The 72,089-nt window shown below is 48.7% G+C and overlaps 4 non-coding genes across 4 annotated transcripts; 3 read left to right on the forward strand and 1 right to left on the reverse strand.

Annotated features, from left to right (window-relative positions):
• The first annotated feature begins 16,630 nt into the window (after nucleotides 1-16,630).
• TRNAL-CAG (transfer RNA leucine (anticodon CAG)) lies at nucleotides 16,631-16,713 on the forward strand. Its single transcript has one exon. It is a non-coding gene; the product is annotated as a tRNA-Leu (tRNA).
• Nucleotides 16,714-17,033: 320 nt separating this feature from the next.
• Nucleotides 17,034-17,106, reverse strand: TRNAF-GAA (transfer RNA phenylalanine (anticodon GAA)). Its single transcript has one exon. It is a non-coding gene; the product is annotated as a tRNA-Phe (tRNA).
• A 10,527-nt stretch (nucleotides 17,107-27,633) lies between these two features.
• On the forward strand, nucleotides 27,634-27,716 carry TRNAL-CAG (transfer RNA leucine (anticodon CAG)). Its single transcript has one exon. It is a non-coding gene; the product is annotated as a tRNA-Leu (tRNA).
• A 16,082-nt stretch (nucleotides 27,717-43,798) lies between these two features.
• On the forward strand, nucleotides 43,799-43,881 carry TRNAL-CAG (transfer RNA leucine (anticodon CAG)). The gene has a single exon. It is a non-coding gene; the product is annotated as a tRNA-Leu (tRNA).
• Nucleotides 43,882-72,089: the final 28,208 nt, after the last annotated feature.

Raw genomic sequence — 72,089 nt, forward strand, 5'->3', positions numbered from 1 at the left:
GTCACTACTGGATGTCACACACAGTGACATCGCTAGCAAGATCGCTGTTGCGTCACAAAAAACGTGACTCAGCAGCGATGTTGCTAGCGATGTCGCTTATTGAGATGTGGCCTTTAATCCTAAGAGTTATACAAAAGTCAAAATGGCCGTGTGGTCTAAAGTGTTGTGTTTAGGTTGCAGTTTCCTCCATTGGCGTTGGTTCAGTGGATTATGAACATGCTTTACTGCTAAGAAAACATGGAACCTTTTTTTTTAAACATGATTTACTTAGCAAATAAAGGTGGCCATATTTACTTATGCCCAGATATAGTAGGACCCAAATGAGACTTACACCTTGATGTGGTATCTAGGCACAAGTAAATTTGGCCACCTTTATTTGCTAAGTAACTGATAATTTTTAAAAAATATTTTCATGTGTTCTTGGCAGTAATGCATATTCATATTTCATATGTCCAATTCCATCTACATTCTAGTTTTTTCCTCCTTCCCCTTAATTGATTGCAACTGCTATTTTGGATATTGTATGTCATGTTCAGTTTGCACCAGTTCAGATTATGAGATTAACCTAAAGATAGGCCATCAATCTAAAAGCAGGTGTGGCGCCCCAGGACCTGGTCGCCACAACAGCATTGCCCTCCCAAAGGGTTAATGCTGAGCCTGGAGGTAATGGGGAGGTCCATTGGCCAGCAAGTTTAACATCCAACGCAGTTCTCCCTCCGGCCAGCAGGGGGAGCTCTGAACCTGGGATTCCAGGGAGCATTCCTTAAGTCTGACCTGAGGGAGGAAGTAGTGTTCAGTCTGTAGAGAGAAGTGATAGGAAGCAGACGCAGAGTGTGCTGTCTTGTGGAACTGGGGCCTAGAGCTGGAACAGCTTGGCCCAGGGAAGCAGGAGTAGCAGAGAGGCAGAGAAGAGACTCGGACATCGGAGTCTGTGGCCACCAGGGCTTAAAATACTCCCTGGTAGCCGAATCCGAAGGGCAGGAGAGCTGCAAGCACCTGGCCCATAAACATCCCGAAGGTACAGCTGCAGCATCAGGGCCCGGTGTGGACTCCAGCAGAGAAGCACCAGAGAGGGCCTGCGCAGCCTGTTACAGAGGGAAAGGGACGTACCATCGGTCCCAGCAGCAAAGAGGGCCATTGCTGGATTCAGAGACGCAGGGTCCTATCATAACAAAGAAAAGAACAGGAGTAGGCCTCATACTCAGCGGGCCAGAAAGATCACCCCAAGTACTTCCAGGCCGACCGGATCCCCATCACCACCTGTAACGGTCTCCCAGGACTGGACTGTTCCCAAAGTAAAAGAGGAAAAGATAAAGAGACTGTTGTTTGTGCCTGGTTCTTTCATTGCCTGTCGGCCCTGCACCGTATTAGCCACACCACCCCATAGACTTTCACGAGCACTAACAGTGTCCCCGGTGCTCCGCTCCACCTGTGGGGAGCAGTACCACCATTGCTGCTATATCATCACCCCGGAGGCCTCACACAGCAGCGGCGGCTTAGTAGCCGCAGACCACAGGTGGCGTCACGAACACAAACTTTATTCATCAAGCCACATATTCTACTGACACCCACCAGGGCCACGGAGCCGGGCCCAGCCACCACTGACTACCACCGGACTAGTCCGGCCCGGCACCGGGTGTCCCATAGCCCTGGGGTGGGCGAGTCACAGTGGACAGCCCCTTTAAGGATAACATTTATACTAAGGGTACCTTGACACTTTAGCGATGCAGCAGCGATCCGACCAGCGATCTGACCTGGTCAGGATCGCTGCTGCATCGCTACATGGTCGCTGGTGAGCTGTCAAACAGGCAGATCTCACCAGCGACCAGTGACCAGCCCCCAGCCAGCAGCGACGTGCAAGCGACGCTGTGCTTGCACGGAGCCAGCGTCTGGAAGCTGCGACACTGGTAACTAAGGTAAACATCGGGTATGGTTACCCGATGTTTACCTTAGTTACCAGCTCACACCGCTTAACTTAGCGTGTGCAGGGAGCAGGAGCCGGCACTGGCAGCATGAGAGCTGCGGAGGCTAGTAACGAAGGTAAATATCGGGTAACCACCTTGGTTACCCGATGTTTACCTTGGTTACAGCTTACCGCAGGCTGTCAGATGCCGGCTCCTGCTCCCTGCACATTCAGGATTGTTGCTCTCTCGCTGTCACACACAGCGTTGTGTGCTTATCAGCGGGAGAGCAACAATAAAAAAACGAACCAGGGCTGTGTGTAACGAGCAGCGATCTCACAGCAGGGGCCAGATCGCTGCTCAGTGTCACACACAGCGAGATCGCTAATGAGGTCACAAAAAACGTGACTCAGCAGCGATCTCAGTAGCGATCTCGCTGTGTGTGAAGTACCCCTAACTCAGAGGAACTTTCTTAACAAATTTTCCAATGATTGTAATTTACATACTATAAATTGAAATATCTGTGATTCTACTATTAACTGGTCTACAAGGAGACAATTTAAAATTGGTTCAGTTACTGCAGTGTTAAAAATCAATATTAAACTAAATCGTGATATATTTTGTTTCATCAGAAGTAATGATAATTTTTCTGACAACTGGCTTGGAAAGAGTTAATCATAAGTCTTTAGCAGAAGTCAGGATGGCCGAGTGGTCTAAGTCGCTGTGTTCGGGTCACAGTCGCCTCTGGAGACTTCTGACATATCACTTGTAGACCATAACATGCGGGGATCTTTGTTTTTGCTCATTAAAATACCTATTTTTGCATGCGCTTTTTGTGATGCTGTCACTATTAACAAAACGTTGATTCTAGTAGTTACAAGTTTGCATCTAACTTTTTATATTCTTTGGAATATCATGATTTTTTTGTAAAACTTTGATGCCTTTTACATCCTATTTATATTATCAGTCCATATGCTTCACTTATTTTCTACTTTAAATTTAATGGGTGAAGTGAAAATAATTAGCCAAAACCCAGGATCGAACCAGGGACCTTTAAATCTTCAGTCTGGTGAGCTAGTGGAATTTTCAACAGTGTAAGGCCCGTTTCACACGTCATGAAAAACAGTGACGTTTTTCACTGGCGTGTAAAACACGCACATGTCCCTGCGTGTGCCGTGATTCACGGCACACGTGGGTTGTCCAAGTGCAATCCGGGCTCCGTTCTCCGTGGCCCGTGATTTCACTTAGAAAACATCTCACCTGTGCGCGCTCCCGCTGTCCATGGTGCTGATCGCTCCCGCGGTGCAGCATCCGGCCGGCGGTGACCCCCGCAGCAGCTGCTTCCGGGTTGGCTGTGTCGCGCATAATGAATATGCGCGACAATAATGAGCCGGCTCAGAAGCAGCCGGCAGAACGGGCTGCAGAGGACATCGCTGGACGCCGGGTGAGTTAAAATGAGTTTTATTTTAAAAGCACGTTTATTTCTGGCACGTGTTTCACGGACCACACCACTGCGTGGTCCGTGGAACATCAGTGATGCAAAAAAAAATTGACATGTCTCCGTGCGGCAAACACGCACACGCGGGTACGCCGCATGGAGACACGTGCAGTGAAAAATCACTGACGTGTGAGCAGACCCATTCATTATAATGGGTCTGCGTATGTCAGTGATTCTGGTACGTTTAAAAAAAAGCACAAATGTACCAGAATCACTGACGTGTGAAAGGGGCCTAAACTCAACTTCAGAAAAGTTTTATTAAATAAAAAACTTACATTTTTATATCACCATCAGATCTAAAGATTAATGATTTTCCTTATGGAAAATTAGAAATTTATAACAGCATATTTAAAGTGGTACAATAGTGTACAAGTTAATGCTCAATGCTCAAATCCAGCAGGTCGGATCCTGGGACGGGCTTGATTTGAGTAATAAGTATAATGGAAGTCAATGGGTAACTTGAGCACTTTTTCAGAAGATCCCTAGGAGGGATCCCTATGATAGAGCTACGTAGCAACATTTTTGATAATAAATTGGTGAACGAGGGAATGTGAGGGAGTCATTATTCAAAGAAATTATTTTTTTTCCTGTGTTTTTATCTTTTCACTTCCTGGGTTAGTAATGGAGGTGTCTGATAGACGCCTCTCCATTAAAAACTCCAGGACTTGATGCCCAATGACTAGAGATGAGCGAACCAGCCACGGTTCGGCTCGAGTTTGGTTCGTCGAACGGAGGTCTCGTTCGAGTTCAGTTCGGCGAACGTTCGACAAACCGAACTAGAACCGCATAGGAAACAATGGCAGGCAATTACAAACACATAAAAACACCTAGAAAACACCCTCAAAAGGTGTCCAAAAGGTGACAAACAACTCACAACAGAACACATGGGAAAGTGACAAGGACATATACTCATGCGAAAATAAAGGAGCTGGACAAGGAAAAAGAGGAAGAGACACAGATATGAGTATATGCAAGAGAACGTCGATGCCATTACTGTGCAACTTGAGCCCTGCTCATTTTAGGCTTCCAATCTGGATAAATTGCCTGAGCTCACCACGTACGCCTTGGGGATCTTGTTGTGTCCTGCAGCCAGCGTTTTCTCGGAACGTGTCCTCAGTGCTGCTGGGGGTGTGCTGACAGCTAAGCACACGCATCTGTCCACTGACAATGTGGACAGACTAACGTTCACCAAGATGAACAAGTCATGGCTCTCAGAGGACTTTTCCTCCCCTGGCTCAGCCAGGGGAGGCGAAAGGCACGCGTATTTTTGAGAGTGCTTCATGCAAAGCATCTTTTTCATCTTGAAAATGGGGGTCAACTGATGCCAGTCAAGTGGGGTGTGTGTGGCCCAATTAGTGGAAACGAGGGAGACTGTGGTTGGAGTCCCCTCGCTGTGTTTCTAAAAGAACCAAGATGAACAAGTCATGGCTCTCAGAGGACTTTTCTTCCCCTGGCTCAGCCAGGGGAGGCGAAAGGCACGCGTATTTTTGAGAGTGCTTCATGCAAAGCATCTTTTTCATCTTGAAAATGGGGGTCAACTGATGCCAGTCAAGTGGGGTGTGTGTGGCCCAATTAGTGGAAACGAGGGAGACCGTGGTTGGAGTCCCCTTGCTGTGTTTTACATGCTTTTAGAAGGCCATGACATGGCTTAGAGGTTGACTTTCAGCATCTGCAAACTGTTGGCTACCAAAATGCTTCCTTTCCAACCTTTTTAACCGAGGATTTTCGAGACCTTATGCCCATCGCAGTGCCCCAAGAGCCGATGCCCAGGCGCCACTCCTTCTCCAACAAAGGCGTGCACGCGCTACACCAGCATGTCGCACCAAACATCACCGCTTCTTTGAGAAACTGTGTGACAGGGTGCATTTCACCACAGATACTTGGCCCAGTAAGCATGGACAGGGGCGTTACATGTCGCTGACTGGGCAATGGGTTACTATGGGGAGAGATGGAGAAGGGTCTGCTGTACAAGTCTTTCTGTCCCCACGAGTTGTGTCAATCCTTCCTCTGTATGTAGAAGTTAATACACTGCTTCTGCCTCCTCAACCTCGTGCGGGTCCTTCACCTCGGCCCAAACCCTGTGTGGTCAGGGCACCCTTCCTTGTAACTGCGCACAAGGAATACCACACACCTCCTTACTATGCTGGCAGCAGAGCTCAATGCCATCATGCAGTCAAATGTTTACTTTGAAATGTATGGGAAATGTGAGTCACACCGCTGAGAAGTTGTGGACGGTTAGCTCTGGAGACCAAGTTTCATCAATGGTTGTCTCCACTCAACCAGCAGCCAGGGAAGGCCGGGTGTGACAATGATGCAAACATGGGTGCGGCCCTTCGCCGTGACAATGTGACACACGTGCCTTGTGTGGCTCACGTGTTGAACCTGGTTGTCCAGCAATTTTTAAAGCAATATCCTGGCCTACATGGCCTTCTGCAGAGGGCACGGTGTAACGCCTTCCTTAATCCACACACTCATATGGGCTGTAAAGGATAGGCTAGAGGGAAGCCACTCACCAAGCAGGACCTCCAGAACCCTGAAACCCTTTAACCCCTATACAGGGATTAGGAATTACACAGGGCCCAAGGTGATCAATACCTGTGGAAGGCTGCATTTCCAGAGAATAGTAGTCAGGCAGGGACAAAACATTAATTGAGGAACAGGAACAGATTGGGACGGCCAGGACTTAATCAGAAAACAAGCAGAGGTGAAATGCGGATCGGCCAACAAGGTACATAAACAGCAAGCAGGAAAAGTAGTCAGGTAACAAACACACAAAATCATAAAACTGAACTGGGGGTAAAAGTAACCAGAGGTTCATAGCTATGTCTGGCAGTGGTCTGCAGACAGGATGGGCATAAAAAAGGGTGTGGTGTCTTCCCATTGGTTGTAGCTGAATGATGGTACTTCATCTGTGAGATACCCACCACCTAAATTCAGCCAGAGATTCTGCATCTGTCAAGGTAATGCGACCCAGTGGGTGAGCATAACCTGCGTCCACCTGCGCCGCTGGCATCAACTTCTCTCCCATCATCAGCACTATGCATGAAAGGAACACGTTGTCACCTGGCGACCGGAGTACAAATTGACGGAGCATACTCCGTTGATGACTTAACCGCAGTGTGCGGCAATGATGCAAATCTGGCTGCAGGCCATCGTCAGGGCAATGTGACACACGTGCCTTGTATGGCTCACGTGTTGAATCTGATTCTCCAGCAATTTTTAAAACACCATCCCGGCCTACATGGCCTTGTGCAGCGGGCACGCTCGCTATGTGCTCACTTCCATCGTTCACACACAGCAGCTCAACAACTTTCATCACTACAGAAGTCTTTAGGTCTGGTGGTTAAACGCCTGAAATGCGATGTGCCGACACGCAGGAATTTGAATCTGCACATGTTGTAGCGTTTGTGGCAGCACCGCTGAACCCTGCTGCAATACGTTATGACATATAGCCTGACCTAACTTGATCCAGAGGTGGTGCAGATCACGCTGCTGGAGTGGTGTCAGATCAAGGACCTATGCACCCTTCTACACAGTTTACAAATGTCGACGAAGCTGTTTAGCACTGGCGATGCCATTCTCAGCGTGACAATTCTGGTCATCTACATGATGGAGCACACTGTAAGCATTATTCGGAGTCAGGTGTTGGGACAAGAGCAAGGGGAGGAGGTACAGGAGGAGTCATATGCGGAAGGGATAACAAGATCTACGGGGTCCAGATGGTCAGCGGCACCTAGGCGGCAGTCATGGTGGGGGAGAGGGATTAACAAGGGCGCATAGTATCAGCAAAAAGTGTTGAGGAAGGTGCAGGAGCCCATGAAGAAATGGAGGACGAACTGGCAATGGGCATGGAAGACTCAGCAGATGAGTGAGAGCTTGCTCACATTTCGGTTGTGCGAGGTTGGGGGAGAGGGCAGAGGAAGGAGGCATGATTCTCACCTCTCTGCCACCAACACACCAAGGACTTGGTCCTCCTGGATGCACAAGACACATGAGCACCTTCTTGCTGCACTACCTACAACATGACCCTCGGATTGTACGAATTCGAAGTAATGCTAACTACTGGGTTTCCACACTGTTAGATCCCCGGTACAAGACAAAATTTGGCGAAATAATTCCTGCCATAGAAAGGGACGCACGTATACAGGAGTATCTGCAGAAGGTGGTACGCAATCTTACATCTGCTTTTCCACTAAACACCAGTGCTGCACAGAGTGAATCTCAACGCTTTGTCATGGATAGGAGGAAATGATAACTGAAGTGAGCACTAATATATATATTCTGAGTGCAAGCCAAAAAGTTACATTGATCAATGTGATTGCTAAATGTCTCCTTTTTCCTAATATTCATGGCTGGTATGCAATTCATTATTCACATGTTCAAGTTAGCAAGTAGCATTTTTCATTGTATTTTCCAATATTTTTCCATATGCTTGAGGCATTATACCATTATCTAAGTTTGATGTGCAGCCTTATCCTTGTATAGTATGTATTTTTTTGGCTTGCACTCAGAATATATATATTAGTGCTCACTTCAGTTATCCTATTCAGTTATATGTAGTTTTTGTTCTGAATGTGAACACAGCTCCGCCCCTTTCGGCCATGTTTTTTCCATCTCCTATATAAGACAGTCCTTGGTTACCCCTCTCCACCCACAGCAGTTTTTAATTGCAATGAGATGACACACAGTTAGGGTCACAGAGCTAGGGACCCCAATATAGAGATATACCTTGACGAGGTTTGGGGCTCAGTTACATCGATCAATGCGATTGCTAAATATCTCCTTTTTCCTAATATTCATGGCAGGTATGCAATTCATTATTCACATGTTCAAGTTAGCAAGTAGCATTTTTCATTGTATTTTCCAATATTTTTCCATATGCTTGAGGCATTATACCATTATCTAAGTTTGATCTGCAGCCTTATCCTTGTATAGGATAGGAGGAAATGATATTTTACTTGTCCACATCTGAGGGACCGAGGGCTGGCTGCTGTGCTGAGATGCCATTGAGTACGGTGTCCCCGCAGAGTTGCACTTTTGGTCATATACAAAATGAGTTGAAAAAGGACAGATGCTGGTGGAAAGGGGAACAGGTGTGTTGGAAAGGGGAAAAAAGTTTTTTTGTCCATGGGTTTGGTGGTTAAGCAAAAGTAACATTTGCTGAAGAAACACCATCTGTTACGGTGGGACTGGCAGATTTGGATAAGGTGGTATATACTATGTTACCGCTATATAACGAAAATTAATAAGAAAAGAAAGAGAAAGGTATATATCCCCATCAGCAGTCAGTGTCCACCGTGCTCCCAGATGGAAAAGGAGAGGTTGGCAACTGGAAGGTTAGGTGGAGGATACAGAGCTGTGTGGCTATGAAACTAATAGTAGCCTGAACCGAGTTAGACGCCACTCGGATCTGGAGACTGGGAGCCCTGTTAGCGTCACAGGGTCCACACGCCCATCCAGCCCAGGAACTCCCAGTTAACATCACAGGGGCCATTGAGTACGCTGACCGTGTGCATTGGGGCCACACCTGTGGACAGCAGGCGCATCAGCAGCAGCAGGCCTGTTAATGCCACTGGGCTGCACAAGCAGGAATGGTAGGACAGGAGCTGGTCTTAACCGTTCTGCGTTACCAACTGTGGTGGCAGCCTGCATCGACGCCGTATCCCTGCCTACCTCTGGCCTAAAGCCGCAATGGGTTCAACACATGACTTAGACCCGGCACGGAGTGCAAGTACCTGTGCAAAGAGGCTTTTCGCAATAAGTGTGGGAGCATGCGCTGTATCCCGAAATGAAGACTTAGCCTCAGGAATGGCACAGTCAGGCTGAGCATACTCACTAGGCGAAACACTGTAGACTACGGCTGGGGTAAATCGGCACACGCATGCGCACTAGCTGCCTCTCCACACTTAGACGTGGAGGAGAAATTGCTCTTCGGGTGTGGCCTTGGAGATGCTGTCTATGAACAGAAGGAAAAGCTAAAGGTGTGTGTTACAGCAAGGAGCCACCGCGGAAACACTTTGTTCAATTATGAGGGGAGTCATTTTGGAGTTTGGTGAGGAGTACCGTAACGCCAGTGAGCAGCATCCTGTGCCACAGACCAACATTCTTACAGTGCTGTCTATACTGCTTACCGTGAGAGGAGTGTAAAGTCTGTATTTCTGGCAACTGGACATAAAAGTACCCGGGTACGGTAGGCTGTGTCCAGACAATAATGCGGGCACGCAACACTTTGTTTTATTAGCAAAACACATATCTGTTCTGGGTAAGCCGACTATATAGACAATAAGACTTGCTGCCTCTGCACTGTCAAATTGTCACGTACAGTTTAAATCATAGAGGGACAGCGACACATGTTTGCATTGACTGTTGCTTTTCAAGATTTCCATGACTGTGTTGCAAAGCTGTGTGGTTTGCATTCACACTGCTATCATCTGCCTTATCTGTGAGGCTTCAGCTAACAAGGGTAATGTGTTTTGTCTATGTTTAGGTAGATAACTTGGAAGCTCTTGTGATGCGACACTGGTAAGTCGTGTTCGCACACACACACACACACACACACGCACAAACACACAATTACTGCTACACAGAGGGATTAGCAGGTAGTAGGCAACAGAATAGATTGTTCAATTATTTAAATTGTATGCATGGTTCTTATTGTTTGTTTTGGTAAAGTTAAACAATCATTTATCAACCCAACTGCCTAGAGTCCTTTTCCTGTTGCCTGGTTTTGCTGCATACTGGGGAGCCCACCCTGTACACGACTTAAAATGAAGCATAAGTTGCAATGTGAATTTCACTGTGCTACAATGCGGCCTAGCGTGCCTGTGCAACCACCGCCTGCCCCATCAAGTGCATCTGCGTGCTCTTCATCCTCTGTGACTGTGGGGACAGCAGTCTCAAATGGTTTTTCACACTGAACTTCCACCCCTTCACACGCAACAGGGAGTGTGATTGGCAGGTCATCACTTGTTTTGGAAGTGGAAACAGATGGAATTGTTGAGCTGTCAGACATCGAGAAAACCAACATTGGATGCAGGCTACATTATATCCACACCTGCACCTTCGTCACAGATTGGCTGGACTACCTACAGTTAATAATTGCATTCCAGAAATGGAAAGGAGTGTAGAATGCACATGTGTTATACCTTGCTTGGCAGCAAAGGAACACTAACTTAGTATTACAGACAATTTTAGGAAGGCAGAAAAAGAGTCAGCTCTTTGGGCAAATTAAATAGCGTGGCAAAAGTGGACAGGTGGGTACAGTGGCCGTGTTCTGTGGGTACCAGGACAGTAAAGGAAGCCTCACTTTCTATCCCTCCGAATGATCAAATGCAGCAAGGAATTCCCTGAGTTTGCTATAAAATTAGCGTAGCAAAATGTGCATGAGGGTGTAATGCAGTGGTGCTTCAAATATCTTTGCACCAGTGGGACACTAATGGAAGTCCAGCAGCCACTTTTAGGATGCCACTAAGTTTACTCAGTGTTTGCTAGTATAATAGCTTAGTAACAATGAGTTTGAGTGTGCAATGCAGAGGTGCTAGAAATAGCTTGGCACCAGTGGAGCACTAATGGAAGTCCAACAGCCACTTTTAGGATGCCACTAAAGGTCCAGTCACACTAAGCAACTTACCAGCGATCCCAACAACGATAGGGATCGCTGGTAAGTTGCTAGGAGGTTGCTGGTGAGATGTCACACTGCGACGCTCCAGCGATCCCACCAGCAACCTGACCTGGCAGGGATCGCTGGAGCGTGGCTACACGAGTTGCTGGTGAGCTCACCAGCAACCAGTGACCAGCCCCCAGTCTCCTAGTTACAGCACACATCAGGTTAATTAACCCGATGTGTGCTGCAGCTAAATGTGCACAGAGCAGGGAGCAGCGCACACTGCTTAGTGCTGGCTCCTTGCTCTCCTAGTTACAGCACACATCGGGTTAATTGCCTGATGTGTGCTGCAGCTATCTGTGCACAGAGCAGGAGCCGGCAGCACAGGCAGTGAGAGCGGAGGAGGCTGGTATCAAAGGTAAATATCGGGTAACCAAGGACAGGGCTTCTTGGTTACCCGATGTTTACATTAGTTACCAGCCTCAGCAGAAGCTGGCTCCCTGCTCACTGCACATTAGTTGTTGCTGTCTCGCTGTCACACACAGCGATCTGTGCTTCACAGCAGGACAGCAACAACTAAAAAATGGCCCAGGACATTCAGCAACAACCAACGACCTCACAGCAGGGGCCAGGTTGTTGCTGGATGTCACACACAGCAACATCGCTAGCAACGTCACAAAAGTTGTTCGTTACCAGCGATGTTGCTAGCGATGTTGCTTAGTGTGACGGGGCCTTAAGTTTCCTCAGTGTTTGCAAGAATATTGGCTTAGTAACAATGAGTTTGAGTGTGCAATGCAGGCAGACGTGCTGCAAATATCTTTGCACTAGTGGGACAATACAGAAGTCCAACAGCCACTTTTAGGATGCCACTAAGTTTCCTCAGTGTTTGCTAGTATAATGGCTTAGTAACAATGAGTTTGAGTGTGCAATGCAGGCAGACGTGCTGCAAATATCTTTGCACTAGTGGGACAATACAGAAGTCCAACAGCCACGTTTAGGATGCCACTAAGTTTCCTCAGTGTTTGCTAGTATAATGGTGGACCAGGATGACGGGTAGGCCCAGGAGGTGGATCCACTGGACTGAGCACCCCACCGAGGGCAAGGTGCCCGGTAGCCGAAGCACTACGGTTAGCAGGACAGTCCGTTCAGAGGAGTGGGTGTAGAAGTCCCTGGGACCACGGAGTCTCTGAAGGTAGTCCGGGTGACGGAGCGCAGGTTCGGAGGCCGAGATGATGTCAGGCAGGGTCCGGAACCAGCGGAACGGGGAGGTCGGTCACCACACGGATCCAGGGATCGGAGACAGTAGGAACTGAGAAGATGGCGGACAGTCCGTTCGGGGTTCTGGTACCGTCAGGACCAGTTGGCGAGACAGGAGCGGCTCTACAAGAGAGATAGGTAAGTACGAGACAATGGCACAGGGAGACCTGACTCCTAGCTTAGCAAACACGAAGAACAGGCCCCGCCCACTTGGAAAGGAACCCCCTATATACCCTGCACCTGAATCTTCAATATCTTGTTGGAGGACGCTGGCCCTTTAAGAGAGGGTCAATGACCGCGCGCGCGCCCTAATGCGCATGCGCGAGGCCCGGGTGCCAGAAGTCAGAGCAGGGAGTGGTGCACAGGAGGCAGGAGCGCTCAGCATCACAGATGGGCGCCGGGACCGGGGACCGGGTTGCCTGGAGGACGCAGGTGAGGGAGCATGGAGGCCGTGGAGCGGGGTACGCCTGGCAAAGGAGCCGGGGAGCGTGGCAGGGGAGCCAGGGAGCGTGGCAGGGGAGTCGGGGAGCGTGACAAATGGCTTGGTAACAAATGAGCTTGAGTGTGCAATGCAGGCAGACGTGCTGCAAATATCTTTGCACTAGTGGGAAAATACAGAAGTCCAACAGCCACGTTTAGGATGCCACTAAGTTTCCTCAGTGTTTGCTAGTATAATGGCTTAGTAACAATGAGTTTGAGTGTGCAAAGGGCAGGAGGGTACAGTGGCAGGGTTGTGGGTCTGGGTAGAGGAAAGGAAGCCTCCCTTTCTATCCCTCCTAATGGGGAAATGCAGCGAGGAAATCCCTGACATTAGCCACACAGACGCTGTCATCTTGTGTAGCTGTTAAAATCTGTTTTCACGGCCCTGACTGTCACCTATAGCTCCGACCCTGCCGGTATTAGCCCTTACAAGGGCTGAAAGAAACTTCTATCCCTATTCTGTATAGCGCTGTGTATAGAGCATACACAGCAGTATCGGAGACAGGAGCTACGCCAGCGGTGACTGACACCCAGACGCAGAAGAGATAATGGCGTCCGGACGGGCAGATACTCGTTTTTATAATGCAGGGACATGTGACATGGACATCCTATCACACATGCCGTTGCTTCTCTGGCTAAAAGTCCACTTAGCTGTGTGTGTGTCTGGGATTGGCTGACATGCTGGCCCGCCCCACTACACGCGCGCGCTTAGGGAAGGAAGACAAGGGAAAAAAAAAAATGGCGATCACCATTATCCAAACAGCAGTGATCTGAATGCGCTGTTCCCGCACACTATACACTGAAATTTCATAATAGTGTGAGTCACAGAGTGACTTACACTATTACAGCGGAAAGCCAGCTAGTAATTAGCTTGTCTTTTTGCTGCTAGAACCGTTCTCGAACGTATCTAGAACTATCAAGCTTTAGCAAAAAGCTCGAGTTCTAGTTCGATCTAGAACAGCCCCCAAAATCACTTGAGCCGCGAACTGGAGAACCTCGAACCGCGCTCAACTCTACCGATGACATTACACAGCTGACATCAATCCCAAAACTTTTTATCCTGATTACCACCGCACTAGGGCAATTGGAAGAGCCAGGTAAAGTGCAAGTTATGGGGTGGCTCTGGCCTGGTATTTTTAGGTTGGGAAGTAGCCAATATCCATATACCTTTCACACTTGCAAATATCAGCCCACCGCTGTTTGCTTTAACTTGGCTAGTTATCAAAAATAGGGGGGACCCCACTTCATTTTATTTATTTCAGTAATTTATTTATTAGGTTAAACACTTTTTAGTGCCTTATGATATATATTTGTCAGTTTATATGTTTATATGTTTTTTTTGCCTCGCTACAACCACCCTTGTCTCTGGGCCTTTGGTTTTCAGCAGGCTTGCAAATAACTTTAACGTAACTTAGTCAACAACTCCATGTATTTTGTCTACTATCATTGTTAAAGGGAACCTGTAAGCAGATTTGCCCCTTATAAGCTGTGGCCACAAACAGTAAGCTCTTATATAAAGCATTCTAGAATACTGTATATAAGTGCCCAAGCCGCTCTGTATAATGTAAAATACATCTTTTATTATAGTCACCTGCGGGGTGGTCTGGTCCGATGGGCGTCGCTGGTCTCGGTCTGGCACCTCCTCTCATTCTTCCATTGCTGACCTCCTTCCCAGTTCCATGCTCTACCCTCAGCTAAGGAGATCAAACTGCACATGCACAGGAGCACAATGGAGACCTCTATGTGACTAATGCAGGATGCGTCATCCACATGAAGCTGGGAAGAAGGACAGCAATGGAAGGAAGAGAGGAGACGCTGAACCGAGACCAGCGATGCCCACTGGACCTTACCGACCCGCAGCTGAGTATAATAATAGATGGGTTTTTTTACCTTACACAGAGCAGCCTGGGCTCTTATATACATTATTCTAGAATTCTGTATCTAAAAACTCACTGGTGGTGGCTGCAGCTTGTAAGGGAGAAATCTGGTGACAGGTTCCCTTCTTTAACTGTCTACCATCTTATTACCCCCTGTCGCTAGGCAACCTCCAATACCTTGCTAAGGAGCAGTACCTAGGACCGGTCACTACATGGCCATATATATATATATATATATATATATATATATATATATATATATATATATATATATATATATATATATATATATATAAAATAAGCATTAACACATTATGTATATAAACACTATTTGCATCATTGTCTTGGGGTTGACGATTGATGTCTTCAGGGCAGGGCCTTCAGAGTCCAGCACCCCCTTACATATATAATATACAGGATACAGGAGGCTTCTGGCTGCTTACATATTATATAGAGAATACAGGCTGCTGGCTGTATATATAATATATAGAGAATACAGGCTGCTTCTATATATAACAGAGGATAAAGATACAGGAGGCTGCTGGTTGTATATATAATATAAAGGATACAGGAGGCTGCTTCCTGCATTAAGATAATATAGAGGATACAGGCTGCTGGCTGTATGTATGTTAAAGAGAGAATGCATGCTCCTGGTGTAATAGAAGGATAGTGGTGGGATGATCGGAATGCTGGCCACCAAACACAGTATGCCAGACATGCTATGCACTAGCCGTCACACAAGTGTATACCTTAAAGAGCCGGAGTACTTTTCACCCACCTTCCAGTCCTGGAGGTGGGGATTTTGGCAGAGCCCTTCCCAGGTGACAATAGCAGGGTGGCTGGTGGCTGGGCACAGTGGCCACAGTCAGATCAAATGCACCAATACAAGCAAGATAAGTAGTACAAGAATAAACAGGTATTAGGTAAGGCTAGGGACAAAACCAAGATTAAAAATACCAGAGCAGGGAATAAACTAGAAGAAACTCAAACCACGACCCTTACTACCCAAGCACAAGTGAAAATAATCAGCACTGGCCAGAGGAGATAGCGGGTGTAAATATTTCTGTCATAGATCAGCTGACACTGCTAAGGCAATGGGTGGGGGATGTGCAGTACCCGGCTGTGGCCACTATCAGAATATGGAGCAGCTCCGGAACTGAGCATTTCTGGCTTCCTGCTGCCGCCTCCAGCACTGAGAACAGCTGATCGGCAAGGGTTCGGGGTGTCGGACCAAGGCCGATCAGCTATTGATGACTTAACCTAAGGGTATCCAAAATATCAGTTGCACTCAAGTAAAGGGAAGGAGCAAAAACAAGGATGTAGATGGTGAACATTGGAATGTGAATCTGCGTTAATGCCAAGAAAACAATTTTTAAAAAAATATGAGTTACTTAGCAAATAAAGGTGGCTGAATTACTTGTGCTCAGATACCACGTCAAGCTGTAAGTCTCATCTGGGTCCTACTCTATCTGGGCACAAGTAAATTTGGCCACCTTTATTTGCTAAGTAAATCATTTTTCAAAAACCTGTTTTCATGTTTTCTTGGCAGTAATGCAGATTCATAGTCCAATGTTCACCATCTACATTTTTGTTTTTTTCTCCTTCCCTTTACTTGAGTGCAACTGCTATTTTGAATATTGTATGTCATGTTTAGTTTGCACCAGTTCAGATTATGAGATTAGGAAGTGCCAGTAATTTTTCTAGTTTAACCTAACGATAGGCCATCAATGTAAAAGCAGTAGACAACCCCTTTAAGGGTAATGTTTTACTAAGTCAGAGGAACTTCCTTAACAAATTTTGAAATGATTGTAATTTACATACTATAAATTGAAATATCTCTGATTGTACTATTTACTATTGACAGGTCTACAAGGAGACAATTTAAAATTGATTCAGTCACTAGTGTTAAAAATCAATATTAAAATAAATTGTGATATATTTTGTTTTATCAAAAGTAATGATCATTTTTCTGACAACTGGCTTGGAAAGCGTTCATAATAAAGCTTAAATAGAAGTCAGGATGGCCGAGCGGTCTAAGGTGCTGTGTTCAGGTCGCAGTCTCCTCTGGAGGCGTGGGTTCGAATCCCACTTCTGATATCAACATTTTCTTTTATTTAGGCTAACATGTGGTCTTGGTCTTTTTCATCACTTTTAGGACATTAAATGGATGAATCTTTTTTTCTCTTTATTTTTGTGCTCATTAAAATACCTATTTTTGCATGCGCTTTTTGTGATGCTGTCACTATTACAAAACGTCAATTTTAGTAGTTACAAGTTTGCATCTAACTTTTTATATTCTTTGGAATATCATGTTTTTTTTGTAGAACTTTGATGCCTTTTACATCTTATTTATATTATCAGTCCATATGCTTCATTTATTTTCTACTTTAAATTTAATGGGTGAAGAAAAAATAATCTGCCGAAACCCGGGATCGAACCAGGGACCTTTAGATCTTCAGTCTAACGCTCTCCCAACTGAGCTATTTCGGCTGTACTGCATGTATATAGACTGACAAAAAACAAAAAACCAGGAATGGATTTCACAGGAAAAAATGTTAGGTAATCTTTCCTGTATAATGACTTGTATAGAGGAAAATTAAAAAAAGAGAAAAGTCTCCTCCACGCCTTATGCTTTGCTCACACGCAGCCTTTTTATTATTATTATTAATAATAATTATTATTTTTATTTATACAGTATAGCGCCAACATATTCCTCAGCGCTTTCCAATTCAGAGGGAAGATGTACAGACAATATGAAACAATACAAAATAACAAAATCCAGATACCAAGAGGAGTGAGGGCACTGTTCGTAAGCTTCAAGTCTATGATGGAATAGGGGAGGCACAAAAGGTGAATGGGGGGGGGGGGAGAAAGCTTGTTATATATGCTACAGTCATCGATTTAATAGGGGATTCAAAACCAGCTTCGTGAACAAATCGTCTGCCAGAATTTATACATAGAGTGTAAAGAAGTACATGAAGAGAAAGGAACCAGAAGGAAAAGGGGACAAAAATTGGAAGTAAATTTTATGAAGGGCAGAATGGGACTAGATTAGATGAGGGAGGTGAGATGATTGGCTAGTCTAAAGAAATGCATTTTTAGGGCCCGCTTAAAAGGTGTGGATGTCGGAAATTAATCAAATTTTTCTTGGTAGTGGGTTCCAGAGCATTGGTGCAGCTCATGAGAAATCTTGAAGATGGGATTGGGAGGTTCAAATCATTGAGTATGTCAGTCTTAGGTCATTAGCAGAACAGAACATGGGTCAGGTGATAGGGAGGAGATGTAGGGCATACAAACACAGACGTCTGTGAAAAATCCATGCTTGAGTTCAAACTCTGGTACAAACCCTGAACTTTACCATTTGGATTTGCTCATCACTACATATCACACACTATGTGTCCAGAGAAGGTAGTTAAACATTACATTTACTGGTGAATATTATTTTCACCATTGAAAGCAATGAGAAATTACAAAAACTTTACTGTACTATAATTGTTTACTAATCGTTCTCTCTGTTAGTAAACTCTCCCCTCTCTAATCCATTCTGAATGCTGCACCCAGGATGATTTTCTTCTCCAGCCGCTTCACCGATGCCTCTGCTCTGTGCCAGTCATTGCACTGGTTGCCAATCCGTTACAGAGTCCAATATAAACTCATCACTCTCACCCACAAAGCTCTCCACAGTTCCGCATGCCCTACATCTCCTCCCTCATGGCTGTGTTTCACCCCACCTGTGTTCTCCGTTCTGCTAATGACCTAAGACTGACATCTTCAATGATTCGAATCTCCCAATCCCGTCTTCAAGATTTCTCATGAGCTGCACCAATGCTTTGGAACCCACCAAGAACAAAGAACAATTCGATTAATTTCCGACATCCACACCATTAAGCGGGCCCTAAAATCGCATTTATTTAGACTAGCCTTTCACCTCACCGCCCTGTTCTAATCCAGTCCCATTCTGCCCTTATAAAATTTACTTCCAATTCTTGTCCCCTTGTCCTTCTGGTGCCTTCCTCTTCATGTATTTCTTTACACTCTGTACCTGCATAAATTCTTGTTGGCGACCCGGGTTCATGCAGCTGGTTTTGATCCTCTATTAAATCGATGGCTGGACCATATATGACAAGCTTTTCTCCCTCCCCCCCCATTCACCTTTTGTGCCTCCCCTATTCCCTAATAGACTGTAAGCTTACGAGCAGGGCCCTCACTCCTCTTGGTATCTGAATTTTGATATTCTGTATTGTCTCACATTGTCTGTACAATGGTCTGTGGAATATGTTGGCGCAATATACATAAAAATTTTTATTATTATTATTAATAAAAACATAATAAAAAGGCTGCGTGTGAGCAAAGCATGAGGGCTGGAGGAGACTTTTTTCTCTCTTTTTTTTAATTTTCCTTTGTACAAGTCATTATACAGGAAAGATTATTTCCTAACATTTTTTCCTGTAAAATACATTATTGTTTTTGTGTGTTTTTTGTCAGTCTATATACATGCAGTACAGCCGAAATAGCTCAGTTGGGAGAGCGTTAGACTGAAGATCTAAAGATCCCGAGTTTCGGCAAATTATTTTACTTTGATGAACGTCTGCAGCGCAGCAAAGTAACAAGCTATTCAGCTTGGGGAAGATGCCTGTACACTGCTAAGAACAAAATTAAGAAATGTAAAAAATAAATGATGTGTGGTTCTCGCTATTATTGATAACCAGCACAGATAAAGTAGTTGCGAGCTACAACCCTCATCTGTCTTCTTTACCTTGGCTGGTTATCAAAAATACAGGGAGCCAATTTAAAACTGGCTCAGTCACTAAGGGGTTAAAAACGTTGTTAAAATAAATCATGATACATTTAATTTCATCACAAGTAATGATCATTTTTCTGATAACTGGTTTGGAAAGAGTTAATCCTAACAGTTATAGAAAAGTCAGGATACCTGAGGGTGTAAGGTGCTGTCACGCTCCCCGGGTCCCTTGCTCTGATCCCCGGCTCACCTGCCACGCTCCCCAGCCTCCATTTCCTGCACTTCCCAGGCCTCCTGGTCCCCGCTCCCGTCGGCTTCCCAGCTCTGCTGCTTCCTCCTCTCAGCTTCCTGCTCTGGCTTCTGGCACCCGGGCCGCGCGCATGCGCATTAGGGCGCGCGTTCGGTCATTGACCCTTTCTTAAAGGGCCAGCGTCCACTGACAGGAAATGAAGCACACAGGTACAGGGTATAAAGGGGTTTAGTGTCCAAGTGGGCGGGGCATGTTCTTCGTGTTTCCCAAGCTAGGAGTAAGGTCTCCTTGTGTTCCTGTGAGATACTCACCTCTCTCTCTTCTAGAGCCGATCCTGCCTTGCCATCCGGTCCTGCCGAACCCCGAACGCTGCCTATCTGCCATCCTGACAGCCCGTACCATCTCTGATCCCTGCGGTGACCCGTCATCTCGCTCCAACGGTTCGACTCCGCCTGACATCATCTCGGCTTCCGAACCTGAGCTCCGTCACCCGGACTACCATCAGTGACTCCGTGGTCCCAGGGACTTCTCCATTATACTCGTGTGCACGGACTGTCCTGCTACCTGTAGTGCTCCAGCTACCGGACCCCTTACCATCATCAAGGAGTTCGGCCCAGTGGATCCACCTCCTGGGTCTGCCCGTCCACCTGGCCCTAACAGTAAGAACAGGCCATGGATCCCGCTGCAGCACTAGCAGCCTTACAGGAGGAACTCACACGCCAGCGTGAGACTCAGACCCGCATGCTGCAATTCATGTCTTCTGTGGACGCCCGCCTGAACAAGCGTCAGTTACATCTTCGGCATCTCGGGCTTCCACTAGTCAATCCACGGCTCCAGCTCCCGTGGCAGCCTCTTCGGATGCTTCCAGACTTCGTTTGGCCTCACCACCCCGGTACGCCGGAGATCCCAAGACCTGCAGGGGATTCAAAAACCAATGCTCCCTCCATTTCACGCAGCTGCCGCATTTGTTTGCCTCCAACCAAGCCAAGGTCGCCTTCATCATGTCCCATCTAGAGGGTGAGGCACTGGCGTGGATGAACCCCTTGTGGGAAAGTGAGGATCCTGTGACCACGAACATCCAGGAGTTTCTGCAGGCTTTTCGTGGCACCTTTGACGAGCCCGGACGCGCCTCCGCGTCTGCCTCATCTCTTCTCCGGTTACGTCAGGGGACTCTGACGGTGGGTCAATACGCCATCCGTTTTCGCACCTTGGCTTCGGAACTCGGGTGGAACAACGAGGCCCTAACCGCCGCTTTCTGGGAAGGACTCTCGGGCCGAATTAAAGATGAGCTGGCTGGTCGTGACGTACCGTCCACCCTGGATGCTCCGATTACCCTAGCGACGCGAGTGGACATTCGCTTTCAGGAACGATCCAAAGAGGTGTCCCGTGAGAGACGTCCGGTACGGCATTCCTCTCCTCCGCAGAAGCCCGCCATACTCCAGTCAACGGCATCTGGTGTCTCCGTCCACGAGCCCATGCAGATCGACCGGGTGCGGCAGTCTGAACAACGCCGAGCAGAACGGCTCGCCAAGGGTCTCTGCTTCTACTGCGGAGAGGGCACACACCTGCTACGCTCCTGTCCAGAGAGGTCGGGAAACTCCAAAGCCTAGGGTTGGTAGGAGAGGCCACCCTAGGTGCTGGGACTCTCTCAGACCCGGTTACATGGACTGTGCAAGTGACAACGGGAGAGACACGGTTCACGGCTGAGGCGTACCTCGATTCCGGGGCAGCAGGCAATTTCATCCAGCAGGCCACGGTGGACAAGTACCAGGTGCCTGTTACTCCACTCGACAAACCCCTCGTGATTGCCTCTGTGGATGGGAGACCCCTCTCTGACACCATCTCCTGGATCACCAGGCCGGTCGAACTGCGTATCGGTGCCCTGCACACCGAGAACATCGCTCTCTACGTCCTCCCACACATGTCCCATAAAATCCTGCTGGGACTTCCCTGGTTACGGACACACGAACCATCAGTCAGCTGGGGCACTGGTGAAATCACCCGATGGGGCTCTTCTTGCCATGAGACCTGTCTGAAGACCATACAACCCATCCGACGACCCCCGGTTCCAGAGTCCCTACCGGGACTGCCCTCGGCCTATTGGTCCTTCGCGGACGTCTTTGATAAAAAGGAGTCAGAGGTACTTCCGCCACATCGTCCGTACGATTGTGCCATCGACCTGCTCCCGGGAACTACACCACCTCGAGGACGGATATACCCACTGTCTCCAGCCGAAACAAGGGCTATGTCTACTTACATCACAGAGAGCCTGGCAAGGGGATTCATTGGGAGATCCTCCTCTCCTGCCGGAGCAGGCTTCTTTGTTAAGAAGAAAGAGGGCGACTTACGCCCATGCATAGACTACCGGGGATTGAACCAAATCACCGTGAAAAACAAGTACCCCCTGCCGCTCATCCCCGAATTGTTTGATCGGCTTAGAGGAGCTCGTGTGTTCACCAAGTTGGATCTTCGGGGTGCCTACAACCTGGTCCGCATCCGCTCTGGGGACGAATGGAAGACCGCGTTCAATACTCGCGATGGGCACTATGAATACTGTGTGATGCCCTTCGGCCTGTGTAACGCACCAGCAGTCTTTCAAGAATTGGTGAACGACGTGTTCCGGGACCTTCTCTACGTCTGTGTGGTGGTGTATCTGGATGATATCCTTGTCTTCTCTCCGGACCTCCAGACCCACAGAGAGAACGTGCAGCTGGTTCTACAAAGACAGAGAGAATCGTCTGTACGCCAAGTACGAGAAGTGTGTCTTTGAGCAGTCTTCTCTCCCCTTCCTGGGTTACCTCATCTCCGATACCGGACTGCAGATGGATCCAAAGAAGGTCTCCTCCATTCTCAACTGGCCTCCTCCTTCTGGACTGAAGGCAATCCAACGCTTTCTGGGATTCGCCAACTATTACCGCCAGTTCATCCCTCACTTCTCTGCTCTGACTGCTCCTCTCTCCGCCTTGACCAAGAAGGGGGCTAATCCAAAGGACTGGTCACCTGCGGCCGACGCCGCGTTTGGCTCTCTGAAGCGGGCATTTGCCTCCTCTCCTGTACTCCACCGTCCGGAGTTAAACCGCCAGTTCACCTTGGAGGTGGATGCCTCCTCCTCGGGAGCCGGAGCAGTGCTCATGCAGAAGTCCTCCTCCGGGAAGATGGTGACTTGCGGTTTCTTCTCCAAGAGCTTCTTAGCGCCTGAACGCAACTACACCATCGGTGACCGAGAGCTATTGGCAGTCAAACTGGCTCTGGAGGAATGGCGCTACCTTCTGGAAGGAGCAGTGTACCCCGTTATTATTTACACGGACCACAAGAACCTGGAATACCTGCGGTCTGCTCAGCGACTGAACCCACGGCAAGCCAGGTGGTCCTTGTTCTTTGCCAGATTCGATTTCCAGCTCCATTTCCGACCCGCGGACAAGAATGTACGCGCTGATGCCTTGTCCAGGTCTTTCATGCCCATGGAGCAGGAGGAGGAGACATCCCAACCCATCATCTGTCCTAGTAAAATCATTCCGGTGGCCCCTGTCACCCTGGCCCAGATACCGCCCGGGAAGACCTATGTCTCTGAGACTGACAGGCAAAAAGTGTTACACTGGGGCCATGCCTCGAAAACAGCCGGTCATGCTGGTCAGAAGAGAACATGGGGTGCGATTGTACGTCATTACTGGTGGCCATCCCTTCGCACGGACGTCGCCTCTTGTCTCTGCCTGCTCCTCTTGTGCCAGGAACAAGACGCCCAAACACCTGCCATATGGCCGTCTTCTGCCTCTGCCTATACCCTCAGTTCCGTGGCAACACATTGCGATGGACTTTGTTACGGACTTGCCATTGTCCTCCGGACACAGTCATATGGGTCGTGGTGGATCGGTTCTCTAAAATGGCTCATTTCGTCCCTATGGCTGGACTGCCCTCTGCCCAGGAACTCGCGGACGCCTATATACATCACATCTTCCGCTTGCATGGCTTTCCATCACACATTGTGTCCGACAGAGGAACTCAGTTCACCTCCCGCTTCTGGAGGGCTCTCTGCAAACATCTGGGAGTGACTCTGGACTTTTCTTCAGCCTACCATCCTCAGTCGAACGGCCAAGTGGAACGGGTCAATCAGATCTTGACCTCCTTCTTACGTCACTACGTCAACGCCCATCATGACGACTGGTCCACGCTTCTTCCTTGGGCTGAATTCTCCCATAACCACCACGTCAGTGAGTCCTCCTCCAGCTCTCCCTTCCATGTCGTTTACGGACTTCAACCTACCGTCCCATTGCCTGTATCCTCTTCCTCGGATGTCCCTGCTGCTGATGCTGTAGCCCGTGACTTTACAACCATTTGGGACTCTGTTAAGGCGTCCCTTGCACGTGCCTCCCTGCGGATGAAGAGACACGCAGACAAGAGACGTCTGGACCCTCCGTGTTTCTCTCCTGGAGATCTCGTCTGGCTTGCTTCCAAGTACGTCCGATTGAAGCTACCATCCTACAAGCTGGGACCTCGCTACATCGGGCCGTTTAAAGTCCTCAGCAAGATCAATGAGGTCTCCTACAAGCTGCAGCTCCCGGCCACGATGAGGATACCCAATTCCTTCCACGTCTCCCTGCTCAAGCCGGTTGTCCTTGGTCCCTTCTCCGCTGCTGCCGGTTTGGCTCCTCCTTCTATTGCCGATGACGACATCTATGCGGTAAGGGATATCGTGGCCATGAAGACCGTACGGGGTCGACAGTTCTTCCTGGTGGACTGGGCAGGGTATGGTCCTGAGGATAGGTCCTGGGAGCCCCGGGAGAATGTGGGCACTCCTCTGATCCGTGCCTTCCTGTCCCGGTTGCGGGGAGGGGGGCGTGGGGGGGGTACTGTCACGCTCCCCGGGTCCCCTGCTCTGATCCCCGGCTCACCTGCCACGCTCCCCGCTCTCCAGCCTCCATTTCCTGCACTTCCCAGGCCTCCTGGTCCCCGCTCCCGGCGCCCGTCGGCTTCCCAGCCCCAGCCCGGCTCTGCTGCTTCCTCCTCTCAGCTTCCTGCTCTGGCTTCTGGCACCCGGGCCGCGCGCATGCGCATTAGGGCGCGCGCGCGGTCATTGACCCTTTCTTAAAGGGCCAGCGTCCACTGACAGGAAATGAAGCACACAGGTACAGGGTATAAAGGGGTTTAGTGTCCAAGTGGGCGGGGCCTGTTCTTCGTGTTTCCCAAGCTAGGAGTCAGGTCTCCTTGTGTTCCTGTGAGATACTCACCTCTCTCTCTTCTAGAGCCGATCCTGCCTTGCCATCCGGTCCTGCCGAATCCCGAACGCTGCCTATCTGCCATCCTGACAGCCCGTATCATCTCTGATCCCTGCGGTGACCCGTCATCTCGCTCCAACGGTTCCGGACTCCGCCTGACATCATCTCGGCTTCCGAACCTGAGCTCCGTCACCCGGACTACCATCAGTGACTCCGTGGTCCCAGGGACGTCTCCATTATACTCGTGTGCACGGACTGTCCTGCTACCTGTAGTGCTCCAGCTACCGGACCCCTTACCATCATCAAGGAGTTCGGCCCAGTGGATCCACCTCCTGGGTCTGCCCATCCACCTGGCCCTTACAGGTGCTGTGTACAGGTTGCAGAGGCTTGCGATATATTGAAATATAAATCTGCATTTCCGCCAAGAAAACATGATAACTTTTTTTGGAAAAAATTATTTACTTAGTGAATAAAGGTGGCCAAATTTACTTGTGCCCAGATAGAGTAGGACCCAGATGAGAGTTAGACATTGACGTGGTATCTGAGCACATGTAAATTTGGCCACCTTTATTTGCTAAGTAACTCATATTTTTCAAAAAAATGTTTTCATGGCAGTAATGCAGATTCTTACTCCAATGTTCACCACCTACATTCTTGTTTTTCCTCCTTCTCTTTACTTGAGTCAACTGCTAGTTTGGATATTTATACACAAAACCTTGTAAATAGAGTACATAGCCTGTCAAACTGAACAGATATTGCAACACATAAGAACACCAAAGTATTAGGCTAAAAAATTGATTTTTATTAAATACACTTTAAAAGACAAAAAGCGAAAAAATAAATAAATAACACTGCATAAAACCCAGACCTGGTGCCAAACAAATATATGTATGTATCAAAGTTGATTGCAGATAATTTAATAGAGGGTGGATCTAGATGACAAAAAGGTGAGCCCCAAGGGGGATAGCAAAAAACAGGCAAAAAAGGTCAAACATGCAAAGAAAGCTAAAAAGACCTTAATAAAGTGCCAAATGCTGTGAGAAATTGCACTACTTTAAACCAAAAAGGTTTTGGTATTTATGTTTGGTCACAATAAGAGGGTCCCAACCAGTACATTGTGCAAACAGGTGGGTCCAGATAGGATAAAGTGACCAGTGCAATTAATATATGCAGACAAAAGTATACATGGAAAGGGCAGACTTAGTCAGAAAGAATCCATTACCTCAAAAAGTAGAGCACCAGGACTGGCAACCTCAACATATGTTTCCAAATGGGTCTTCATCAGGAGGTGTGGCTTATTAGTGCAACGCAGGTTTATTTATACAAATGAATAACCAATCCAAAAGTCAAAGGGCTATCATATGACCCAATTCATTAAAAACCATCTGGGGCAGACAGAAAGTGTTGAAAAGGAGCCAATAGCAACAGCTAATAGTGCCTGCGTTTCATTAACAGCGGGGGTGAGCCGCATACGTCATGTAGAAGAGGGAATCCCGTTTGATCCGATCACGTCACTGGCGCATGCGCACTGGACCGCAAACCATAAAACAGGAAGTGCCATGCTTCGGGTAGTGCAGCCTCTGCGTCCCATGTCGCTAAGCGACCGGTGGGCGTGCACCTGTATAGAGCCGGAGCACAGACAATTCCATGGAAGGCAGGCCAGCTAGACGCGCTCTGTGATCGGACAAAAGGCATAGCTCAGTGGGAAGTAACGGTGGTAAAGATCAGGGGATCCCACGTGACTGTCTGAAGCACACGGTATTGTATTGTCTGCACACCGGATCACGGACAGCTATATGTAAAAGAACTGCACCCAGAATACTCATAGATCATGAACATAGATGATAAAGGGACAAACATGGCTCTAAAGAAAACGGCCCTAAGAGATATATTTAGTAATATACAACCATGTATAAAGTATACAGAATGGAGGAAGAAACAGAAAAAACAGAGGAACGAATAATTATGAACCACAAAAAGAAAATTTTTTTCTCCTCTTTTTCTTCTTCTTTTTCTCTTTCTTTCTCACAACAGGGAAGGGCAAAATACAGAGTACTCCTGCACAAGCCATAGGATGACATCATACGATCCAAAGGTCAGTTTGGATATTGTATGTCATGTTCAGTTTGCACCAGTTCAGATTATGAGATTAGGTTTTAAATTGGACTGGTCTAGAAGGAGACAATTTAAAATTGATTCAGTCACTACAGTGTTAAAAATCAATATTAAAATAAATTGTGATATATTTTGTTTTATCAAAAGTAATGATCATTTTTCTGACAACTGGCTTGGAAAGAGTTAATAATAAAGCTTAAATAGAAGTCAGGATGGCCGAGCGGTCTAAGGTGCTGTGTTCAGGTCGCAGTCTCCTCTGGAGGTGTGGGTTCGAATCCCACTTCTGATATCAACATTTTCTTTTATTTAGGCTCACATGTGGTCGTGGTCTTTTTCATCACTTTTAGGACATTAAATGGATGAATCTTTTTTTCTCTTTATTTTTGTGCTCATTAAAATACCTATTTTTGCATGCGCTTTTTGTGATGCTGTCACTATTACAAAACGTCAATTTTAGTAGTTACAAGTTTGCATCTAACTTTTTATATTCTTTGGAATATCATGATTTTTTTTGTAGAACTTTGATGCCTTTTACATCTTATTTATATTATCAGTCCATATGCTTCATTTATTTTCTACTTTAAATTTAATGGGTGAAGAAAAATAAATAAATTGTGATATATTTTGTTTTATCAAAAGTAATGATTATTTTTCTGACAACTGGCTTGGAAAGAGTTAATCATAAGTCTTTAACAGAAGTCAGGATGGCCGAGTGGTCTAAGGCGCTGTGTTCAGGTCGCAGTCTCCTCTGGAGGCGTGGGTTCGAATCCCACTTCTAACAAAGTTTTCTTTTATTTAGGCTAACATGCGGTCTTGGTCTTTTTCATCACTTGTAGGACATAACATGGAGGGATCTTTCTTGCTCGTTAAAATACCTATTTTTGCATGCGCTTTTTGTGATGCTGTCACTATTAACAAAACGTCGATTCTAGTATTTCCAAATTTGCATCTAACTTTTTATATTCTTTAGAATATCATGATTTTTTGTAAAACGTTGATGTCTTTTACATCTCATTTATATTATCAGTCCATATGCTTCATTTGCTTTCCACTTTTTAATTTAATGGGGGAAGTAAAAATAATTTGCCAAAACCCAGGATTGAACCGGGGGACCTTACGTTCTTCAGTCTAACGCTTTTTCAAAAAAAACGTCTTCACGTTTTCTTGACAGTAATGCAGATTCATATTCCAATGTTCACCATCTACATATGGAGTGGGGAATCTTTTTTCAGCCGGGGGCCATTTGGAAATCTCTGCCAACCTTCGGGGGCCACACAAAATTATCAATGTGAAAATGATTCTGCTATTGTCGCGGGCGGAGGAGGGGACGCCGCACTCTCCCACTGCTCGGGTCCGGCTGCCGTTGCGGCTGCTGCGGCCTGCTGCTGCTGCTCGGTGGCTCGAGCGATGGGCCGGATCCCGGGGACTCGAGCGGCGCTGAGCCCGTGAGTGAAAGGGGATTGGGTTTTGGGATAGTTTATTGTCCGTGATGCCACCCACGGCTGTGGTGATTAAGTGGACACCACCGCTGCTCTTTCTTGGGAACCCGGGAGTGATGGTATGGAGCAGCCAGTTGTTAGTTTGCCCCTCCGTGGGTAGGGGTTTTGGTGGTCCCGGGGCCCAGTGATGGGGTTGGTATGGTGGACAGGCGGGTATGGGGCCTGTGGAGGTGCAGGGGCGCAGGGGCAGCGCTGTGCCGCACGGCACGGAGGTACTCACTCAGCCAGTAAACACTACACAGTTCTCGGTAAACAAACGGCTGGTTGGACGGGTCCCTGGCTGGTTGGACGGGTCCCTCGGACGGTTACGGTGCTGATGTTCCCTGCAGTTAGCGGTGACAGTCTCTTCCCTGCACCTATGTAAAGTCTTTTTGGTAGCGATGGGTTCCCACCGGTCACCCGCTCCCCATCCTGGACATGAGCCGGAGGAGCCTCTCTCTTGCCCGCAGGCGCTGGCCCTGGGAAACTGGTGCCTTGGCGGTGGCGGTGTCTTCCCTTAACGGTCGGACTGTTGCCTTCAATCGGGACTTGGTTGTTAGGAGACAGAGGTCCCCTCCACTGACGGATTTGGCAAATTATGGCGACTCCTAGCCTTTTGCCCTCATCCAAGATGGCGCTGGACTCACTGATGCCTGTACGCTCCGTGTGTGTCGGTGTCTGTCCCTCCCCTGCAGCCGGCGCCCAATAAGTGAAGCGATTAGTGCGCATGCGCAATGTGACTTCCGGGACGCCGGCTGGAGTGGGCGGCATGGCCGCCGCCGCACACTGCGCGTCACTGATGAGCCTCAGGTGAGTCCTGCGCCATAAAAAGATGACCATCTCCCTGTCACAGCACCTCCTGACGAAGCGAGTGTGAAACGCGCGTAGAGGTGCTGGGCAGTGTGGTTCTACAGGTAGTGGTCCTTTAACAACCTCCAAAATTGTCTCCAGCAGTTATTAGGCTGTGGTTCCCCCCCCCCTTTCCCTACCTCCCACCCTTAGGGTGATAGGAGGGTATGGCATGTATTTGGGGATCTTGTACTGACTTGAATGCTGGCAAACCCTGATATGATTATAAATCCACTGCAGAAATGTATTCTCTGACTTATGTAACCTGTGGGGGTTCTTCACATGTACAATTTGTATGCATCTGCATGGTGTGGTAATTTAATTACCAGCATTTTTTATGCCTGCTGGAGTGCCAATGTTTCTATGATCATCCTTGATGTATTTGGAAATATATTCATACACCTTTTTATGATTGCCACAGTATATTATACTGTTGGCCTTATGAAATTATTCTTGCTGTAATTTTGGGTGTATGCATATATCTAACTTTTTGACCACCACAACATACTAACTCTAATGCCACACTGTCCCAGGATTTTTTCTGTGTTTTTAAGGGGTAATGAGTGACTTTTTACTGTGTGATTTTTGATATCTGTCTCTAATCATGTGATATACTTTGTTGTTGGTATCATGTTAATAAAATTTGTATACTTTTTTGAAATCTTGTATAATTGTTTCTCTGATGCATTACGTGATTACGCAGGTCTAATGTAGGTTTATATATTCTGTTTGGTGGACATGCATATATAAAATATGGATTTCTATTTCCGCTTTTGGATTTATAAGGATTTTAGGTTAGCCTAGGTGTACCTGCCGGGAATGTGGGGTGCATGTGATGTTGTGACCTGTGACCCCTGGCTTGCCCAGGGCGTCACACTATATTTGTTCAAACAATTAATTAACTCACCCCTACTGTGGTGGCCGGAGCAGCTTCTCTGTATTGCGTCTGTGATGTTTGGTGATACTAATCCTGTTTCTTCTCACAGCTGCTTTTCCAGATTTGTTTCGGTCTGGAGCATAGTCAACTCCTTGTGATAATAAGATTGGTAAATCATATACATCACATAATAGACGCTGTACATCCCAGGAGATGCTGGAGGCACACATCACATAGGAAACACTGGGACTGCTGTATATACATCACATGAAATGCTGAAGGCACATACATCACTGGAGGTCCTGGGGGCATAAATATCACATAGGAGACACTGGAACTGACATATATACATCAGATAGGAGACGCTGGGACTGCTGTATATACATCACAGGAGACATTGGGGGGGCACATACATCACATGAGAGGCTTTATATGCCCCCTGCTCCTCCTGTGATGTAAATGCCTCCTGCCCCTCCTGTGATGTATAAGACCCCAGCCCCTCCTGTGTTGTGTATGTCCCCAGTGTCTCCTATGATGTATAAGTCACAGGAGATGCTGGGGCATACACATCACAGGAGACGCTGGAGGCAAACACAAGAGGTGCTGGGGGGCATACACAATGCAATAGAGGCTGGGGCACAGACATCATAAGAGAGGCTGAGGGTACAGACATCACTGGGGGGGCACAGACATCACAGGGGAGGCACAGATCACTGGGAGGACTGGGGGCATGGACAGCACTTTCAGAGCACAGACATTACTACTAGGGGCACGGACATCACTAGGGCAACACAACACTGGGGATGATACACAGCATTGGGAGGGCATAGGGCACGGGGAGGCTCCACACAGCACTTGCAGGACCTTAACATCACTGAGGGGACACAAACCTGAGGTGATACACAACATGGGTGGGGGGGACACAGTGCTGAGCATTGCACACAACTTGTGGGGGTGGTACACAGCACTGGAAGGCTACAAAGCACTGAAAGGGCCACAGAGCGCAGGCGCCAGACACACAGCCTTTGAGAGCAGGCGTCGGACACAGCGCTGGAAGGCAGAGGGGCGGGCACACCGCTCGGAGAGCAGAGGGGTTGTCACACCGTTCGGAGGGCAAAGGGGCGGGCACACCGCTCCAGAGAGCAGAGGGGCGGGCACACCGCTCGGAGGGCAGAGGTGCGGGCACACCGCTCGGAGGGCAGAGGGGCGGGGCACACCGCTCGGAGAGCAGAGGGGCCTTCACACCACTCGGAGGGCAGATGGGCAGGCACAACACTCGGAGGGCAGAGGGGCGGGAACACCGCTCGGATGTCAGAGGGGCAGGAACACCAGAGGGAAGAGGGGCCGTCACACCGCTCAGAGAGCAGAGGGGCGGTCACACCGCTCGGAGGGCAGAGGGGCCGTCACACCACTCGGAGGGCAGAGGGACCGTCACATCGCTCGGAGGGCAGAGAGGTGGGCACACCACTCCAAGGGCAGAGCAGCTGGCACATCGCTCGGAAGGCAGAGGGGCGGGCACACACTGCTGAGCCCGCTGACACTGGACAGCGGGAGAGCCCATTGGTTTGCACAAGCAGCGCAAGTGGTGATTTAAAGGGCCGGTGGCCGCAGCACTGCAGCCCCCGGGAATCTGCCCGGGGCCGCATAAAAGGTTCCCCACCCTTGATCTACATCCTTGTTTTTTCTCCTTCCCTTTACTTGAGTTCAACTGTTTTTTTGAATATTGTAAATCATGTTCAGTTTGCACCAGTTCAGACGATAAGTTTAGGAAGTGCCGGCAATTTTTCTAGTTTGTATTATGGAGTCATGTCCTTTGTCTGTGCACTCCCCCAGTTATTTCAGGTGCTTTAATTTTCCGTTTGCAGGTTCTATTCTAGCCCATATAACAGTTCAGTTTGGACAAGAGAGGCACAGCTGTTATGGTCAGGAGACCGCAAAAGATCTTGCAAAATAAAACATAAAAATGATGGAAATTAATACACAAGAGTAGTTGGAAACTTAGCTCGCTGCAATCCACTAACTGCATAAACTCAACTAGAAGTAGCAGTGGAGTTCCTAACTAGAGATGAGGGAACCGGCCGTGGTTCAGCTCGAGTTCGGTTCGCCGAACGAAGGTCCCGTTCGAGTTCGGTTCGGCGAACCGCTCGAACCGCATAGGAAACAATGGGAGGCAATCACAAACACATAAAAACACCTAGAAAGCACCCTCAAAAGGTGTCCAAAAGGTGACAAACAACTCACAACACAACACAAACACATGGGAAAGTGACAAGGACATATACTCATGCGAAAACAAAAGAGCTGGACAAGGAAAAAGAGGAAGAGACACAGATATAGGCATGGCACGCCGTTCTAAAATCATGTAAAACACCGCAAGGTGACTCCAAGCGGAGTCTCCCTTTTTCCAAAAATTGGGCCACACACACACACCCACCGCTTCAGTGGCAGCACTTGTGCCCCAGTTGTACACTTCACAGCTAGATTTGCATCAAGCGCATTCAAAAATACGCCATCCTTAACTGTCCCCAGGATGACACCGGGGTAGGTAGCTAAGTCTTTCCTGATCCCAGCTCTGTTCATCTTGGATCATTTTTAAAAACAATGTAAGCAAGGGTTACTCCAAGCGGAGTCTCCCTTTTTTCCAAAACTTGGGCCACACACACACCCACCCCTTCAGTGGCAGCACTTGTGCCTCAGTTGTACACTTCACAGGTAGATTTGCATCAAGCACATTCAAAAATACGCCATACTTAACCGTCCCCAGGATGACACCGGGGTAGGTAGCTAAGTCTTTCCTGATCCCAGCTCTGTTCATCTTGGCTCCTTTTAAAAAACACAGCAAGGGTTACTCCAAGAAGAGTCTCCCTTTTTTCCAAAAATTGGGCCACACACAAACCCACCCCTTCAGTAGCAGCAGTTGTGCCCCAGTTGTACACTTCACAGGTACATTTGCATCAATCACATTCCAAATCCACAAGCATTTACTCTCCCCAGGATGACACAGGGGTAGTAAATTCCTTGTGGATCCATGACTTGTTCATTTTGATGAACGTTAGTCTGTCCACATTGTCACTGGACAGACGCGTGCGCTTATCTGTCAGCACACACCCAGCAGCACTGAAGACACATTCAGAGACAACGCTGGCAGCTGGACACGACAAAATCTCCAAGGCGTAAGTGGAGAGCTCTGGCCATTTTTCAAGATTTGAAGCCCAAAATGAGCAAGGCTTCATTTGCAAAGTAATGGCATCGATGTTCGTTTGGAGATACTCCTGTATCACCCTCTCCAGCCGTTGACTATGTGTCAGACTTGTCTCTGGTGGCCTTGCAAAGGAGGGTCTAAAAAAATTATGAAAAGATTCAATAAAATTGCTGTTACCAGCACCAGATACGGTGCTACTGGTTCGGGTAGACTGTTGAAGATGACGAGACCGTCCCATATTTGTCAAGTTACAACTGGGAGATTCACTCCCTGCACCTACATGGTTGTTTGGTGGAAAAGCCGAGCTAAGATCGAGTAACAGCTTCTGCTGATACTCCTGCATACGTGCATCCCTTTCTATGGCTGGAATTATGTCACAAAATTTGGACTTGTACCGGGGATCTAATAGTGTGGCAAGCCAGTAGTCATCATCACTTCTAATTTTGACAATACGAGGGTCATGTTGGAGGTAGTGCAGCAAGAAGGCACTCATGTGTCTTGCGCAGCCATGCGGACCAAGTCCACGCTGTGTTTGTGGCATAGAGGTGCTAACCATTCTTTCTTTCTCTGACATCTCCCCCCAACCTCTTTCAACTGAAATTTGACCAAGGTCTCCCTCATCCGCTGAGTCGTCCATGTCCATGGACAGTTCGTCCTCCATTTCTTCATGTTCTCCTGCACCGTCCTCAACATTTCGCCTGCTACCATGCGCCCTTGTTGATCCCTGTCCCCCATGGTTCCATGCCTGCCGCGTTGGTGATGATGAACGTCTGGACCTTAGTGATGTTGTTGTCTCTTGCCCATATGAATCCTCCTGTAGTTCCTCCCCTTCCTGTTGTCCCACCCCCTGACTCCGAATAGTGTTTAGCGTGTGCTCCAGCATGTAAATGACTGGAATTGTCATGCTGATAATGGCATTGTCAGAGCTAAACATATTCGTCGCCATGTCGAAACTGTGCAGAAGGGTGCATAGGTCCTTGATCTGAGACCACTCCATCAGGGTGATCTGCCCCACTTCTGCATCTCGTTGGCCCAGGTTATACGTCATGACGTATTGCACCAGGGCTCGACGGTGCTGCCACAGTCGCTGTAACATGTGGAGAGTCGAATTCCAGCGTGTTGGCACATCGCATTTCAGGCGATGAACCGGCAGGCCGAAAGACTTCTGGAGCGATGCAAGTCGCTCAGCAGCGGTGGTTGAACGGCGGAAGTGAGCAGACAGTTTTCGTGCCCTGTTCAGAAGGCCATCTAGGCCAAGATAGTGTGTTAAAAATTGCTGGACAACAAGGTTCAACACGTGAGCCATACAAGGCACGTGTGTCACCTTGCCCAGGCGAAGGGCCGCACCCAGGTTTGCAGCATTGTCGCACACGGCCTTACCAGGCTGCCGGTTGAGTGGAGACAACCATTTATTAAACTTAGTCTCCAGAGCTGCCCACAACTCAGCCGCTGTGTGACTCTTATTTCCAAGACATTTCAAGCTAAAGACCGCCTGATGCCGTTGCGCTCTGCTGCCAGCATAGTAATGAGGGGTGCGTGATTCCTTCTGCGCAGTTAGAACGCTGGTGGCCTGACCAGGCAGGCTTGGGGCGGAGGTGGAGGACCCAGACGAGGTGGAGGAGGCAGAAGCAGTGGCGGAACTTGGACAGACAGAGGATTGCCACACAAGTCGTGGGGACGGCAAGACTTGTGCAGCAGACCCTTCACCATCTATCACCATAGTTACCCAGTGCACAGTCAGCGACATGTAACGTCCCTATCTATGCTTACTGGTCCAAGTATCGGTGGTGAAATGCACCCGTTGACACACAGAGTTTCTCAACGAAGTTGTGTGCGACATGCTGGTGTAGCGCAGGCACAACTTTCTTAGAGAAGTAGTGGCGACTGGGCATCTGGTACTGGGGCACAGCGACAGACATAAGGTCTCTAAAATCCTGTGTGTCCACCAGGCGGAAAGGCAGCATTTCAGTAGCCAAGAGCTTATAGAGGGATAAAGTCAACCTCTTAGCTTTGTCATGGGTCGCAGGAAATGGCCTTTTATTTGTCCACATCTGAGGGACAGAGATCTGGCTGCTGTGTGTAGACGGTGTTGAGTAGGGTGTCCCTGGAAAAATGCAGGTTTGTGAGGAAAGTGCAGGCGTAGACATGTTGCCTTCATCCAATGTTGGTGCTATCGATGTCTGAGAGAGCTGTACATACGCACTTGTTTCCCCTTCCAAACCAACTGACGACCTACAAAGCAAACTGCCTGTTGCAGTTACAGTGGTGGAAGTTGTGCGTGGAAAACCAGGTGTGACAGCTGTCCCCACAGTCCTAGAAGATGAAGAGCGCGCGGATGCACTGGAAGGGGCAGGCGGTGGATGGTTCGCTCCGCTAGGCCGCATTGCAGCACGGTGAGTTTCCAACTGGGACATATGATATTTATTCATGTGACGATTCATGGAAGAAGTTGTCAAACTGCTGAGGTTTTGCCCTCTACTAACAGAATCACGACAAATTTTAGAGATCACATAATTTGGGCGATCTTTTGCTATGTCAAAAAAGGACCAGGCTAGGCAAGGCTTAGAGGGCATGCGACCTGCTGATCCACCCCGACTAGTGCTCAGAGGCAGAGTGGTGGCTGAGGATGCAGTTGTAGATGTGCTACCAGTGCTCCGACTCTGTCCAGGAAGGTGCAAGGTAACTTCATCGTCGGTTGCATCCTCCTCCACTGCCTCTGTTGACCTCCTCGAGTGCCTGACTGTGGGTTGACAGTAGGTGGGATCTAGAACTTCCTCATCAATTGTTGTGTTTGCACTCCCCTCACCCTCAGACTGAGCCTCTTCTTGCCCTGACAGAATATTTAAGTTGTCATCCCAATCTGGTATCTGCGTCTCATCATCATCAGTATGTTCCTCATTGTCTATAAAACAGGTGTTACAGTTTGTGAAAAAGGGTCAACATTATGCTCAGAAACTTGGTCCTCACGGCCTGAATCAGAGTCACAAAAGGTTCTGGGCATCACTGCAGACCATTTCCTGGTCTGTACTCACTGTAGCTTGGGAGCAGACCTCTGATTCCCAGGCAAATGTGTGAATGAGAGAGAGGGGAGCCAGCACGATCTGAAAATGGCATGCATCAGATAAAAAGTGCAAATTCACAGATTTATTCCAACTGTACTGTAATATAAATGAGATTTTTAGCAAATAATTGATCAATTCTTTGAGCCACCCCTGCCAACGTCACGGCAAATCTCAATAGGGGGGTCCTACTCTATATTCTGTATTTCATGTGCCATGCGGCCTCCTAGATAAAGTTAAAAGCAGAACCATAATGGAGCACACATACCTGTAACCTGTATATATAACCGCTTCTATGTTGCAAAAGAGGCAATTGTGGATAGAGGCCAGCCCAGGTCCCAGCATGTGGAGCAAGCTCTACACATACCAGGACTATATCAGAACTGACCCTCCCAGTGCCAGAGAGCAACCATTGATAAAGGCGGACCAGATCCAAGTATGGTGCTTAATTAGCAATGCCTGTGGAAAGGGTGAGGCAACTGAATGTGTACAGCTACCAACAGGAGGAATATATTGCAAACCAAGATCAGGCGTGCATAGCATGGTGGTGACCAGCCACCAGACATTTGTAGCATAACTACTAATGTGTGACTGAACAGCGCTGCAGACTCAGCCATCTCAATTCCACCATACTGTGCAGGGCGGATGGAGACTTCAGAGCTGGGAGAAAGCAAGTGTGATTGGGCTGACAACTCAGAGGACTGGTGTTTTTTGGATGCGGTAGTTGAGGTGGCAGAGAGGGCACTTGTTGGACCACTTGAGATCCATTCAAGCATTTTCCTTTTTTGGCCATCATCTACCTTTGTTCCAGTTGTTCGTGTCCGTAAAAAAGGGAGCACATCGGATTGTCCACGGTAAGTAGTAGACATCTTACTTTTGCTGGTAGATGGTCTATCTTCAGCAGATGTTAATGGAGCTTTGCCCCTTCCTCACGGACAAACCGTTTTTTTCCTTTTCCAATACGCCTCATGCCCTTTCCACCAGCATCTGTCATTTTGCCACTCATTTTGATTGCGACAAGATTGTGCACTTAAAATGTGGTAGTAAAAATTGAGAGGTGGTGTACATTGCAGCGGTGGTCTAGCTTTATTAACAACAGAATAAACAACAATAATTATCCCTGACAATGCAACTACGGCCCTTAAACTGGCAGCATAGTTTGCTAGTATAATGGCTTAGTAACAATGAGCTTGAGTGTGCAAAGGGCAGGAGGGTACAGTGGCAGGGTTGTGGGTCTGGGTAGAGAAAAGGAGGCCTCACTTTCTATCGAGGAAATCCCTGACCTTAGCTACACAGACGCTGTTATCTTGTGTAGCTGTTAAAATCTGTTTTCACGGACCTGACTGTCACCTATGGCTCTGAGCCTGCTGGTATTAGCCCTTACAAGGGCTAATAGAAACTTCTATCCCTATTCTGTATAGCGCTGTGTGTAGAGCGTACACAGCAGTATCGGAGACAGGAGCTACACGCTGAAATTTCATAATAGTGTGAGTCACAGAGTGACTTACACTATTACAGCGGAAAGCCAGCTAGTAATTAGCTTGGCTTTTTGCTGCTAGAACAGTTCTCGAACGTAACTAGAACTATCGAGCTTTAGCAAAAAGCTCGAGTTCTAGTTCGATCTAGAACAGCCCCCAAAATCACTCGAACCGCGAACTGGAGAACCACGAACCGCGCTCAACTCTATTCCTAACCAATCTAGACGCCTTGTCACCGCCAGAGAAGTAACTAACCTCAAAGATGAAATGAGGAATCCTGACTTGCCTCAGAATAACCCTAAAGGAAAGAGACAAGCCCCCAACATATAACAACGGTGATATAAGAAAAAACACACAGATAGAAAAGTATAAGGTTAAGCAAAGTGAGGCCCTGCTAACTAGATACAAAAGGATAGGATAGATTTGCTGGTTGCAGCTAGTAAAAACCCTAAAAAATACCAACACCTGATAATCAAAAATTCCTTTAAAAGATCACACGATCTTTCCTCCCACTATATCGGTAACCCTTGTGCAAATACGTGATATACAAAAATACAAACTCTAGAGTAGATGGGACCAAACTCCCTTTGTTGCTGGTAATAAATCGTCCTCCAAACAAAATTCAGGGAGAGCTCTATTCACATGCAAGAAACAAAAAGGTGCATGAGAACAAATTTAAATCTCAAAAGGAAAAAACAAAAATACTTGTCAGGCATAGCTGCAGACCAGGATGACATGGAAACAAAACCGATGCACAGGAATGAAACAACCACTGCAGAAATTATTCCTGGAGAATCCAAAAAGGAACAGAAAAATGCAAAAAGAGCCTACAGGGAAAGGCAAAAACCTCAAAGCTGGAGGACAAGATTCAGGATATTTTCTCATGGAGCAGAAACAATTATCACTGGCAAAGGCTAGACAGAAACTGCCTTCCTTTATTCCCCCAGGCTGGACTCGATAGGATTCCTGGAACAGCAATCATCTTCTGCACCTGTCTGAGTGACAGATGCAGAATCAGACTCACTACCAGAACTAGCCATCAGAGGGAGTCCAGAAACACTCTTGGGAACAGCACCATCTCTGATGATATTCACAACACATAGCATTTAAAGTAGGACCCAGATGAGAGTTACACCTTGACGTGGTATGTGAGCACAAGTAATTTAGCCACCTTCATTTGCTCAGTATTTCATATTTTTCAAAAAAATCTTTTATTGATAGTAATTCGTATTCATATTTCAATGTTCACCATCTGTAATACTATTGTATGTACTGAGGATTTCGATTGCGTTAGGGCAATGACAACCAGAGACGAGTTCTTGGTGCAAAAGACGTTTTATAATATGTAACCGCAAAATGTGCACAGAACAGAATATACACAATAATAAGTAACCGCAATATGTAAACAGAACAAAATATACACAGTAATATGTAACCGCAATATGCACACAGAACAGTATATACACAGTGGAACATAAACACAGTAAATACCTGCTGGGTTCAGAGCAAAGGGGAATTCCCGGGGCTGCACACCGGACTCCCCCAGGGAGACCACCAGGAGCGAACCCCTATACAGGGGCTGTCCGGCAATCACCCCAGAAGGCCTAAATGCACAGCAGCTGGGACACAAAAAGGGCAACAGATATAGTCCAAAAAATGTCCGTACGTGATGTGAGTCCTAGGGTGGATATGAACGGAAGGGACCGGGCAGAAGTGCCGACCAGAGACAGCAGACAGAGTCCGAGCACAGTTGGATGAGAGGTGAAGTCCAGAACTGGTGTCAGGTGTTTCAACTGGATCCAAACAGCAATCAGGAGATGAGAGCAGCAGGGCAGGAGTACACAGGAAGCAGTATACTCAGGCAACTAGACTAAGCTTAGGGGCGGCTTTTAAACAGATGGACAGGAAGTAGGGCAACAGAACAGAAAACTCCATGTTAACAAAGGGCAAGATCCTTCAAAAGAAAACTGGAAATCCCGGAACTCTGACACCATCTACATTCTTGTTTTTTCTCCTTCCTTTTACTTGAGTGCAACTGCTGTTTTGAATATTGTATGTCATGTTAAGTTTGCTCCATTTTAGATTATGAGATTAGGAAGTGCCAGCAATTTTTCTAGTTTAAACTTCTCATGTGATGCTGTCACTATTAACAGTGGCATGTGTGGGGTTAAACTGCTAGAGGCAGTAAGAAAATCGATTCTTGCAGTTACGACAGGAGCTCGCCTGTGTATATTGGTCAGGCTCCTGCAGATGATTACACTAATAAAGAAGCAGTACCCTACAACCAGAATTCAAATAGCATTAAGGGGTTAAGTATTGCCTATTTTACTTTTGGCAGGATCTAATAGGTTTTCATTAGTAATGAGGGAGCACTAAAATGCTCGATTACTTTGTACTTGAATTAAACAAATCAGAATGCTCGAGTACTCGGCTCCAGTAAGGAGTATAATGGAAGTCAATGGGAAACTCTAGCATTTTTACTTAAGACCCTCCCAGGATATCTGGGGGAAGCATGAAAATGTCAATGTCAGAATATTACACCAGTTTTACATACAAAATCAAGAATATAATGGATTTTACAGCATAAAATGATCAGAAACATTGTTTCCAATATAATTACTTTTATATAAAGCAAAGTAAAAAAGAGAAAAGAAAAAAAAAGCATCCTCCACCCCTTATACCATGTTTACACTAAACATTTTTGCTTCATTTTTGTAATTTCTCATTGCTTTCAATGGTGAAAAAACTATTTTCCAGTAAATATTTTTTTTGGAAAGAGCAAAGACAAAGCATAGAAGGAGCACACCACCAACAATCACAATAAATTATTACACTTTATTAATACAAAACGCACATGGGTTAAAAACACATAAAATCACTAAATGGCAAAGATGGTAAACATGAGCCAACAGCAGATAACAATTAACCCCATCAGTAGTGCAATGCTATAAAGGGATAGCATATTTCAACCTCTATTCCAAATGGTTATTTTACAAGAATGGAGCACTCCCGTTACTATAGTATATGATATAAATGGTGCACCTCTTTTAATTAATTACATATTAGTAAATGTAATTTTAACATTTAACAAACGTATCTGGAATTCTGATGTGTGTGACATGTCCTGGTTCTGAAGCACTTTGTGTGTTTATTGCTTTTCTGCTAACAAGTGTTTCCAATGCTAAATTCAGTCTGCTCTATCATCCGGCAGGTGTAACTATTTCATGCTTCCCCAGGCTTCTATTTCTCTCTCATAGAGTCTCCTATTAAGATTATCTGCCTGTTGTTCAAAGGTGATGTTGTCTGAACAATTTCTCTGAATCCTCATAAACGGACTTTTGGGATTCAATTTTTGAGACAACTTGGATGGTTGCTTTTCCATCTTAGTAATGAGTTTTTCCACTGTCGGTTATAGATAGGTCTCTGTTCTAAGGTAAACATTTTTTTCCTTTTGTATATAGATGTCAAGGGAGAGTAAAGGCCACTTTACACACAGAGATAAATCTTTGGCAGATCTGTGGTTGCAGTGAAATCATGGACATATTGTTCCATTTGTACACAGCCACAAACCTGACACTGATTGTCCACAATTTCACTGCAACCACAGATCTGTCGCAGATTTATCTCTGTGTGTAAAGTGGCCTTTAGCCTGCGCTGTTAGGCCCTGTGCACACTGGAAAACAGAATTTTTCTTAAGAAAATTCCACAGGGTCTGAAAGATTACCGCACCCGCAGTAAAAAACCACGGCAAATCGCACCCGAAAACCACATGCGGTTTGCCGCAATTTGATGCGGTTTTACCGCGGTATTGTTCGCGGTATTGCCGCGGTTTGCCGCATGTGGGTTGGTACGTGTGCTTCAATGCATTCAATGCAATAAAGCACATTGAAGAAAAAAAAAAAAAGTAATTTCCTTCTGAGATAGATAGCAGACAGATAAATAGATAAATAGACAGATAGAAGTATAGAAGACAGGTAGAATAGATAGAAGGATAGATAGAGGGATAGATAGAGTCCCTGTGAGCACACGCTGCATTTCTCCCGAGCGGTAGTATGTTCCCATTACCGGCCGTGGGAAATGCCCTGTGGTTACCTCTGCTGTCTGTCTCGTTGCGAGGCTGCATTCATTCAGCGCTGTATGTCAGTCGCGGCTGGATGCAAGCATCGCAGGATGTGGATTACGCCAGAGCTGTGTATCTCGGGGGGGTTAATAAAGGGGTGAACCAGGGGCTTTTTTGTGTTTTATTTAAAATAAAGGATTTTTCGGTGTGTGTGTTTTTTCACTTTACTTACGGGTTGATCATGTCAGCTGTCTCATAGACGCTGCCATGATCAAGCCTGGACTTAGTGGCGGCGATCCGCCGCCATTAACTCTTTATATTACCCTGATTGCCACCGCATCACGGCAACAGGAAGAGCCGGGGACACTCTGGGACTGCCGCATAATGGGTGCGACAGTCCAGGAGCAGCTGCGGGCTGATATTCTTGGCTGTGGGAGGGGGGGGGACATTAACCCTGGCCCTCGCCCTCCCCAGCCTGAGAAAACCGGGCCGCCGCTGTGTGCTTACCTCGGCTGGATGGTAAAAATACGGCGGAGCCCACGTGTTTTTTTTTCTATATGTCCGTTTGCTTTCTATGTGTATCCTATATGTCTGTGTGTGAGTGCGATATCTGTGTGTGTTCTATGTCTGTGTCTGTGATGTGTGTGTTTACTCTCTGCTCCACTTCCTCTTCCTGTCATAATGACATCACTTCCCTGCAAAACGCAGGCAGCGATGAACATTACCGCAGGTAAACCGCGAAATACCGGAGGGAATAACGCAGGAAAATGCAATGAACCGCACAGAATTTTCTGCCTGCGTTATTCCCTGCGGGATTTCACGATTACATTGCAGTCAATGGAGTGAAATCCCGCAGCGACCTGTGGAAAAGAAGTGACATGCAATTGTTTTTGCTGCGGGAATCCCGCAGCAAAACATGCACCTGTCAAAATCCGCATAGTGCGCACAGCATTTTTTTTTCCCATAGGTTTTGCTGGTGAATCACTGCAGAGATGTTATGAACATAACATGCAAGGAAACATGCAGCAAAACCGCCGGTAATCCGCGGCAAAAAATAGCAAGTGCGCACAGGTCCTTAATCTCAAAAATGAAATAAAGACCTAGACTGTTCACATACAGGTTCTTCACCAGATTGTGTTTCATCCCCTCTTCAAATTCTAAAGATATCAGCTATGAAATGATTCCGTGGCACGATTTTCTCAACATCTGGGATAGGTGTATCTCCAAACACCACTGTTACCTCCCACCAGCCCAGGAACAGATTAGCACAGGTTGGTGCACTGGGGCTTCTCGTTGCTGTATTGCTGAGATGTTGGAAGTATTTTTTGTGAAATTTGATGAGATTTTTGTTAAGGCAAACCTCCAATGCTTTTGTCACAATCTCCACACTGCACTGCTTTCAGATCAATAAGAGGCAGATGTGCAGTACCCGGCCGCGGCTACTATCAGAAAACAGAGCAGCTCCGGAACTGAGCATTTCCAGCTGCCTGCTGCCGCCACCAGCACCGGGAACATCTGATCGGTTAGGGTGCAAGGTGTCGGACTGCGGCCGATCAGATATTGAAGACCTTTCCTAAGGATAGGCCATCGATGTAAAAGTAGTGGCCAACCCCTTTAAGGGTAATATTTGTACTAATTCAGAGGAACTTTCTTAAAGTTTGCATTGATTGTCATTTACATATTATAAATCTGTTTGTACTATCGACTGGTCTACATGCAGCCAAATTAAAATGGGCTCAGTCACCAAGGAGTTAAAAACCAATATTAAAATAAATCATGATATATTTAATTTTCATCCCAAGTAATGATCATTTTTCTGACAACTGACTTGGAACAGTTAATCCTAACAAATATACGGAAGTCAGGATGGCCGAGCGGTCTAAGGCGCTGCGTTCAGGTCGCAGTCTCCTCTGGAGGCGTGGGTTCAAATCCCACTTCTGACATCAACATTTTCTTTCTGTGTAGATATTGTACAGATTTATCTCCTGTTATTGATTTGTACATTTTAGAAAACATAATAACACTAAAATCTTATATAGAATTTACTCTGTAACGCAGTATTGAGCCGTGGAGCTTCAGCTTTTCTGTCTGAGGCTATGTGCGCACGTTGCGTTTTTACCCGCGTTTCCGCTGCGTTTTTTGCGGCTGCGTTTTTGTGCCAAAACGCATGCGTTTTTGTTTTCCAGCAAAGTCTATGGGAAAAGATGAATTTCTGTCCCCACTTTGCTTTTTTTTCTGCAGCGTTTAATTTGCATATTTTTGGTCAAAAACCATGCAGAAAAAGAAGCAGCATGCCAATTGTTTTTGCCATTTCTGCAGCGTTTTGCTAACATTGCAGTCAATGAGAAATGGCAAAAACCAAGAAACTTCAAATTTCCTGCGTTTGACCAGCTTTTTAGGTGCAGAAAACATGCGTTTTAGACAAACAAAACGCATGCTTTTCTAACATTAAATTAATGGAATAATATGTCCCTTTACACACACACACATAATCCGACAAATAAATTAAAGAAAATTATGATTTTTTAGCTATTTTTGGAATTAATATGATAAAACCGCTATAGTTTCAAGAAATATAACTATTTTCTTTAATAATTCTAAAATTATCTATGTTTTGCTTTTTTTTCTCTTTTTTCATTCTGTTTGACTATTTAATCTTTATTTAGCAGTGTCTTGATGTTCAAAACGCATCTGTGAAAACGCATGGAAAAAGCGCTAAAAACGCATCAAAAATGCGGTAAATACGCATGCGTTTTTAGCTCTAAAAATGGTCAAAAGCCATTTTGTCAAAAACCAAGGGCATAAAAACGCGCAGAATAAACTGCAGGCACTACAACGCAACGTGCGCACATAGCCTAACACTCTTCTAACTCTGCAATATTAGCTCACAATGGTTTCTTAAAGGGACAGCTGAGGAATCCAGAATAAAATCAATATGTCTATGTGTGACAACACCTTTAACCCTATCCCTGCATTGATGTGGTATAATGTATAACAAAGCCTCTCCTAACCCTTTCACCTGTAGTTTATGTACTGTGTTATAGATATGCAGTGTATAGGTGTAAACAAAGTAAACTGATTCCTGTGTAGTATTATTCGGATCTCGGTGATTCTGAGATTGTTTATTTTCTGACACATCCTACTTCATGATAGGGGTAAATTTAGTATGATATCTTTTGCATTTATTTGTGAAAAAAAATCGGATACTTGGAGAAAATTTTTTTTTATGCCCTTATGCCAGAGTTATGTCACATAAAATAATTAATAAATTACATTTCCCACTTGTCTACTTTACATCAGTGTAATTTTTGAAATGTAATTTTTTTGTTAGGAAATTAGAAGGGTTCAAAGTTCATCAGCAATTTCCCATTTATCCAACAAAAAATTTCAAAATTATTATTTTAGGGACCCCTTCACATTTGAAGTGACTTTGAGAGGCCTAGCTGTCTGAAAATACCCAAAAGTGACACCATTCTAAAATCCTGACGCTGGAATGATTATGCCTTTGTTGCGCATGCGCGGCCGGTGATTTTGTGACCATAACTATTTCCTAATATCTTAACGCCAGCGCAATGCTGACTATGGGCCATTGAGAAATTTTCTTATGCGCCTGCGTGACTGACGGCCGAGGCGGGTCCTGCGCTTGCTTCTGTACCTATGACAACCACCGACACTGGAACAACTATGGATCTTGTTGCGCATGTGCGGTTGGCGATTCTATTGTGACCAGAATTACTTCCTAACATCCTAACACCTGTGCACTGTCGGCTATGGGCTGCACGAGCCATGGCAGACATTGCACACATGTGGACCACCACATGCCCCAGCTGGTCCGGACCAAGCAAAACCTCAAACACACAGGTGAAAACGGCTAATCTAATTACAATATAAGGTATATAGGATAGATCCTTTGGTGAATTCTGCACTATTCTGTCCCTGATGAAGCCTGTTGGTGATACACGTGGGGTAAACTCTAGGGTCTCCCCCACTTGGAGCTGGTATATATATATATATATATATATATATATATATATATATATATATATATATATATATATATATATATATATATATATATATATATATATATATATATATATATATATATATATATATATATATATATATATATATATATATATATATATATATACATATATTCACCATTTGTTTAGCATTTATCCTGCAAAGGGTTTCTTTGGATGTCTTCTTTGCAGTCAGGACGCATTATGTTTATACTTTGATGCACTGTTATTCTATAGTGGCTTGATTATACATTTTTTGGCATTATGTGAGATATGGTGACCCATGCTCCAATTCTTCACATATATGGTTGTGTGTATTATTGTGATTGTAGTATATGGTTGCACAACTGTAGCATTGTATTTTGAAGATTGCACAATTGATGTGGAGTTGGAGATACCCTGGTGTGGGTTTTATGGTTTTAAATGTGTTTTAAATTTTTGAATTCCAATAAAAATCCTTTTTATTAACCTACATATCAGGTGTGCTGCCCCCTGTATGCAGTGTCTTTTTCTCCTGAATAATTACCATTCTAAAAACGTCACCCTTCACATTGCTCAAAACTACATGCAAGAAGTTTATTAACCCTTCAGGTGCATGACAGGAATAAATGCAAAGTAGAATAAAGAAATAAATTAATTTACATTTTTAGCTAAAAATGTTGCTTTAGCCTCAGCTTAAGGAATAGTGACCCACCCCAGGGCTCGGAGTACTCGGTCCCAGGCTTGTGCAACACTCAGGGGGATAGCCGTGGTCGTGGCCGGTGCACGGTCCCGGACCCTGGGGGTCAGTCAGAAAATAAAAGAATGAAAATAAAAAGGGGATTTGTAGTGACTACACCACTTGCGGTTTGCGGCCAGATTTGGGGGCCGCCGCTGCAGAGTTCTGCTGGGGCTGATGGAATATGCAGCTCTGGCGACTTGGGCCCTCCGCAAGCAGGGCCAGGCCCTGGCAGGTGATGATGGTGGTAGTAGTGTTCGGAGCTGGTGTTGCGGTGCAGTATGCAATAATTCAGTTCACACAAGTGAACACGGTAAAAGGTTAAGCCTGGTACTGTCTTCTACCAAGGTGGACTCCAGTGAATCCCTTCTTCTCAGACTCCCGTGCCGGTATCGTGTCAGATGAACTCTTTCTGCACCTTCAGTTTCACCAGCGGTTAAAAAACAGAACCTGGGCTGAGCTCGGTTACCAGCCCGAGGCTAGACACAGGTACTCAAGCAGCATCGGCTCCTGCCAGCTCTGGGGCTCCGCACCACCAGACCAACTGGCCTCTCTGGCCCCTCACTGCTCTTGTCCTCTGCTCCTCTCTGCCTGCTCCTCTGGTCCACCCGACACCGGTGGCCAGGCCGGACCTTAGTCCTCACTTTGCCTAGACTGCGGGTCCCACAGGACACTCCCTTCAACTTCTTGTTCTTCTCACACCTCACTCCTCAAACTGAACTAATTCCTGCCAGCTCCCATTTACCACACCACTGTTCCATCCCTGTGCTGGGTCTCCCTCCCCCCCAGTTGGCTGCCTGTTAGCTCCCAGTGCCCAGCACTATCACCTGGCTCTAAGGGAGTCCCCCAACCTGGTTTTGGGTGTATGTGTGTACCTGATGGTGCTGGTGTGTTGTTAGTGGCTTTTACCAACACAGGAGTCCTTAGAATTCAGGATGGGTATCACACCTCCAGAGATGCATTACCCTGTAGCAACCTGGTGTCTCAGGGGCTCTACAATAGCATGTCAAAATTGACTCCAAAATTTGTTATCCAAGCGCTGATACCCAACATGTGGTCATAAATCTTTGTCCAGACAAATGGGAGGGCTCAGAACGAAAAGAGCAATATTTGAAATTTGGAACACAAATTTAGCTGAAATAGATTGCGGGCATGTGCCACCCCCGCATCGGCAGCCGGGCTGTTTGGATCTAGATCCGCGGGACGTCAGGACCCGGGGGGGCATGCGGCCACTCAAATAAAGGAGGGTATGTACAGGGGATGGGTTGGTTAAAGTTCGTGACACTGTGGTGTGTGGTAAGGGTGAAGTACCACCGCTGCGAATGGGAGTACCGGGTGGCGATAGTATGGGCAGCCAAGTGTTTAACCCCTCCATGGGTAGGGGGGATGCCCCGGGACTCGGTGATGGTGTCGGGGAGATGCCGTCGGGCCGGTAAGGGTAATTGCGTACTCTCTCAGTCCAATAACACTGACTCTGATAACCGTGGTAAACCAAAGTTCTTGATGCCACTGCAGCAAAGAAGCTACTTCCTGGCCTGGGGTCCATGTACCCCGTCATGCCCTGGCCCTTGCCCTGTGATGGCACAAGGCTGCCGGCTGTCCTCCTTGACAGTCCGTGTCCCTTGTCACGATCCCCTGCGACCGGGGTCGAGCTCCTACCAGGCCCAGACCAACATCTGCCACCTAGTAAATGAGGAGCCCAGCTCCTGACCTCTCCTCTCTTTAACCTCCAACACTTCACACTCCCCATGACCTCTCCTCTTGAGAGTCACACTTCAACTCCTTGTGACCTCTCCTCTTGAGAGTCACCACTCAACTGACTGTCTCCTAACACTCCTGACCTCCCCTTAACCAACCCCCCAAGTGGCCAGCCCTATTCCCTTCAGACCGTCTACTGGTGTGTCTGGTGGGTGTGGTGCAGAGTGTTCCTAGGGTTTTGATTAGCTTGTTCTTAGCAACACCAAAGTTCAGGGATCCATAACCAAGGAGGAGCTGGACATCATGCAGAAGGGCAGATTGCACAATGTCCTGTGACGACCTGATAGACCAGGGCGTCACATTCCCCCTCGGTTAAACGTAGCTCGTCCCCGAGCTACAGGGCAACAGAGGTTTATTTATTTATTTATTTTTTTTTAACTGTGAAAAGGGTATAAAAAGGGGTTAACATTATTATTAACATTTTCATCCCACGCAGGGGAGGCACTTTTCTTAAATGTTACTAACATGCAAAGAGTTCATCTCTCAACGATGGGACGACACCGGTGTTAATGGTAGAGGAGACTCAACCTGCTCCGTTGCAGCCTCTACCCACAACAGTCCATTCCCAAAGTCCCGAATCCCATTAACCCACCACCCAAACAACCTGAAGCCCTGGAAACCTACGGTGGGTCCGTGACCAGGTTAAGATCCCGGGTGTTGTTTTAGACAACTCTGGTGGGCACAGGAGGTGCAACTATATACAAAACACAAGTTCGTGTTGGTCACGCCAGTCCTCTGACCGTGGTCCATGTTTACTTATATATAAAAACGTAACGGAGTCCATGTACCGGGTGTTCACCTTTTGGGCAATTTTTAGCAAATCTGGTTATTTTCATTCTGTTCATTAAAACTGGTTAATTAAGCATTCACTTTCTAACGCTTCTATATGGAAAATAACAAACTGTGGAAAATAACAAACAAAAACATCGATACCTAGCATTTCTATGGCATCGTTAAGCTACTGGTACCTACATTTTTATTTCCAAACTACCGGGTTCCGTAGCCACGCCTCTTTACAACTACTTCCAACGCCGGTACAAATTCTTCCTCAGGCATCACATGCTTGGTAACTTCCAGGGCGTACCAGCCCCTTTCTCCGCAATCCCAGGTGTAGGTGACCGCATCTCCAGGATTGAGGTTCCGCTCAGGATTATTATTAATTATTATTTATTTATAGAGCACCATTAATTTCATGGTGCTGTACATGAGAAGGGGTTACATGCAGAATACATACACAAGTTACAGTAGACAGACTAGTACAGGGGGAAGAGGGCCCTGCCCTTGTGGGCTTACATTCTCTAGGATTTTGGGGAGGAGACAGTAGGTGGTATGTAGATTGGGCGGCAGCTATGCACGGAGGTTGGGTGGCAGCTCTGCACGGTGGTTGGGCGGCAGCTCCGCACGGTGGTCGGGCGGAAGCTCCGTACGGTAGTGAAGCAGTGAGGTCATTGTAGATTATAGGCATTTCTGAATAGATGGGTTTTCAGGTTCTGTTTGAAGCTTGCAAGGGTAGCAGATAGTCTGACATGTTGAGGTAGCGAGTTCCAGAAGACTAGGGATGCTCGGGAGAAGTCTTGGAGTCGGTTGCATGAGGAGCGAATGAGAGAGGAGGAGAGAAGGAGATCTTGGGAGGACCGGAGGTGACGTGTTGGAGTGTAGTGGGAGATTAGTTCAGAGATATACGGAGGAGACATTATGCACAGCTTTGTAGGTCAGTGTTAGTAGTTTGAATTGGATACGGTGGAAGTCGGGCAGCAGAGTTCAGGATGGACTGGAGAGGGGCGAGCATGTTAGCTGGAGATTATGAGGGCATGCACTAGCATTTTTGTAGATTGCGAGTTGAGGAAAGGACGGATTCTGGAAATATTTTTGAGTTGAAGATGGCAGGAGGTGGTGAGGGATCGGATGTGTGGTATGAAGGACAAGGCAGAGTCAAAGGTCACTCCAAGGCAGCAAACTTTGGGTACTGGCGAGAGCCTGGTGTTATTTATTGTAATTGGTAGATCAGGTGGAGAGTGTAGGTGAGATGGAGGAAAGATGATTAGTTCAGTTTTGGCCACATTGAGCTTTAGGAAGCAAGAGGAGAAAAAGGAGGATATATGTCACGCTCCCCGGGTCCCCTGTCCAGCTCCCCGGCTCCCCTGCCACGCTCCCCGGCTTCCCTGGCTCGCCCCCCGGCTCCTCTGTCCGGCGTCCCCCGCTCCACAACCTACAGGCCTCCTCACCTAGGATCCCCAGGCGTCCCGGTCCCCGCTCCCAGCGTCCGCTGTCAGCTTCGCTCCAGCCCGGCTCCCCTGCCTCCTGTTCGGCGCTCCCTGCCCTGGCTTCTGGCACCCGGGCCTCGCGCATGCGCATTAGGGCGCGCGCGGTCATTGACCCTTTCTTAAAGGGCCAGCGTTCACAGACAGGATATTGAACACACAGGTACAGGGTATAAAGGGGTTTAATGTCCAAGTGGGCGGGGCCTGTTCTTCGTGTTTCCTAAGCTAGGAGTCAGGTCTCCTTGTCTCTGTGATATACTCACCTATCTCTCTTCTAGAGCCGCTCCTGCCTCGCCATCCGGTCCTGCCGATTCCCGAACCCCGAACGCTGACTATCTGCCATCCCGTCAGTCCGTACCATCTCTGATCCCTGTGGTGACCCGTCTTCTCGCTCCATCGGTTCCGGACTCCGCCTGACAACATCTTGGCCTCCGAACCTGAGCTCCGTCACCCGGACTACCATCAATGACTCCGTGGTCCCAGGGACTTCTACATTCCACTATTTTGCATGGACTATCCTGCTACCTGTAGTGCTCCGGCTACCGGACTCCTTGCCTTCAGGAAGGTGTTCGGCCCAGTGGAGCCACCTCCTGGGTCTGCCCGTCCACCTGGCCCTAACAATATAGCAGATAGACACTTCGGGATTCTGGACAGCAGAGATGTGACATCTGGGCCAGAGAGGTAGATCTGAGTATCATCGGCATATAGGTGGTACTGGAAGCCATGGGACTTTATGAGTTGTCCCAGGCCAAATGTGTAGATAGAAAAAAGTAAGGGTCCCAGGACAGAGCCTTGAGGGACGCCAACAGAGAGATGGCGGGATGAAGAGGTTGTGTGGGAGTGGGAGACACTAAAAGTGCGGTTGGAAAGGTATGAAGAGATCCAAAAGAGGGCGAGATCTCTGACACCAAGGGAAGAGAGGATCTGTAATAGGAGGGAGTGGTCGACAGTATCGAAGGCTGAGGACAGGTCTAGAAGTAGGGGTATGGAGAAGTGCTTGTTAGCTTTGGCAGTAAGTAAGTCATTCGTGATTTTAGTCAGGGCAGTTTCAGTAGAATGATGAGGATGGAAGCCGGACTGTAGGTTGTCGAAGAGAGAGTTAGATGAGAGGTGGGAGGAAAGTTCAGCATGGACGTGCTGTTCCAGGAGTTTTGAAGTGAACGGGAGTAGTGATATGGGGCGGTAGCTGTTAGTAGAAGTTGGGTCGAGGGAAGGTTTCTTTAGGATAGGTGTGACTGTTGCATGTTTAAAGGCAGAAGGGAAGGTACCAGTCGTTAAAGATAGGTTGAAAAGATGGGTTAAGGCTGGAATAAGGATAGTGGCGAGGTTGGGGAGGAGGTGGGATGGGATGGGGTCAAGTGCACAGGTGGTGAGGTGCGCTTTTGAGAGATGTGCAAGCTCTTCTTCGGTGATGGTGGGGAGGAAGTTTATGGGGGAGGTGCAGTGGTCTGTTATGTGAAGGGGTTGTGGTGACTGAGCAGAGACTTGCCTTATTTGGTCAATTTTTTTCTTTGAAATAAGTCTTCTGCAGAAATGAGGGAGGTTGGAGGGGGTAGTGGTGGGCAAAGGAGGGAGTTGAAAGTATTGAATAACTGTTTGGGGTTGTGTGTTAAAGAGGATATGAGGTTTCTGAAGTAATCCTGTGTTACGCTCACCCAGGAGCGGCGAGCGTCCGGAGGTGGACTCACTGGACCGTGCCCCAGACTCCACTGAGAAGGCGACCAGCAGCGAATCCCTATACAGGGACTGTGCGGTGCCTCCCCAGAAGGCCTAGAAGCATGGCAGCCAGGAACCGGTGGTAGGAGTCTCTGTACGGCCAGGCATAGCTCGGGTACGATGTCCGCAGCATGCAGAACATGGGTGTGGCACCGGAGATGTTCACAGCAGGTGGCACGGAGACGTTCACTGCGGGTATGGCCGGTGACGTCCACTGCGGGTATGGCCGGTGACGTCCACTGCGGGTATGGCCGGAAGGTACAGACGGCACTACGGTGAGATAGAGTATTAGTAATGGGCAGGTGACACATGGATAACAGTAGTACAAAGGGCCTGAACACTAGCAGAGCTCTAGTTGGAGGGTTAATCGGGCCCCTGCTGCCAGGGGAGGTGAACCTAAATAGTCTTTAGGTAACAGGTGGCCTCTGAGGTCACTTCCAGATAATGAGGCACTACTGCTTTAAGAAAGGGGGCGTGGCCTCACGCGCAGCCTAGAGTTGCTCACTGCAGAATTGTGTGTGGACAGGAGACAGGAAGAGACTGCAGCAGGTCCAGGAACAGGACGCCTGACCCGGGAGTGAGCAGAGTCTGCAGACCCATGGGACTGGTAAGTGGAAGCACGTCGCTGCCGGGGACTGGGACCGGGAGTGCACGTGGGGGCCATGCTGGGGCTGAGCATATGTGAGGGAGACCGCCCCCCTCGGGATTTGGCGGGACCAGGTGCTACAGTACCCCCTCCTGAAGTCCCCCCTCTTCAGGAAGCTCCGGAGGAGACGAGGAACATCCACGTTCTCAGCAGGTACCCACATCCTTTCCTCAGGACCAAACCCCTTCCAGTCTACTAGATAGTAGGTTTTACCTCGGATCTCATTAGCCGCAAGGATGGCTTTTACCTCGTATACGTCGTCATCGCAGACAGGAGGAGGCGAATCACCAGGATCACTGTGGAAACGGCTCAGGACCACCGGCTTGAGGAGGGACACATGGAAGGAGTTCGGGAAGTGAAGTGTAGACGGCAGCATCAACTTGTAGGACACCTTATTGATCCGTCGGAGCACTTCAAAGGGACCAATAAAGCGGGGACCCAGCTTGTAAGACGGCATCTTCAGGCGGACGTACTTGGATGAGAGCCAGACTTTATCTCCGGGTTGAAAGAAAGGAGCATCCAGGTGTTTTTTGTCAGCGTGTTTCTTCATGCGGAGAGAGGAATGTTCCAGAGCCGACTTGGTCTCAGCCCAGATGGTGGAGAAGGACCTCACAAGGTCATCAGCTGCAGGGTTGCCCGAAGAACATGTCACAGGGCACGGCACTTTGGGTTGCTGTCCATACACCACCTGGAACGGAGATTTGGCAGAGGACTCACTTACATGATTGTTGTAGGAGAACTCGACCCATGGAAGCAGGTTGACCCAGTTGCTGTGGTGTTCGTCCACGAAGTGGTGGAGATAGTTGGTCAAGACTTGGTTAATGCACTCCACTTGCCCATTGGACTGAGGGTGGTAAGGAGAAGAAAAGTCCAATTGAACATCCTTCATTTTGCAGACTGCTCGCATAGACTTTCATTATGCACCATGCCGCACCCGACGCTAGGCATTTTTTTGCCGCTGGCAAAAAACGTTCCTCTCTGCGTCCTGTGCGGCCGCCGGAGTGACGATTTTTGCCGCATCAGGCAAAAACCGGATCAAATGCAAGTACATGCGGCACAATCCGGCGCTACTAAACGTCTATGAGGAAAAACCACACCCGGTGGCAAAAAAAACCCAGATGCGTTTTTCCCGCAAGGCGCCGGATTGTGCCGCACAGCAAAAACCTGATGTGTGAACATACCCTTAGCTGCACATCCTGTTCAGCTCTCCTCCTAGCTCCTAGCTGCCTGCACACCCTTTTCAGCTCTCCTCCTGGGTCCTAGCTGCCTGCATACCCTGTTCAGCCCTCCTCCTGGGTCCTAGCTGCCTGCACACCCTGTTCAGCTCTCCTCCTAGGTCCTAGCTGCCTGCACACCCTGTTCAGCTCTCCTCCTGGGTCCTAGCTGCCTGTACACCCTGTTCAGCTCTCCTCCTGGGTCCTAGCTGCCTGCACACCCTGTTCAGCTCTCCTCCTGGGTCCTAGCTGCCTGCACACCCTGTTCAGCTCTCCTCCTGGGTCCTAGCTGCCTGCACAACCTGTTCAGCTCTCCTCCTGGGTCCTAGCCGCCTGCACACCCTGTGCAGCTCTCCTCCTGGGTCTTAGCTGCCTGCACACCCTGTTCAGCTCTCCTCCTGGGTCCTAGCTGCCGGCACACCCTGTGCAGCTCTCCTCCTGGGTCCTAGCTGCCTGCACACCCTGTTCAGCTCTCCTCCTGGGTCTTAGCTGCCTGCACACCCTGTTCAGCTCTCCTCCTGGGTCTTAGCTGCCGGCACACCCTGTGCAGCTCTCCTCCTGGGTCCTAGCTGCCTGCACACCCTGTTCAGCTCTCCTCCTGGGTCCTAGCTGCCTGCACACCCTGTTCAGCTCTTCTCCTAGGTCCTAGCTGCCTGCACACCCTGTTCAGCTCTCCTCCTGGGTCCTAGCTGCCTGCACACCCTGTTCAGCTCTCCTCCTGGGTCCTAGCTGCCTGCACACCCTGTTCAGTTCTTCTCCTGGGTCCTAGCTGCCTGCACACCCTGTTCAGCTCTTCTCCTGGGTCCTAGCTGCCTGCACACCCTGTTCAGCTCTCCTCCTGGGTCCTAGCTACCTGCACACCCTGTTCAGCCCTCCTCCTGGGTCCTAGCTGCCTGCACACCCTTTTCAGCTCTCCTCCTGGGTCCTAGCTGCCTGCACACCCTGTTCAGCTCTCCTCCTGGGTCCTAGATGCCTGCACACCCTGTGCAGCTCTCCTCCTGGGTCCTAGCTGCCTGCACACCCTGTGCAGCTCTCCTCCTGGGTCCTAGCTGCCTTCACACCCTGTTCAGCTCTCCTCCTGGGTCCTAGCCGCCTGCACACCCTGTAGTTAACTCCCTGCCTGTTCTGCACATTGCTGATCTGTGGTGGCTCAGAGCGATCACGGATAGCTTCTGCAGTTTCAGTTTGCTGGATGGGTGTAGATGGGGAGTATGATATGGGTGAGGTCATTTGTAAAATGGGTGTGGTTAGGGGCGTGGCCTAAAAATTGCCGTGGCGCGCAAACTTTGTCCCTCTTTCCCTTCTTTAAAAGTTGGGAGGTATGCAAATGATATGTGCACACACAGAATGTGGTGAGCCTTCCTCATAAAGATGGCTGCAGCCAAGGTGCAAGATGCTGATGTCACAGCCACTCAACCTCCACACTAAAGGGGAGGGGCGGCTGCTTAGCATAAGACATGCACACTAATAAGGCTTGCACTGGGAGCCCATCATATAATGAGTGAAATGCACAGTGTCTGAACTGTAACCTATAAATGACGCCAGAAAACCCAGGTCAGGCGGGCTAAACAGCACTTGGTTTTTCTAACTAATTTAGTGTAGGGACTCGCAAGTGTGAGAATCCTTGATGAACGGATTGCAAGCTTACATATTTTGGGCCAAAATATAAACTAATATCTCACTATTTGAGGTATGGCACATTTTATCCATTTTTGCAGGATGTGTGTGGACCTTTTGAATTCAGGTGGTTAAATGGTGAGCCTGTCATGTGTTATGTACTCATAGTGCTAACTGACCCGCCTGACCTGGTGTTGTGCGTCATTTATAGGCCTTAATTCAGACACTGTGCGTCTCGTGTATCCGTGCGAGATGCACCTATATAGTGCTGTTTAGCCCGCCTGACCTGGGTTTTCTGGCGTCATTTATAGGTTACAGTTCAGACACTGTGCATTTCACTCATTATATGATGAGCTCCCAGTGCAAGCCTTATTAGTGTGCATGTCTTATGCTAACCAGCCGCCCCTCCCCTCTAGTGTGGAGGTTGAGTGGCTGTGACATCAGCATCTTGCACCTTGGCTGCAGCCATCTTTATGAGGAATGCTCACCACATTTTGTGTGTGCACATATCATTTGTCTTGGCTCCTTTTGGTGAGTGATGTTGAAGTCACCCATGATGATGGTGGGAATGTCAGCAGAGAGAAAGTGTAGAAGCCAGGCAGAGAAGTGGTCGAAGAAGGTAGTGGTAGCGCCTGGGGGTCTGTCTATGACAGCCACTTGGAGGTTAGAGGGAGAATAAATTCGGACAGAGTGCACTTCAAAGGAAGTCAGGACAAGGGAGGGTAGAGGTGGGATTGGATTAAAGCTGCAGTTGTTAGAAAGAAGGAGGCCCAGGGAAGGTGCTGCGCCACGTCCCGCCGGAACACGTACACCCCAGCTGTGAGGCCTGCCTCCCGGATGAACCCCCATTCTTGCTCGGGGTCAAACCAGTCGACGAGACCATGGCACCGTGGCCCTCTAACTCGTGAAGCAGAGCTCCTCGCCTGCTTTTTTTCTGCTCTGTTGCGGGTGGCAAGCTCCCGCCGTCGCCGGTCTCGGGTGGTGATCTCAGCTTGTAATTGTTGGTGACATCGTTCCCAGTAGGGGGCGTCAGCATCCGGCCTCAGCTCCCTAGCTGGCTCTGGTTTGATGTGGACTCTTGTGGCCCCAATAGCCGTCGGGATACCGCGCGGCAGTGGAACCGGTGGATCTTTATGTTCCACTTCCGCATCTGCAGGTAGAAAGACAGACTGCTCCACAGCCGGGGTTGCAGGGTCCGGGTGCTCCGCCTCTGAGGACAGGCCCGGTGATGTGACCGGGTCTGGTCTGGCTGGGGCCTGGATGACCGCTGTCATGAAAGGGATGAGGGACAGCACCGTGGTTTCTGCAGCTGGAGCTTCCTTTGAAGACACTGAAGGTTCCGCTGCCGGGATTGGTGTGGGCAGCTTGGCGTCTGCCGAGGACGGGGTAGGTGACGGTGTAGGGCTCACCGCGAGTGGGGGCGGTCCGGATCCCTCAGCCGCTGTTGCCGGATTTGGGCAATCAATAGGGACTGGATAACCGCTTACCCTCTCTTCACGTGGGATCTTAATATCACGGGCTCACACCACCATCGCCAGGCTCCTCATCTCTTCCCTCCAGTGATTTAGGATGAACAAGAACTGTGTGATGCCCTGGCAAAACCAGGTAGTCACAGTTTCAAGCGGGTTTAATCCACACACAGCAAGACACAAGTGCAGGAGGAAGGGTCCCTACCTTGCCAACCTGTGTGCGGGACCAGCACACCCCTCCAGAGGCAACCAGCATCCGGCCTTGGTTTACAATAAAGACTCTGTATAATTCCTTCCTAATTGTGAGTACACCGGTGTCATCTGGTCCGACCTGCCGACTGTGCCCCAGCACTGCTCCATACCTACACCCCGGGCCCCGGAACTACACCTCCCCTTACCCGTGGAGTGGGTACCACCATGCTGCCCCCACACCATCGGTCCCGGACGCCGGTCACGAGAGGCAGTGGCATTGCCACCATCCCATCACCGCAACCCACGGGTGGCATCACAGACAATCTCCCCTGTAAATACCCCCCTTGTTCACTGTTGTGAGGACGGGCAGTTGCACGAGCCCCGGGTACGGTCGCCACTCGAGCCCCAGACACGATCCCGAGCGTCACTCGAGCAGCCCCGGTTGTCGCAGCGGAGGCAGCACCCGTCCGTAACAACACCAAAACTGGTGTCACGAACAGGATTCTTACCCCATCAGTAGATGACGTGCGCCTTGCTTTGAAATCCGTGGAATGATCTAAAATCTTGAACTGCCGCCATCTTGCCCGCCATCTTTCGTGCCAAAACAACATCTTCTTCCCCGAAAAAGGTGCAAAGCTGAAGCCCCGCCCCCTAAGAACGCGGGCGGAACCCGGTGACTCCCAAAGCAGGAAGTCGCAAAGGACAGTGGGTCCCGCGAGACTGCTGTCAAAAACTAAGTGGGAGCGGCATGTAAACCAAGAAGATAAAAGGCAGAGACACCAGGACTATGCCAAATCCCGTTCCTGGACAAGCAAGCGGCAGGATGTCTCATGAATCTGTCAACCAGCATGTGGAGAGACCCGTTCCCGGGACCGCTGACTGGATTGAAGAGCAGATGGAGAAGATGTGCCGAAGAATCCAGGCCCAGGCACATTTCATTCTGACGTGGTGGACCACCGAAATGAAGGTCCTGGCTGCAGCTGTCTGGGCGCGCAAGATGGAGATGGCCTCGGAGGAGTGGGTAAGCAGTGACCCACGCCCCTATGTTCCCCAGGAACCGGCCGTCCCAGCTGAGGGGTCCCGCCTGTCCCCATCTGCCACGTCGCTTCTCTCGCCACCCTTGTCCGTGGCCAACGCCCCGATCAGTCCGCTACCCCAAGCACCGGCAGCGGAACCCATCTCGTTTAAAAAGGAGGACCCAGCAATGGGGACCTCGTGCCTTACCAGCACCACCAATCCGGCACTCGTCTCGGCCCCGAGCCAGGCCGCAACCCTGACGACATCCCATCCGGCCCCGAGCCAGGCCGCAACCTCGATGATGTCATCCCCGACTCAGGCAGTCCGCCTGGCCTCAACAGTGATGACGATGGCCCAGCGGTCCGCCCGGCCGCAACAGAGAGGACAACGGCTCTGGCAGTCCGCCCGGCCGCACCGGAGGCAAAACCCGACCGGAAGTCTGTCTGGTCCACGTCCCGGACGCTCCCAAATACCCCGTCCCGGCTGTGGAACAGCGGGAATGCACCTGCTGAGAGGAGGAGCAGGTCACCGAGCGATGGGGCTCACGGCAGATAGAGAGTCCAGTTGTCACCGGCACCGAGGGCATCCGAGTGGGCCAGGCTCCCGAGCAGGAGGCAGAACACAGAACTCGTGCCCCGAATTGGGAGCAGCAGCAACGGCAGCTGCGCCAGGAAATTGCCGCCCGTGAGAAACGCAAGACTGAGGTGCTGGCCCACTCCTACAAAGAAAAAGACCACCTGCGGCAGTCCACTTTCCGGGTCCGGGGCCCGACATACCGAGGAAATGTGCGCTACTTTGACCTCCAGAAGGGATGGGGTTTCATTTACGAGCCGTCACTGGACTCCGAAATATTTGTGTCCCAGAGGGATGTGGCCCTTCACCTGCCAACCGGCCACCCAGACCGAGATCTGGAAGCCAGGGACATGGTGAGCTACACCTGGCATTGCGGAGAGCGAGTGTGGTTTTCCCTGGATGTTAAAAAGTGGGTCGTGGTGGATGAGACACCATGCCTCGCTTCCCACCGTCATCTTCATGAAAAGAAGTGAGGTAGCGGTCCCCGGCTGCCTTTTCCTACAGTTGTTTTGAAATAAGTTTACCCCAGTTAACCGTTAAAAAGGGACCATGGTGTCAGGACTGACGACACCACCCCAAAAACTTACCTGGATCTTGTAAATAACCCCCATCTACCTTCTTGTTACTCACCGCCAGGAGGTGGCACCCGCTGGAGAGGTCAGTTGGAGGAAGGACCTGCGATGGAGTCGGCCGAGGCCCAATCACCACTGAAACCGGTGACTACCCTCCAGGCCAAAGGGTTCTGTTCCATAGGACCCTTTGGGGTGATACAGGGTGCGGAACTTTGACCCGGACACTAACAGAGACACCCACCAGAACCCAGGATGGTGTAAAACCTGACTAGCGGTGGCACCAAGGGAGGGTATAGGTGTTTTGGGTGGCGGGAAAAAGGGTAGATGGTAACCTGTTCCGTAACGTTCAAGCTATGTGCCTCCGATAAAAGGAAGAAATGCTCTACTGTTGACTGTTAATATGTTATCCTTGTTTTAACCTTTTTCAGATGCTGAAAAATAAATACCGGTGCCGGACAGCCCGCGGACGGGCTGTTTTACCAAGGGGGAGTGTTATGCCCTGGCAAAACCAGGTAGTTACAGATGACTGTACCCCCCACCAAGGGTACAGGAATCGCCTCCTCCTTGGGAATTAACACCACACTTCCCACACATAAGGAACATCAGCCACAAATCCTAGTCGCCCCCCCATGGCAGCCAGGACACACCAGTGGGCAGGACCAGGCGGATGGGAACGCCCACCTAGGGGTCTTGAGGTGACAAGGGATGGGAACCAGTCAGTTCAGTCAGTTTTCAGTTCAGCTCAGTTGGAGTAGAGTTGAGCTCAGTGGAGTTGAGTGGAAGTTGCAGTCTGGAGCAGACAGAGTCAAACCTTGAGGAGTCTGCAGCGTGGTCAGGGTTGGAGCCCTTGGAACACAGGAGGACCGACTAGGTGGCAGACGACATTGTAGGGCCACAGGCGACGGAGATCCGGTCATGGGAGACCTGCAGTGGACCGGGGCAGGGTTGTAGCCCGGAAGTACCGACGACGGGAATCCGGTCCGGAGGCCGTGCACAGGCGGGGTACCTGAACCCTAGGACGAGGCAAGCTTCAAGCCCCTTGTTAATTGACCAGCGGGACAAGGTACCAGGCCTTGTTTCCAAGAGGAGAAGCCCAGATAGAGCAGACCGGCAGCCCAACACGGGGGATAGGGTGTCCGCCAAGAACCCATTGAGATCCCATGGGTCAGAGTTTGCGGGCAACGGCTCCCTCTGCGTACAAAGCCGCAGAGGAGCGGATTTCTCCCATTTCAAGCGGGTTTAATCCACACACAGCAAGACACAAGTGCAGGAGGAAGGGTCCCTACCTTGCCAACCCGTGTGCGGGACCAGCACACCCCTCCAGAGGCAACCGGCATCCGGCCTTGGTTTACAATACAGACTCTCTGTAATTCCTTCATAATTGTGAGTACACCGGTGTCATCCAGTCCGACCTGCCGACGGTGCCCCAGCACTGCTCCATACCTACACCCCGGGTCCCTTGAAAAGGGTACTACCTTGATGCCCCCACACCATCGGTCCCGGACGCCTGCCCGGAGAGGCAGCGGCGGTGCCACCATCCCATCACCGCAACCCATGGGTGGTGTCACAGACAATCTTCCCTGGAAATACTCCTCTTTTTCACTGTTGCGAGGACGGGCGGTTGGACGAGCCCCGGGTCCGGTTGCCACTCGAGCCCCAGACACGATCCCGGATCCGAGCGTCACTCGACCAGCCCCGATTGCCGCGACAACTGCGTCCGCATTCTTCTGCACAGCTGCTTTGTCTCTTCCTCTATCCATGTCGCGGTCCCGCGAACAGCACATTCCGGTGACCAGTCTCGCTCCGCCATCTTTCCTCTGTGTTGTCCAGGAACATTATGGCAAAGTCCTGGCGTCCCTGGTTCACTTCCGCTGTTGTTACATTCCGGCATGCCCCCTCAGTTTTTACTCAGCACTCTTTCGCGTGCTGTGGCCCTCTGGGAACTTCCAGTTCCGGCCTCACACTTAGGACAAAGGGCGGGGCTTCTGCTTCGCTCGCTTTCATGCGGAAGATGGCGTTTTGGTGCGAAAAGATGGCAGCAAATGGTGGAATTGCCGGGAAGAGGAATTTTGACTCGCGGTTTTCAGCTTCAAGGCGCACGTCACCCAGGTAAGTGGGACCTGCTCGTATCCTGTTCGTGACGCCAGGAAATTCGGGGTGTGCCACCCCCGCGTCGGCAGCCTGGCTGCTCGGATCCGGATCCGCGGTGCCTCGAGGGACGTCCGGACCCGGGGTTCATGCAGCCACTCAAATAAAGGGGGGGTATGTACAGGGGATGGGTTGGTTAAAGTTTGTGACGCCACCCGTGGTGTGTGGTAAGGGTGAAGTACCACCACTGCAGCTGGGAATACCCGGTGGCAATGGTGTGGGCAGCCAGGTGTTTAACCCCTCCACGGGTAGGGGGGATGCCCCGGGACTCGGTGATGGTGTCAGGGAGTTGTCGTCGGGCTGGTAAGGGTTAATTGCATACTCAGTCCAATAATGCTGATGCTGACAACCGTGGTAAACCAAAGTTCTTGCTACCACTGCAGCAAGGAGGGAGCACGCTGGGATCCCGTGCCCTTTGGTGTCGCTTGTTAGCCTGTGACCTTGACCTTAGCACCTTTCTCTGTAGTTGGTCCCCTATAGCTTAGAACTAAATGGGTCCCGCTCACCCATATGGCTAACAGAGTGAGCTTGCTCTCAGGGTTCACGCTTGATTTTGGAGCGGGTGGAGAACGGATCTTGAAGGCTCCGTCCTCATCAGGTGAATTACCAGGACGCCTTAAGCTACTTCCTGGCCTGGGGTCCACGTACCCCGTCGGGCAGATTGCATAATGTCCTGTGACGACCTGATAGGCCAGGGCGTCACAGGCACCATGTTACATTTGCTGGGATCTAAAGCCTGCTTTACACGTTAGAATTACAAATGTGATCTCGTATGCAATCGCACACCCCGCCATCGTATGTGCGGTACGTTCAATTTGTTGCCCGTGTCGCACAAACTATTAAATCCCGTCACACGTACTTAACCTCCATACGACCTCGATGTGGGCAGCGAACATCCACTTCCTGTAGTGGGAGGGACATTCGGCGTCACAGCAACGTCACACGGCAGCCGGCCAATAAAAGCGGAGGGGCGGAGATGAGCGGGATGTAAACATCCTGCCCACCTCCTTCCTTCCACATTGCAGGCGGGACGCAGGTAAGATGTGTTCATCATTCCCGAGGTGTCACACACTGCGATGTGTGCTGCCTCGGGAACATTGAACAACCGGACGTTCAATTTTTTTTTAAGTTGAACGACGTGTATGCAATCAACGTGTTTTTGTACAATCGCAAACGCACGTAGGTTTCACACACTACAACAACACTAACGATGCCGGATGTGCGTCACTTACGACGTGACCCCGCCGACACATTGTTAGATTTATTGTAGCGTGTAAAGCCCGCTTAAGGTACCTAAACAGCAGAAACCACACTCAGGTGACTCCATTCTGGAAAGTAGACCCCTCAGGGATTTTATTCGGGGGTATAGTGAGTATTTTGAACCCACAGGTATTTCACAGAATTTGATTACATAAGATTATCATATTGAAAATTTTCAATTTATTCACAAAAATACTGCTTTAGCACCAAATTTTACACTTTTTCAAGAGGCAACACAAAAAAATAGACCACACAGTATGTTACCCAATTTCTTATGAGGGTTTATTGATACCCCACTTGTGGTCACAAAGTTCTGTTTGGACAAACGGGAGTGCTCAGAACCGAAGGAGCAATATTGGAATTTTGGAAAAGCTGAAATAGATTGCGGGCACCATGTTGCATTTGCAGGGCCCCTAAAGTACCTAAAGAGCAGAAACCTCCCACAAGTGACCTCATTCTGGAAATTAGACCCCTGAAGGATTTTATATAGAGGTATAGTGAGCATTTTGAACTCACAAGTACTTTAGAGTATTTGACAACCTTTGGTCGCCATTTAGAAAATTGTGATTTTTTTTTTTATTCCATAAAAATGTTGCTTTAGCACCAAAATTCTCACTTTAAGGCTATGTGCCCAGTGTCAGCCCTCCTACAGAGATGCGACTGTTGTCCGCGGTTGTCGCAGTGATCCATATCCACAATCTGGGTATGAGCCACTGCGGACTTTTGCTCTATACTCCCTGCGGAGAACACACACGTCTCTGCAGCATAAATTCTCATGCTGCGTCTCAGGGCACACTCAGAGAACGCATCCCCCATGTCCTGAAAGTGAAGGCACTTCATGTGAGAAGTGTGTTAGCCTAGTCGTTGCCGGGCCGTTTCTGGTTGGGTCAGGCAATGTCACGGGTGGCCTTGTCCGGTTCTGTTGCCCCAAGGCGTACAGTAAATGGTGGGGGAAGTGGGGTATTTAGGAGAGTTTGTCATGGTGCAACCTGTGGATTTCGGCCAGTAGTAGCAGCCGCTACAGAATTCCTCTCCGGGGCAGATGTTAAGGCAGCCGGGATGGTGTCGCTTCCCACAGGTGGAGCGGGCCCCGGGTGGATGAAGAGGGGAAGAAATGGTGGTTGGCACCTCAGCGCTGGGTGGCGATTAGAGATGAGCGAACCGGTCCCGGTTCGGCTCGAGGTCGGTTCGCCGAACGGAGGTCCCGTTCGAGTTCGGTTCGTCGAACGTTCGACGAACCGAACTCGAACTGCATAGGAAACAATGGCAGGCATTCACAAACACATAAAAACACATAGAAAACACCCTCAAAGGTGTCCAAAAGGTGACAAACAACTCACAACACAACACAAACACATGAGAAAGTGACAAGGACATATACTCATGTGAAAACAAAAGAGCAGGACAAGGAAAAAGAGGAGGAGACACAGATATAGGCATGGCACGCCCTTCTAAAATCATGTAAAACACCGCAAGGTGACTCCAAGGAGTCTTCCTTTTTTCCAAAAATTGGGCCACACACACACCCACCCATTCAGTGGCAGCAGTTGTGCCCCAGTTGTACAATTCACAGCTAGGTTTGCATCAAGCACATTCAAAAATATGCTATTCTTAACCGTCCCCAGGATGACACCGGGGTAGGTAGCAAAGTCTTTGCTGAAACATGACTTCTTCATCTTGGCTTCTTTTAAAAACAATGTAAGTAAGGGTTACTCCAAGCGGAGTCTTCCTTTTTTCCAAAAATTGGGCCCCACACACACCCACCCCTTCAGTGGCAGCAGTTGTGCCCCAGTTGTACACTTCACAGCTAGATTTGCATCAAGCACATTCAAAAATACGCCATAATTAACCGTCCCCAGGATGACACCAGGGTAGGTAGCAAAGTCTTTCCTGATCCCAGCTCTGTTCATCTTGGCTTCTTTTAAAAACAATGTAAGCAAGGGTTACTCCAAGCGGAGTCTTCCTTTTTTCCAAAAATTGGGCCCCACACACACCCACCCCTTCAGTGGCAGCAGTTGTGCCCCAGTTGTACACTTCACAGCTAGATTTGCATCAAGCACATTCAAAAATACGCCATAATTAACCGTCCCCAGGATGACACCGGGGTAGGTAGCAAAGTCTTTCCTGATCCCAGCTCTGTTCATCTTGGCTTCTTTTAAAAACAATGTAAGCAAGGGTTACTCCAAGCGGAGTCTTCTTTTTTTCCAAAAATTGGGCCCCACACACACCCACCCCTTCAGTGGCAGCAGTTGTGCCCCAGTTGTACACTTCACAGCTAGATTTGCATCAAGCACATTCAAAAATACGCCATAATTAACCGTCCCCAGGATGACACCGGGGTAGGCAGCAAAGTCTTTCCTGATCCCAGCTCTGTTCATCTTGGCTTCTTTTAAAAACAATGTAAGCAAGGGTTACTCCAAGCGGAGTCTCCCCTTTTTCAAAAAATTGGGCCCCACACACACCCACCCCTTCTGTGGCAGCACTTGTGCCCTAGTTGCAAACAGGATGTTTTGATTTGCATCAAGCACATTCCAAATCCACAAGCATTTACTCTCCCCAGGATGACACAGGGGTAGTAAATTCCTTCTGGATCCATGACTTGTTCATTTTGATGAACGTCAGTCTGTCCACATTGTCACTGGACAGACGCGTGCGCTTATCTGTCAGCACACACCCAGCAGCACTGAAGACACGTTCAGAGACAACGCTGGCAGCTGGACATGACAAAATCTCCAAGGCGTAACTGGAGAGCTCTGGCCATTTTTCTAGATTTGAAGCCCAAAAGGAGCAAGGCTCCATTTGCAAAGTCATGGCATCGATGTTCATTTGGAGATACTCCTGTATCATCCTCTCCAGCCGTTGACTATGTGTCAGACTTGTTGTCTCTGGTGGCCTTGCAAAAGAGGGTCTAAAAAAATTATGAAAAGATTCCATAAAATTGCTGTTACCAGCACCAGATACGGTCCTACTGGTACGGGTAGACTGTTGAAGATGACGAGACCGTCCCATGTTTGTCAAGTTACAACTGGGAGATTCACTCCCTGCACCTGCACGGTTGTTTGGTGGAAAAGCCGAGCTAAGATCGAGTAACAGCTTCTGCTGATACTCCTGCATACGTGCGTCCCTTTCTATGGCTGGAATTATGTCACAAAATTTGGACTTGTACCGGGGATCTAATAGTGTGGCAAGCCAGTAGTCATCATCACTTCTAATTTTGACAATACGAGGGTCATGTTGGAGGTAGTGCAACAAGAAGGCACTCATGTGTCTTGCGCAGCCATGCGGACCAAGTCCACGCTGTGTTTGTGGCATAGAGGTGCTACCCGTTCTTTCTTCCTCTGACATCTCCCCCCAACCTCTTTCAACTGAAATTTGACCAAGGTCTCCCTCATCTGCTGAGTCTTCCATGTCCATGGACAGTTCGTCCTCCATTTCTTCATGTTCTCCTGCACCTTCCTCAACATCTCGCCTGCTACCATGCGCCCTTGTTGATCCCTGTCCCCCATGGTCCCGTGCCTGGCGCCTTGGTGATGATGAACGTCTGGACCTTGGTGATGTTGTTGTGTCTTGCGCATATGAATCCTCCTGTAGTTCATCCCCTTCCTGTTGTCCCACCCCCTGACTCCGAATAGTGTTTAGCGTGTGCTCCAGCATGTAAATGACTGGAATCGTCATGCTGATAATGGCATTGTCAGCGCTAAACATATTCCTCGCCATGTCGAAACTGTGCAGAAGGGTGCATAGGTCCTTGATCTGAGACCGCTCCATCAGGGTGATCTGACCCACCTCTGCATCTCGTTGGCCCAGGCTATACGTCATGACGTATTGCACCAGGGCTCGGCGGTGCTGCCACAGTCGCTGTAACATGTGGAGAGTTGAATTCCAGCGTGTCGCCACATCGCATTTCAGGCGATGAACCGGCAGGCCGAAAGACTTCTGGAGCGATGCAAGTCGCTCAGCTGCGGCGCTTGAACGGCGGAAGTGAGCAGACAGTTTTCGTGCCCTGTTCAGAAGGCTATCTAGGCCGGGATAGTGTGTTAAAAATTGCTGGACGACAAGGTTCAACACGTGAGCCATACAAGGTACGTGTGTCACCTTGCCCAGGCGAAGCGCCGCACCCAGGTTTGCAGCATTGTCGCACACGGCCTTACCAGGCTGCAGGTTGAGTGGAGACAACCATTTATTAAACTCAGACCGCAGAGCTGACCACAACTGCTCAGCTGTGTGACTCTTATTCCCAAGACATGTCAAGCTAAAGACCGCCTGATGCCGTTGCGCTCTGCTGCCAGCATAGTAATGAGGGGTGCGTGATTCCTTCTGCGCAGTGAGAACGCTGGTGGCCTGACCAGGCAGGCTTGGGGCGGAGGTGGAGGACCCAGATGAGGTGGAGGATGCAGAAGCAGTGGCGGAACTTGGACAGACAGAGGATTGACACACAAGTCGTGGGGACGGCAAGACTTGTGCAGCAGACCCTTCACCATCTATCACCATAGTTACCCAGTGCCCAGTCAGCGACATGTAACGTCCCTGTCCATGCTTACTGGTCCAAGTATCGGTGGTGAAATGCACCCGTTCACACACAGAGTTTCTCAAGGAAGCGGTGATGTTGTGTGCGACATGCTTGTGTAGCGCGGGCACACCTTTCTTAGAGAAGTAGTGGCGACTAGGCATCTGGTACTGGGGCACAGCGACAGACATAAGGTCTCTAAAATCCTGTGTGTCCACTAGGCGGAAAGGCAGCATTTCGGTAGCCAACAGCTTACAGAGGGATAGAGTCAACCTCTTAGCTTTGTCATGGGTCGCAGGAAGTGGCCTTTTATTTGACCACATCTGAGGGACAGAGATCTGGCTGCTGTGTGTAGACGGTGTTGAGTAGGGTGTCCCTGGAAAAATGCAGGTTTGTGAGGATAGTGCAGGCGGAGACATGATGTTGCCTTCATCCAACGTTGGTGCTATCGATGTCTGAGAGAGCTGTACACACTCACTTGTTTCCCCTTCCAAACCAACTGACGACCTACCAAGCAAACTGCCTGTTGCGGTTACAGTGGTGGAAGTTGTGGGTGGAAAAACAGGTGTGACAGCTGTCCCCACAGTCCTAGAAGATGAAGAGCGCGCGGATGCACTGGAAGGGGCAGGCGGTGGATGGTTCGCTCCGCTAGGCCGCATTGCAGCACGGTGAGCTTCCCACCGGGACATATGATATTTATTCATGTGACGATTCATGGAAGAAGTTGTCAAACTGCTGAGGTTTTGACCTCTACTAAGAGAACCATGACAAATTTTACAGATCACATAATTTGGGCGATCTTTTTCTATGTCAAAAAAGGACCAGGCTAGGCAAGGCTTAGAGGCCATGCGACCTGTTGATCCACCCCGAATAATGCTCAGAGGCAGAGTGGTGGCTGAGGATGCAGTTGTAGACGTGCTACCAGTACTCTGACTGTGTCCAGGAAGGCGCAAGGTAACTTCGTCATCAGTTGCATCCTCCTCCACCACCTCTGTTGACCTCCTCGAGTGCCTGACTGTGGGTTGACAGTAGGTGGGATCTAGAACTTCATCATCAATTGTTGTGTTTGCACTCCCCTCCCCCTCAGACCGAGCCTCTTCTTGCCCTGACCGAATATTTAAGTTGTCATCCCAATCGGGTATCTGCGTCTCATCTTCATCAGTATGTTCCTCATTGTCTATAACCACAGGTGTTACAGTTTGTGAATAAGGGTCAACATTATGCTCAGAAACTTGGTCCTCACGGCCTGAATCAGAGTCACAAAGGTTCTGGGCATCACTGCAGACCATTTCCTGTTCTGTACTCACTGTAGCTTGGGAGCAGACCTCTGATTCCCAGGCTATAGTGTGACTGAACAGCTCTGCAGACTCAGCCATCTCAGTTCCACCATACTGTGCAGGGCTGATGGAGACTTCAGAGCTGGGAGAAAGCAAGTTTGATTGGGATGACAACTCAGAGGACTGGTGTTTTTTGGATGCGGTACTTGAAGTGGCTGAGAGGGCACTTGTTGGACCACTTGAGATCCATTCAAGCATTTTCCTTTTTTGGCCATCATCTACCTTTGTTCCTGTTGTTCGTGTCCGTAAAAAAGGGAGCACATCGGATTGTCCACGGTAAGTAGTAGACATCTTACTTTTGCTGGTAGATGGTCTCTCTTCAGCAGATGATAATGGAGCTTTGCCACCTTCCCCACGGACAAACCCTTTTTTTCCTTTTCCACCACGCCTCTTCCCCTTTACACCAGCATCTGTCATTTTGCCACTCATGTTGATTGCGACAAGATTGTGCACTGAAAATGTGGTAGTAAAAATTGAGAGGTGGTGTAGATTGCAGCGGTGGTCTAGCTTTATTAACAGCAGAATAATAAAGAATAAATATCCCTGACAATGCAACTACGGCCCTTAAACTGGCAGCATCAATTGCTAGTATAATGGCTTAGTTATAATGAGTTGGAGTGTGCAATGCAGGCAGAGGTGCTGCAAATATCTTTGCACTAGTGGGACTATAGCAAAGTCCAATAGCCACGTTTAGGATGCCACTAGGTACACTGAGTGTTTGCTAGTATAATGGCTTAGTTATAATGAGTTGGAGTGTGCAGAGGACAGGAGGGTACAGTGCCAGGTTTGTGGGGCTCTGGGTAGAGGAATGGAAGCCTGCCTTTCTATTCCCTCCTAATGGGGAAATGCAGCGACGAAATCCCTGACCTTAGCTACACAGACGCTGTCTCTGTTTTCAGGACCTGTCACCTATGGCTCTGACCCTGCCGGTACGAGCCCTTAAAAGGACTGATGGAAAGTGCTATCCCTATGCTGTCCAGCGCTGTGTATGGAGCGCATACAGCTGTATCAGCGATAGGACTCAGGACGGAGCTGCGCCAGTGATGTCTGACACCAAGGACGCAGAAGGCAGATAATGGCGTCCTGGAGGAAAATGTCCGGTTTTATAATGCAGGGACATGTGACATGGACATCCTATCACACATGCCGTTGCTTCTCTGGCTAAAAGTCGCGCGCTTAGGGAAGGAAGACAAGGGAAAAAAAAAAAATGTCGATCGCCATTATACAAACAGGAGTGATCTGAAGGCGCTGTTCACGCACACTATACACTGAAATGTCATAATAGTGTGAGTCACAGAGTGACTTACACTATTACAGCGGAAAGCCAGCTAGGAATTAGCTGTTTTTTTGCTGCTAGAACCGTTCTCGAACGTTTCTAGAACTATCGAGCTTTTGCAAAAAGCTCGAGTTCTAGTTCGATCTAGAACAGGCCCCAAAATCACTCGAGCCTAGAACTGGAGAACCTCGAACCGCGCTCAACTCTAGTGGCGATGCCGGTAAGGACAAGCCAACACAGTCTCTGTAGGTCCAAGGTGTAGTTTACTCACAGCTTCAGTCGCCAGCTAACCCAGTAGCACTGGTCACTGCCATGATGGGCTCCGGTCTATCGTAGACAAGTAAGGGGCCACCACTGGTGTTGAAAAGAGAAGGAGAGAAAGAGCATCCTATTTCTAGGGTGTCCCCCTCAGCAGTTAGGTACCCTGGCTGAGTTCACGATGCAAGCCCTGGGCCTAGTAAAGTCAAAGTTTCACAGAGATGTCTTGCCAGAACTATTGTCCTGAATGATCTCTTTGATGTGAGTGTGTTGCACCTATTTCTACCCCCAGGTGTAACACACCCCCCAGGTGGCTGGCTTCAGGGACCTGGAAACGTGGTGCCCCTGACCTGGTCAGGCACCACTGAGTACTGCACCCATGCTGGGTCAGTACAAAGAGGTAATCCAAAAAGGCTGATTAGGGTGTGGACACACAGACACATAGTGGCTAGTTGACTCACTCACACACACACACACATACTCACAGACACCATAGAGGGGACCCCTGGGCAGACCCAGGAGGGGTCGTGGCCTCCACATCTCAGCTAGTGGTGGAGTGGAGAAGCTGGTTGCTAGGTTGCAGTGGCAGGCACAGAGGGGAGGCATTAGTGAACCAGTCTGAAGTGAGGAAGCGCAGTGTGCAGTCACAGAAGAAGGACGGGCGCAGAGTCACTGGTCAGACACTGTACGTGTAGTGGCTGTCGGCGGGGGAGAACGGCTATCAAGTAGTCAGCCTGAAAGTCACCTCAGGAAGAAGCGGTGTGATTGAGTATGGGGACTTTTGAAGTAGGCCAGGCCTGCACGGGGAAACAGGTCCCTAGAGCAGTACTCCATTTATTTGACCTGCTAAACCTGCTGGTGAGGGTGCTGGATGTGCCTCACCAACCAACACAGAGTCCGCAGCATCAGCAGCAACGAGGGGGCCCATAAGTGAGACGGGGCAAGAAGCCAGTTCTTTACTTGGTCCACGCTGCCAGAAAATGGGCCAGAAAGGGGAGAAAGACAGTTGCGACTTCCCTGGGTGATTCCCACAGTACTTCAAGTCAGGGGTCATCTGAAACAAGAAGAGCTAGGAAGGCGAGTTGACAGTCACCCCTGGATCAGCCTGAAGGATACCTGATTCCACCTTGTTCATCAGAGCATCGCCCGGGTTGCCTCACCCTACCATCTGAATGTGAGTAAAAACCCTTAAAGACATTTCTGGACTGTGTGTGAGTTCTTCTGCGACCTGTGGTACTACTCACTTACATTCGAACCCCTGGGGCCAGCCTCACTCTCGGGAGGCCATACCACCAGACGGCAAATACCATCAGCACCAGACGCTCGCTAAACTGCAGTGGCAGTCCCCTGACCGCAAAACTGAGAGTGGCAACACGATTCCTATTAAAGTTAACCTGACATACCTGTTGCCAGAAGATTTCCCAGCACGTGAAGACCCTGAGGCGATCTGCAGGTGAGGGGCTTCACAGAAGTCCCATGATCGTGATGGCCACCCGCCTGCCTACCCTGAGCCATCCCACCCTGTGTAAAGGCTCCTGAGCTGCATGGGGTGTGTGAAGGTGGAACACCGGTGATTAACCCCCCTTA

Source organism: Anomaloglossus baeobatrachus, chromosome 11 (genome assembly GCF_048569485.1).
Source record: "Anomaloglossus baeobatrachus isolate aAnoBae1 chromosome 11, aAnoBae1.hap1, whole genome shotgun sequence".
In the NCBI taxonomy this organism is placed as follows: domain Eukaryota; kingdom Metazoa; phylum Chordata; class Amphibia; order Anura; family Aromobatidae; genus Anomaloglossus; species Anomaloglossus baeobatrachus.